This window comes from Trifolium pratense, linkage group LG3 (genome assembly GCF_020283565.1).
Source record: "Trifolium pratense cultivar HEN17-A07 linkage group LG3, ARS_RC_1.1, whole genome shotgun sequence".
Lineage (NCBI taxonomy): Eukaryota > Viridiplantae > Streptophyta > Magnoliopsida > Fabales > Fabaceae > Trifolium > Trifolium pratense.
In genome coordinates this window covers 112,686-184,774 of record NC_060061.1, presented here as the reverse complement: position 1 = coordinate 184,774, position 72,089 = coordinate 112,686, and the positions used below count along the sequence as shown (strand labels likewise).

The 72,089-nt window shown below is 31.4% G+C and overlaps 9 protein-coding genes across 10 annotated transcripts; 8 read left to right on the top strand and 1 right to left on the bottom strand.

The window, feature by feature from the left end:
- Window positions 1-357: 357 nt before the first annotated feature.
- On the top strand, window positions 358-1,264 carry LOC123915742 (ethylene-responsive transcription factor RAP2-1-like). Its single transcript, XM_045966960.1, has one exon. The coding sequence runs from the start codon at window positions 536-538 to the stop codon at window positions 1,028-1,030; it is 495 nt and encodes a 164-aa protein (XP_045822916.1). The 5' UTR covers window positions 358-535; the 3' UTR covers window positions 1,031-1,264.
- Window positions 1,265-6,543: 5,279 nt separating this feature from the next.
- Window positions 6,544-12,768, top strand: LOC123917784 (polyadenylate-binding protein 2-like). 2 transcript variants are annotated; one of them, XM_045969608.1, is made up of 9 exons: window positions 6,544-7,009; window positions 7,159-7,277; window positions 7,970-8,626; window positions 8,717-8,794; window positions 8,879-8,968; window positions 11,016-11,147; window positions 11,710-11,886; window positions 11,984-12,124; window positions 12,235-12,768. In XM_045969608.1, exons 1-9 carry the CDS (start codon window positions 6,781-6,783, stop codon window positions 12,457-12,459), a joined length of 1,848 nt encoding a protein of 615 aa, XP_045825564.1. In that variant the 5' UTR covers window positions 6,544-6,780; the 3' UTR covers window positions 12,460-12,768. The 2 variants fall into 2 exon arrangements, with proteins under 2 accessions (XP_045825564.1, XP_045825563.1); XM_045969607.1 differs by having other exon boundaries at window positions 6,560-7,009; window positions 7,970-8,794; window positions 12,235-12,624.
- LOC123917785 (uncharacterized acetyltransferase At3g50280-like) lies at window positions 12,732-14,350 on the bottom strand. Its single transcript, XM_045969609.1, has one exon. The coding sequence runs from the start codon at window positions 14,348-14,350 to the stop codon at window positions 12,974-12,976; it is 1,377 nt and encodes a 458-aa protein (XP_045825565.1). The 3' UTR covers window positions 12,732-12,973.
- A 5,907-nt stretch (window positions 14,351-20,257) lies between these two features.
- Window positions 20,258-21,915, top strand: LOC123917594 (uncharacterized acetyltransferase At3g50280-like). Its single transcript, XM_045969355.1, has one exon. It carries the CDS (start codon window positions 20,374-20,376, stop codon window positions 21,745-21,747), a length of 1,374 nt encoding a protein of 457 aa, XP_045825311.1. The 5' UTR covers window positions 20,258-20,373; the 3' UTR covers window positions 21,748-21,915.
- A 7,344-nt stretch (window positions 21,916-29,259) lies between these two features.
- LOC123917592 (uncharacterized acetyltransferase At3g50280-like) lies at window positions 29,260-30,894 on the top strand. Its single transcript, XM_045969354.1, has one exon. The coding sequence runs from the start codon at window positions 29,300-29,302 to the stop codon at window positions 30,677-30,679; it is 1,380 nt and encodes a 459-aa protein (XP_045825310.1). The 5' UTR covers window positions 29,260-29,299; the 3' UTR covers window positions 30,680-30,894.
- Window positions 30,895-34,942: 4,048 nt separating this feature from the next.
- LOC123917098 (uncharacterized acetyltransferase At3g50280-like) lies at window positions 34,943-36,313 on the top strand. The gene has a single exon (XM_045968723.1). The coding sequence runs from the start codon at window positions 34,943-34,945 to the stop codon at window positions 36,311-36,313; it is 1,371 nt and encodes a 456-aa protein (XP_045824679.1).
- Window positions 36,314-46,590: 10,277 nt separating this feature from the next.
- On the top strand, window positions 46,591-48,117 carry LOC123915861 (uncharacterized acetyltransferase At3g50280-like). Its single transcript, XM_045967130.1, has one exon. It carries the CDS (start codon window positions 46,699-46,701, stop codon window positions 48,061-48,063), a length of 1,365 nt encoding a protein of 454 aa, XP_045823086.1. The 5' UTR covers window positions 46,591-46,698; the 3' UTR covers window positions 48,064-48,117.
- A 2,851-nt stretch (window positions 48,118-50,968) lies between these two features.
- LOC123917754 (uncharacterized acetyltransferase At3g50280-like) lies at window positions 50,969-52,583 on the top strand. The gene has a single exon (XM_045969579.1). The coding sequence runs from the start codon at window positions 51,082-51,084 to the stop codon at window positions 52,486-52,488; it is 1,407 nt and encodes a 468-aa protein (XP_045825535.1). The 5' UTR covers window positions 50,969-51,081; the 3' UTR covers window positions 52,489-52,583.
- Window positions 52,584-53,275: 692 nt separating this feature from the next.
- LOC123918375 (uncharacterized acetyltransferase At3g50280-like) lies at window positions 53,276-55,065 on the top strand. Its single transcript, XM_045970400.1, has one exon. It carries the CDS (start codon window positions 53,481-53,483, stop codon window positions 54,858-54,860), a length of 1,380 nt encoding a protein of 459 aa, XP_045826356.1. The 5' UTR covers window positions 53,276-53,480; the 3' UTR covers window positions 54,861-55,065.
- The last annotated feature ends 17,024 nt before the right edge of the window (window positions 55,066-72,089 follow it).

The window sequence follows — 72,089 nt, the reverse complement described above, 5'->3', positions numbered from 1 at the left end:
TCTTTTAAGTAAGTTCATACAAATATAACAACTTTTAAGTTTTTTTTTTTTTTTTAATTAAAAACCCACATTAATTAATGAGTTGGCAATTAAAAATAAATAAAAAATAAATTAATTTCCACATGTCATGTCACGTCAAGATTCTTCCATGTCATATGCCCACTTGTTGAACCAGGGGGTAACGCAAAGAATCTTGACATTGTAGGGGGTAATCTCAAAAAAATATTTTGCAAGGGGTAACGCAAAACTCGTCTATTTTGCAGGGGTATAACACTATTTACCCTAAAATAAAATTACTCGTCCACATATAGAAATTAATATTATAATATACATTTCCAAAATAAATTCTTCATACAACCGTCCAAATAAAATCTTCATATAAATACAAACCAATCAAACAGACTTTTTAAGGGTATAAACAGAGTCTTCCTGAACTATAGTATAGCTCTGGCAATATCAATATATAATATTTATATATGGTTTAGTTTAGCATAACTGAGTTGAATCATCAAATATAGAGAGATCAGAACCAATCATGGAAGAAGTAAGAGATTGTTGTTCAACAATAATAAGAAACAGAGGAAGCAAAAACAACAACCCTCAAGAAAAACACCACAAACAAAAACAAGAGAAACCATACAGAGGAATAAGAAAAAGAAAGTGGGGTAAGTGGGTAGCAGAAATAAGAGAACCAAACAAAAGATCAAGAATTTGGTTAGGTTCATACACAACTCCGGTAGCCGCGGCTCGAGCTTACGACACCGCGGTATTTTATCTAAGAGGTCCTACGGCGCGTCTTAATTTCCCCGAATTATTGTTTCAAGACGATGACGAACACAACAACGACGACGGTTCTATTCAACAAGGTAATATGTCTGCTGATTTGATACGTAAAAAAGCTACTAAAGTCGGTGCTAGAGTTGATGCTCTTCAAACAGCTCTTCAAGCTTCATCTATTTCTACTTCAGCTCAATTTAACTCTGATGTTAAACCAGATTTAAATGAGTTTCCAGAACCTGAAGATTATTAATCTTTTTACTTTAAGGATTAATATTCTTGATATCAATGATATCATAATTTCTCTCTGTAATATTCTCTATTAATCCATGAATCAACGGCTAAGATTTTGTTATCATGGGGGTTGTAACTTAAACTTCCCTTACTCTGTTTATTTTCTTGTTAACAAGAAATAGTAGATTATAGACCCTTGTCATGAATTAATGTAACTTACTTTTAATTAAGGCATGCAATTACTCTTCATTAAGGTGATGGTGATTTTACAAGTATTTAATTTCTTCAAATTTAAGAGTAACCGACATTAGTTTAATTGTTAACTTCAAAACAAATTTAAATCAATGAATGAATCCTGCTTTCTTTGAATATGGTGTTTGGAATTTGTAGTATAACCATGGAATTTGTTAAGAATTTTAGTTTATTTATGACATGATAGTATATGTTATTTTTACCTTTTTTTTTTTGGAAGATACTCTCTGGGTTTTGTGAACTATATTTTCTCCTATGTTATCTTGATGATGATTGAACAAAATATGTACAAATGTATTCGTCCGTGTTGTCTATCTCAACCTAATATGATGTGGCCCAATATTTTTTACGAGTAGTTTACCGACTAAAATTTTACTTTTAAAGTGAAATAGTGAAAGTACTAGGATTCGAACTTCAATCGTTATGTTTTACTACAATATTTCTAACAATTGAATTATGTTCACGGGGCTGAAACCAAATATCTTTATTAAGTTTAATTTTGAAAATGTATAGTAAATTTTAATGATATTTGTCATTTCATCTATTTTATGCGATATTAATTAACCTTACAGTCAAATTTTAAGGATGTTTGTCACTTGTGAAAAGATAGGATTCCTAGGAAGGGCAGTGGCCCAACAAAGCCGCATTAGTTTGAAACGTACAAAAAATAAATATTGCTTCAGTTGCCAACAAGTGGATATTGAGATAAGCACCAAAAGTGGCAGTTGTTTACATGTATAATGAGCTAGACAGGTGAAGGATAGTGGTGCTCAATCTCAAACCCATTTGTTATTTATACATGGAAATAAGGGGTCCATCAATATTTCTTTTTCTTTCTTTTCATAATTTTTTTTCTTTTGGACCACCGTTATTTTCCCTCTCTGATAGATGAAATGAATCAGAAAATAGTTAAAATACAATTACAGAGTCATGTCGGTATTATATTTTTGTTCTAAGATTCTGCAATTTAGTAACGGTTTAGCTGTGTCGTGGCTAAATTTTTGGGACACATTTTTAAGTTTACTGATTGGTAACTTATGGGTTGTTATTGTTCTAAATTTTTAAGACTTAAATATTTAATTCTAATTTTGATTTCCTATTTTTATTATTTTGCATATTTGATCCTCTTATTTTAAAATTGAGTAGTTTTGATCCCACTATCATATTTTTGAACTATAAATTAGCGATATGATATGTACCAATAAATTCAATAAATTTAATATATTATGTACCAAAAAAACTTTCTTTTTCCAATAAATTCAATAAATTTAATATATTATGTACAAAAAAAAATTAATATGTTATGTACAAAAAAAACTTTAGTTTTCCAAATATATATTAAATCTTTTATGGTTTCAACAACTACTCCTAAATATTTGGAATTTACATGAAGGTATAATAGACAAAGTATAACCTTAAGTTATCAAAACGACAAGTAATTTGAAACACAATTATTTTTCTAAAACGACAAGTAAAAAGAAACGGAGTGAGTATGATTTAGTGATGAAAAACTACCAATATCAATGAAATTGCAAGGAAATTCATTTATATAAACCTAATTTTAAATATGTCGTATCACCATATTTTAACAAAAAAAATTAATAGAGGACCAAAACTGTCAAATTTTAAAATAGGAGGACCGATTCTACAAAATAGTGAAAATAGGAAACCATGTAATTAAGACAATTTTTAAAAAGTCAAATGATAAAAAGGATAAAAAATAGAGGAAAAGGAAAAAGGATTTAAGCCACCAACAAATTGATTAGTAAGGATGAAGATACAATTGTAGAGATGAAAAGTAAACTTGTCTTCGTTCTATGGTAAAAAATATATATATGAAAAGGGGCTAAGCCACTAACAAAACAGGACAACAAATATCTTAACAAATATTTGTTTCCATTTTTTAAACAAATTTTCTTCTTCTTTCTGTTTAGCATATATCTATCTTAACATATATGGAGTATAATATTACTATGACACTTTTCATTAAATATTTTACTTCATTTTTGGATTAATTTATAATTATTTTTTGGAATACTCAATTAACATATAATTTAATCTTAACATAATTTATTTCAATAAGTTTAATTTGTTGTTCTATTTTTTCAAATTCCATATTTTTTTTCGTATTCACAATTACTTTGGATATTATTTATTTTCTATTTTTCAAAAATATATTTTTAATTTCTCATAAATTTATCAGCGTACGTTTTATTTTTATTTCAACATCTTTATTATAATGTTGTTTAATTTAATTTTATCATAATTTATTTCAAAAAAATTATTATTATTTTATATATTTTGAATTTTCAACATATTTTATTCATGATTTTTTTTATGTAGCATAAATATTTCAACACACAAGCCATTAGGTTTGGTCTAATGGCGAGGAATTTAGATAGTATACATGAGGTCCTACGTTCGATCCTCGTTGTCAACATTGTAAACAAAAAAAAATCAACGCACATTATATCTTTTTCTTTTTTTGGTTTGTTGTTATATTTTATCTTTAAAATCAATTTTTTTTTATGGTTTTCCACCACCAGTTGAATCTGGTTCGGCAGTCAATTCTGGCATCAAGTGGTTTCAGCCCCTTCCCGATAGCAGTTGCGGGGGATCGAACCGCGGTCCTCCCTACCAAGTTCAGCGCCAATTACCACTGAACCAACTAACGATTGGTTAAAATCAAATTATTAAAATTGCATAAATTATTTGTTACTTCTTTATTTTTTTTAATATCATATTCCAAAAAAAAAAATAACTCAAGACAACTCAAGTATATTACTGACAAAAAACACTTAAGTATTTCTCACGTAGAGATCAAATTTGAATATTTTTTATTGAAATTTAATTTTGAACCTAATCTAAAATAGAGAATTTTTCTTTTAATTCAGAAATTTAAATTTTGCAAATTTTAATTAAAGAAAAGATGAAAACACAAATAACATACTATAATGTTTTTTTTAGTATTAAAGAAATAATACACAATTTGTTTTCCCTCATTTTGATGTGTTAAATATGACTCTAGAAGTCATACATGTCAATCACCGATAATACCACCGACCAATTATATGCAAGACACCGCCAACCAATTATGAAATTTAAATTAAAAAAATTAATATTAAAAAATCATACACAATTATCTCATTCTCACGTACTATTAAATATGATACTTCGAGTCATGTATAGTAATCAATAAAACAAACACGATCGATTTATTACGTGGATAACACCATCACTATATTAGACTTCATTCTCCTTAATTTTTCATGTAACACTACACGCATAATCATTCATTTGATCTCTTATTCTTTTTTCATATTTTTTTTGTATTTTTCTCATTTTTTTTCCATCTTTTTTACATACATTCGTAATAAAAGACAATTGTACACACTCACATATTTATTTTTTTTAAAAAAAGAAGCCACAAAATTATGGTTTTAAAATAAAGTTAGACACAAGATGTGCTTAACTAAATAGTTTATAATAAAGTTTGATTTTCAAAAACAGCAACTAGTTAATATTAATAAACATTTATATTACATATCGGATTACTTGCACAAACAACCAAGGTATAATGACCCTATTCGTGATCCTTTGCAGGGCCGGCCCAACATATTTTGTGGCCTAAAGCAAACAAAAAAGAGGCCTTTAATTTATTTTTTTCAAAAAAATAATTTTATAAAGATGCTGATTATCTATATTTATTTAAATATATTATAGTGTCATTTTTTTTAAATATATATTTAGATAATTAAACATAATAATAATAATAATATAACTAAAATATGAACTAGGAAAAAAAGATAAACACAATTGCACACGCCAACTGAGCTACAAATCTTTTATGATAATTTTTGACGTGAGACCTATATATAACAATTGTACAATTATTTTGAGGCCTAATGGGCTTTAAAAAAAATTCTATTTTTTGTGAGGCCTCATGCCCTAGCTTGGGCTGCCTATAGCTTGAGTCGGTCATGATCCTTTGAATCTCCACTAAAAAAGTAGGATGACAATTGCGGTGCATCTAGAAAAGGGGAAATAAGTATATCATAAAGCACATGGTCATGTTTAAGCTTTTCCATAATATGCTTTAAATCTTGGTGGAACTTACGAGATGAAGATATATGGAAAATTGTAAACCTAACTTCTAAAGAATTCCCACAAACATTTTCAGTTTCTACAGATTAGGATCTGGACTGGTAGTCTTCGCAATAATGTCTTTTCAAGATAAGATATACTTATTATTTCAGCCACCGTCTTATTGGCTAGAGTCATAAATTCCTTTACAAAAAAATATAATTTTTTTCGTTCAAGAAACGTAATATCACGTAGTACTTTATTTTCATTAAACATGGATGCAACTTTGGGTTTATGTAGCCACTTGTTTTTTCTATCCGAGTTTGACCCCTTGTGTTTTTGTCTTTTGGGATTTGATAATTTCATCTCAATTTTTTCCAAAATTTATACCAAAGTGATATTATTTATTGACCTAACACCAAACTTTTGTAGCTAGTGTTTTTTTTTTTTAAATAAAAAAATTGATTATCCCGTACATAGGAGAGTGGATGAAATTCTTAATCAGAGTTTCAATTTTTTTTTTTATGTTTTGTTATTTTTAGTTTTTAATTAACAAATCCCCAAATACGAGAGATGAATGTCGCCAAAGAAATAACATCTTAACTTAAATTCGAGAGAAAATTTGGACAAAGACTATCAAATCGCATAATGAGAAAATATAATATGTAAAAACTGTTACAAAATAGAACATTGAAATATTTTCAATAGGGTCATATAATAATAGGAAAACTAAATTGCAATTCAACCCAAATAATAGTAATAAACAATAGTAAATATTACTTGTTTGTGACACTCTGTAAATTGAAATATGGAGTATGTACACAAAAATGTATTTATCTCGAAGACAATTAATTATTCACCTTATTATAAAAAGTGACTAAGTTACTCCTTAACATAATTACATACAGATACAATCTTAATTTTGCCAATTTCATCTTGATCCATCGAACCCAGAAGCTCATAAATTTTTGCTCGTTCTTTTAATATAATACCTTTAAAGACTCCTCTTAAAAATCTCCCAAATATCTTTTTGATATTATTTTTGGTGCTTATATAAATGCATGTTAATTTTTAATTTATTTTTCTTTTGGGCTTTGCCGTTTTATATCGTCCAAAAATATAAATATATTATGCAAAAAAATAAAAAATAAATTTTTCCTTAATTTTTTTTTTTTTTGGCTTAACAAAGTTTACAGCTATACTATATAAGCCTTCAACTTCCGAAACGACCAGCCCTGTGCAGATCGATCTGCGCTGCCACAAAAAAGATTACTTAGTTCTTTCTTTCTTTTTCCCATTGTTACAGTACTCTTCGCCGCACTTCCGCTACTGCATTGTTCGCGGCACGGCGTGTGTTTATCAAAATCCAAAAAAAACCAAAAACACTATTCAAATCATCTTTCCCCCAAAAACCGATTTCTAGGGTTTACATCAATGGCGCAAGTTCACGAGAATCCCAACAATGACGCGACTGCTCCTGTTCCCAATCATTTGACAACAACGTCGTTATACGTCGGAGATCTTGATCACGATGTTAACGATTCGCAGCTTTACGATCTATTCAATCAGGTCGGTCAAGTTGTTTCTGTTCGGATCTGTAGGGATTTGGCATCTCAACAATCTCTAGGTTACGGTTATGTCAATTTCAGTAACCCTCATGATGGTTAGTTTTTTTTTTTCTTCTTCTTCTTCGTTTTTTGGAATCTTGAAATTCTAATGCAATGTTAGGTTTAGGTTTAAGTTTAACCACATTTGATTTGATGTTGCTGATGATTATTGTGATATTGATTTGAAAATTTGACTGTTATACAGCTGCAAAGGCAATGGATGTGCTGAATTTCACTCCACTGAACAACAAACCCATTCGGATTATGTATTCTCATCGCGACCCTAGTGTTCGTAAGAGTGGTGCTGCTAATATTTTCATCAAGGTACTGTCTTGTCTGCTGGTACATCATCGGTTTACCCCCCTAAAATTGTAGGGGTCATGCATTTACACCTATGAAAAAAAAAAAGACTCCATTTTGAACTATGTCGGGAAACTTGGTCCTTCTGCTAACTTGTATCTAAATTATATCGCTTACTAACAAATAAGTCTCTGAGTTATATCACTTATTACTAGCAAAGTAGTCTCTAAATTATATCACTTACTAAGTTAACAGAAAGACCTAGTTGTCACAGTTTTTCATCAATGTGCTGTCTTGTCTGCTGGTATATCACCAGTTTGCCCCCCTGAAATCGTAGGGTTCTTGCATTTACACTTACATCTGCGAATAGGCAAAAAAGACTCCATTTTGAACTATGTTGAGCAACTTGGTCCTTATGCTAACTTGTATCTAAATTATATCGCTTACTAACAAATTAGTCTCTGAGTTGTATCACTTACTAGCAAATTAGTCTCTAAATTATATCACTTACTAAGTTAACAGAAAGACCTAGTTGTCGCAGTTTTTTTCTTCTTCCTTTCCTATTAACAGATTTTAGGGGTGTAAATGTCATCCCTACAATTCGAGGGGGCGAATTAGTGATTTACATTTTAGTAGTTTGTGTCTGTTTACATTTTAGTAGTTTGTGTCTGTTTAGAAACTTACTAATTGAATATTTTGATTTCTTGATGGTACAGAATTTGGATAGGGCAATTGATCACAAAGCTTTATATGATACCTTTTCGGCTTTTGGAAATATTCTTTCTTGCAAGATAGCAATGGATGCTTCTGGGTTGTCTAAAGGCTATGGTTTTGTGCAATTTGAGCATGAAGAATCTGCACAAAGTGCAATTGACAAGTTAAATGGCATGCTGATCAATGATAAGCCGGTCTATGTTGGTCATTTCCAACGGAAGCAGGATAGAGATAATGCATTGAGTACCGCGAAGTTTAATAATGTCTATGTGAAAAACCTATCGGAAGGAGTTACGGATGATGACTTGAAGAACGTTTTTGGAGAATATGGAACTATTACTAGTGCTGTAGTAATGAGAGATGTAGATGGTAAATCGAAATGTTTTGGTTTTGTCAATTTTGAAAATGCAGATGCTGCTGCTAAAGCTGTGGAGGCACTTAATGGAAAGAAATTTGATGAAAAGGAGTGGTATGTTGGAAAAGCCCTAAAAAAATATGAAAGGGAGCTTGAACTGAAAGAAAAACATGAGCAGACTATGAAGGAAACTGTTGACAAGTTTTATGGTGCTAACTTGTATCTCAAAAACTTGGATGATAGTGTCAGTGATGAAAAACTTAGTGAACTGTTTTCCGAGTTTGGTACAGTAACTTCATGCAAGGTGTGTGAATGCAGTTCCTCTTTCTGTTTATATCTGCAATTGTCAAATCTTCATCTTCATGAAACTTGTTTCTTTTTTCTTGATCCACAGATTCTGCGAGATCAACAGGGAATTAGTAGGGGATCTGGATTTGTTGCTTTTTCAACTCCCGATGAAGCAACTCGAGCTGTAAGTGTAAAGATTATGGTGACTATTATTTAATAATTGCCAAGAAAGTTTATTGATCATGTACAAATCTATTGGTACTTGTAGCTTGCTGCGATGAATGGAAAAATGGTTGCTGGCAAACCTCTCTATGTTGCTCCCGCACAGAAAAAGGAAGAGAGAAAAGCAAGGTTACAGGTAATATTGCACAACAATGGATCAACAGTTAATTCTATGCTTTAGAAACAAAAAATATCCTGCATTGGGTCCATTGATAATGACGATTCATTTACAATGAATTTTAATTAGTTTGTGTACTTCCGTGTTCTTTGATTTTAATTAAAAAATTACACGACTTTCATTTGGTAGCAAAATTCATCCTTTGAAGTTTGAAGATCAACAAAAGCTATATAACAACCCCAAAAGTTTTATTATATTAGGCGTGGTCTGCCAATGGATCAAAATTATCAAATGACAGTGACACTATAATCGTCTAATGTCTTATCATGAATTGTCTCTATTCACATTTTAATGGTCTAGTTGATAATTTCCCTTGGTTACCCTTTATCCTTTTTTTTTGTTGTTGTTGGTGTAAATCACCCTTTATCTCTAACTATTGGATTATCATCCATTTGGTTTAACCTCTGTACCCATATTTCTACTGGTCTTATCCACACCCACATATTCGTAATCCATCTAAAGTGATTTTGCTATCTTTTCCACCACCCAACTTTTTGTTTAATGCTTTCATTGATAATCTCGTCTCTTTTTCACCACATTAATCCTCTACAACATCCCCTTCTCTGCTATTCCGAGTTTAATTTTCAGTCCCATATATGTATATATATCATATATTATTGCAGGATTTATAGTTATATGATGGAAGTTTTTTTTTGAACTTTTCTTTTAAGTTTGTGTTGTACTTTTCTATCACAGATTCCACAAAAGATACATGTTCCCTACTTGAATCCTATGACACAGACCTTTATTTCCATTTCATTTTGAATGATAGACTCAAGATACTTAAACCGTGTCTCGTCGTATAGTTTTTTTTTTTGTTTTTGAACAGCAAAGAAAGATATTTATATATAATAATTAGTATCAGTACAGGAGGTACTTAATTTGTGGTATAGTATGTTTCCATCTTTCACCTCTATGTTGGAATTTGTCTGTTGTGAAACTTACATTTCAAACGCCCCATTTTACTTATACTCAAATGAAAGGCCATGTGCTTTGAAAGATAGTCTCCACTGTTGTAATTTTTCATTTCTTTTGACTCTCCAAGTAGGACTATGGGGGGACCAATTGTTTGTTCTTTTCTGTAAAGCACTTCTTTATTTAAATGGGTTGATAAAACTTGCATACAATACTATAAGTTCAGTGCGCACTGTTCACCATTAAAGAAATGGCACCTGGACAATTTGCTCCTCGTCAACTTCTAATGCGTTTCCGTTACCATTCTATTTCCCTGTAAACAAAACTGCTCGAGTGAATGGTTGGTGAAACAGTGCTGCTGGCACTAGGAGAGGTCGCCACAAATGGCTCATAGATTAAAGGAAATAGGACAAAAGGTCGCCGTACGCACTAGGAGGAGCGTCAATGAACACCCTACAGTTGTGAGTGAAGGTCGCAAACGGCTCACGGAGATGGAGGATGGAGTACCAATCTGCAATTATTCCTAGTCACCAACACTGTCACCTCTCAACTGTTTTTTTCTTTTTTACATTGTTCTCTAGGTCCTATTCCTCTGGGCCATTTTTTTTTCTTCATTTTAACTTGTCTTTCTGTATCCATCCACTTTTCTTATCTCATAATTTTTCACTAATGACATTTAATTTCACGTCAACCTTTATTGGAAATTTTGTAACCTGTTATGCAACGGACAAAATGATGCACTTCTCTCATTTATGTTGATCATTCTTGTTAGAATATCTATAAAATATCTCATAATATAATTGTTACATTTTATAATATTTTTACTGTTCCTTGGGTGATCTCTTAAGTGTGGTTTCTATTTTCGTGGAAAACAGACTATGAGTAATAATTTATTTTAATCAAGACAAATCACTAACCCCTATTTATTTTAATATTAGATTCCTATTCCTAATCACATAATTAAACAAATCATAAAGTATATTGCGATGGGAAACTTAGAAACCATTCTTAAGAGATCACCAATGGTATTCACCTAGCATATTGCTTATTTCTACTAATTTCTTGTACATTGTTTGCATATTTCCTACAGGCACAATTTTCACAAGTGAGGCCGGTTGCATTGGCTCCTATTGCGCCTAGAATGCCATTTTACCCTCCGGGTGTTCCAGGAATGGGACAACAAATTATGTATGGTCAAGCTCCTCCAGCCTTCATATCTCAGGTAATTATATAGAAGTTATTAATCTTGTTTGTTACTCCCTCCGTTGCAAAAAGAAAAGTCCCAAATTATAAGTCACTTTACAATACCAATAAAACATTAGGCGTTTCTTTTCCTACCATACCATCTACGATTATTACTCTCTTCTTTCAATTCTTTTACTTTCTCTTTTCCTTACCATTTATTACTTTCTCTTTCCCATACAAAATTAACCACATTTCTTAATTTGTGTGAAATGTTCAAAGTGTTTTATAATTCGGGACGGACGTATATAATTTTCATGCAGAATGATATCATGTTATTAGAAGATCTCAATGTTTTTTGTGGATGAGATGTGTCCGTCAAATTCTTCACATTTCAGTTAACGTTTTAGAAGATCTCAAATCTTTACATTTCAATTAACGTTATTAGGTTGTGATTTCAGCAATAAGTGTCATAAGTTCTGTTGTATTCTCTTCTTGCATCTATGATGTGTCTGTGGCAATGATTAATGAAAATTTTATTTTCACATTTTATCCTCATTTTCTTGAATCTATATTTAGAAATTTAGCAATAATAAATGCAGGCTGGATATGGTTACCCGCAGCAATTAGTTCCTGGAATGAGACCTGGTGGTGCTCCAATGCCAAACTTCTTTGTGCCCATGGTTCAGCAGGGTCAACAAGGTCAGCGTCCGGGCGGACGGCGAGGAGCAGGTCCTATGCAACAACTCCCACAGTCAATGCCAATGATGCAACAACAGGTCTGCTCATACACAACATCTGGGATTTTTGTTTTATTTTTCTCCTGTTTTTGCCCTTTATGCCTGTTGTTGAGATGCTTTTTGCTTGGCTTTTCAGATGCTTCCAAGGGGACGTGTGTATCGCTATCCTCCTGGTCGAAACCTGCAAGGTATTCCGCTGCCAGGAGTAGCTGGAGGAACGCCCATGCAGGCTCTGGCTACAGCCCTTGCAAATGCTCCACCTGAACAACAGAGGACTGTAAGACCTGTTTCTGGCTATTGTTTCACCATATTTTGGTTGATTACTAGATTGTTTCACGTGGATTAGGAAATTCTTATACTGACTCTCTTTCATGAATGGATTCATAGATGCTTGGTGAAGTTTTATATCCGCTAGTAGAGAAGATTGAGCATGGTGGAGCTGCAAAGGTTACAGGGATGCTTTTGGAGATGGACCAGCCTGAGGTGTTACATCTGATTGAGTCACCAGAGGCTCTCAAGACAAAAGTTGCCGAGGCCATGGATGTGTTGAGAAATGTTACCCCAACTGATCAACTGGCATCTCTCTCTCTTAATGACAATCTCGAGTCTTAGACTCTGCATGTCAGTTTACAGGGATCCCTACGTTCTTTGAACGTTACAGTTTTGTGTTTCTGGCTTTTTTTGGTAGGATTAGCGATATTCCTTGGATTAGCTAGCATTTTGATTTTGCAGTTTGCTTCGTTTCCTTTTCAGTACATGGTTATTTGATTTGGCCTATTTGACTTTGTTTCATTCTGACTTTAATTTCCCATGTTTGGTTTGTTTAGGGTATTAGCAAAAATTAACAAAAGGGAAACATGATATGCTAGATAAAAAGCACTGAATAAATAAACCAAACTCTTCTTTTGCCCTTTAGGCTAACCTTGACTTAAGTCTTAAAGTAGGAATTATAATGAAATCAATAGAATTCGGTACAAATGTGATTATGCAAGCATAAATGAGAGTTTTGAGAGAAGAATAATTGTTCATTCACACACACCCGCACACACGTAGGATAATTACACTTGAATGGAAGGCAAATAGGCAACAAGCTGCGCCGCTAACCCATTAAACAACGTAAGCATACTCAAAGATAGAACAAATGATTAAATACTGAAGTTGAACTCATGAACTCTTCATCAGTTTCCAGTGCCTTCATTTTATCAGGTGAAAGACACACTTCAAGATCAATGCTCCCGCCTCCTTGTCCTGGATATGATGTTATTTTTCCATCAGCCTTGTTAGCATACCCACTTCTAACAGCTAGAGCTTTTCCCATTCCAAATTCATTCTCATACATAACAAACCTAGGTGAACTACCCATCAACACGATATTAGCTTCAAACAACATGTCCATTCGAGGCACAATTGGAGATTGTAACCACTCGTTCACTAATTGACGCACAACTTTGTCATCATAATTTGCAACGGCCAGATGAATCTTCCATGCTGCCCATCCTAGATCGTTCTCTAGTAATTCCTTTACCGTTGTTTCAGTCCTCACTGCGTAAGCTAAACTTCCAAAATATTCCTTTGGAAGCGATGGTTTCATTCTCGTTCGGTTGTTTATAGCCAACTTGCAAATCGTTTTCTGATCATGTTGTAGCTGACGTGCACGAGTTATAGATCTCCAAACTAATGCTGATAAAGATTGAAATGAAGATATTTTGTCTGTATTAGATTCTTTATTAGCCTTTGCTTTTAGTTTTGCTATAGACTCTGCTGAAAAATGGAAGATTCTCTCTCTCAAAATGGGTGCTTCATATCTAAGAATAAACTCGTCGTGATGTTTATAAGGAAGGTTGATAATCGGACCATAACCTTCTGGAAACCATTTATTGTGGATAGGTTGATGTGTAATTGGAAGAAGATTAGCACCATTTTGAAATATCTCAGAAAATGTGTTAAAGAAATTCCAATAAGCAGTTCCATCACCAATAGAATGGTTCATGGAACAACCTATGAAAACACCATCCACTAATTCAGTTACTTGAATAGACAACAAAGACATGGTGTGACCATCATGGTTAACTGCTTTGTGGTGGTCAAAAAATGATTGAACAATAGGCGGGACGTCAACAGGTGACAAGATATCATTTATGGTGATATCTAAAGTTGAATGGATAAATTTAGCTCCATCACTGTTTTTGCAATCAACAAAAACATTGTAAGATGGAGGATCTTCGGTTTTCTGTGTAACAAGACGACCTGAGAGGGGGTAGAAATGGAAAAGTGTGAGAGAAAGGGAGTGTTTGAGTTTGTCCACTAGATTCTCAATGAAATGTTGTTGGTTTAGTGATGATGATGATGTTGGTTTTTTGAAGAGAAGACCCTTTTGGATATAGTGCGAAGATAACATAATAATATCCCATGGTGCTAAGTAGCATATTTGTTTTGAGTTTTCGATTGGGGGATATGGTTTGATAAAACATTGAGAAACAAGTTTAAGAGAAGGAGTGCTCATGTTTCTGATTGTCAAAGAACTCAAGATGTGTGTGCTGCAGAGGGAGCTCTCGTCTCGTATGAAGACATTTTTGTTTGACTTTTCTTTTTTCTTAAGATATTAAAGGATGCCTTATCTTGAACTTAGGTCTTTTATGAGTAATTCGCGATGGTTACCACAAACATCATATTTGTTTTGGTACATAAACACACACATCATATGATATCATTACTATGAGAAATAATAGTTTGAAATACTTAAATTTGAATTTACTAATGATTAAATGACCTTTCATCAATCTACTCATAGTATTAGTGATAATGGTATTACAAATAATATCTGGGTTTTCAAATTCGTGAAAACTGCTGGAAGGTTTTATAATTCTAGTGATTGATGATTACATTTGCGTTGGGTTTTTTTCTGGTTGATTTAATTTTTTTTAAGATTTAGTTCATCTCTGCTATAATATTCCACATTGATTTATATAAAATATCAATAGGAGCATGTCTAACCGGATCGGAATACATTAAAATTGTGGAATTAAAATTGATCTTTACGCAAGTAGTCTGAAGAAAATACCAAATATACATGATTTAATTAAACTGAATAATTGTCATAATGTAACGGTTAACATCTTTACATTAGAGCTATGGTAATTGCTAAATACATGTAGTATAATCCAATACAAGTGTTTATTAAGCTTGAAACAGGTGATCAACAAACAAACTTCTATAATCTCGCTATTCCGTCCAATCCTAAGCTTCTTGAACGAACATCTTGTCACCTATAATCAATAATTATGGGGTGAGACTACTAAGCCTCAGTGATTTCTTACTACCCACTACTTGGTATGCTAACACCGTGTTATGATCAATTGTTCACTAACAACTCATAATCCATAATGAAATACATAGCATTATTAAAAGTGTGTCACACAATATTAATCTTATTCATTTTACAAGAAGCTCCCGAGATGAGTATGTCTCGGAAGATCCAATAAGGATGTTCTCCTCTTAGGATGCTCTCCACTTAGTGATGGATGATTGATTACATTTGCATTGAGTTTTCTTGTTGATTTATTTTTTTTGGATTTTATTGATTTTATTTTATTTGTGTTTTTGTTTTGTATTATTGGTAGATGTTTTGTATTATTGTTTAAGTTTTTTCTTTCATTTTATTTTGTTCATTACTAAATTAACCGACCCATCAAACCGTCAATCCGTACAAATCGAACTCGCAAAAATCAAATCTTGAAAAAAGGTTGGATGCCTCATTATTGCAACCGCGGGTTAGATTGGATGATGTTTTTGGGCCCAAACCCGCCCTATCCAACATAAACATTTAATAGAAAGAAAAAAGAAATATAAATAGAAGTGAAAAGTAGAAAATATGTTTTCGAGCAAAAAAAAGGAAACACGTGAATGAAAATTAGTGAGAAACTTTAAGCTTGAAACAGGTGATCAACAAACAGACTTCCATAATCTCGCTATTCCGTCCAATCCTAAGCTTCTTGAACGAACATCTCGTCACCTATAATCAATAATTGTGGGGTGAGACTACTAAGCCTCAGTGATTTCTTATTACCCACTACTTGGTATGCTAACACCGTGCTTTGATCAACTGTTCACTAACAACTCATAATCCATAATGAAATACATAGCATTATTAAAAGTGTATCACATAATATTAATCTTATTCATTTTACAAGAAGCTCCCGAGATGAGTATGTCCCAGAAGATCCAATAAGGATGTTCTTCTCTTAGGATGCTCTCCACTTTGTGATGGATGATTACATTTGCATTGGGTTTTCTTGTTGATTTTTTTTTTTTTGGATTTTATTGATTTTATTTTATTTTTGTTTTTGTTTTGTATTATTGGTAGATGTTTTGTATTATTGTTTAAGTTTTTTCTTTCGTTTTATTTTGTTCATAACTGAATTAACTGACCCGTGAAACCGCCAATCCGCACAAACCGAACTCACAAAAATCAAATCTTGAAAAAAGGTTGGATGCCTCATCATTGCAACCACGGGTTAGATTGGATGAAAATTTCTCATCCCACTACCCACTTTCTCACCACACCCTTGGAAATTCCATTTTTGCCATTGGTCAAAAAATTCGGAACGCGTTTTTCGAATTTTTTTAGTTCAAATTTGGAAAAAATTCGGAAAACACATTCCGAAGTTGTTTTTGAAGGCAAAAAAAATTCGGAAAATGCGTTCCGAATTTTTTGACCAAGGGCAAAAATGGAATTTCCAGGGGTGTGGTGAGAAAGTGGGTAGGTGGGATGAGAAATTTTCAGATTGGATGATGTTTTTGGGCCCAAACCTGCCCTATCCAACATAAACATTTAATAGAAACAAAAAAGAAAAATAAATAGAAGTGAAAAGTAGAACTAGAAAATATTTTTTCGAGCAAAAAAAAGGAACACGTGAATGAAAACTAGTGAGAAACTTTACCTAATTGTGTTGATAGTTTTTTATTTAATTTGTTAATTCTAATTATAAATTATCTCTTAATTTTATTTTACCGTTCAACTTTAATATTGTATATCTTGTTCAACTTTAACTCCAACGCCATTTTATATAAAATGAAATCAACCAGAAAGTCATTAATAAAATCAAGTTTTCCTAGGCTAATAACAATTTTGCCAGCAAGTTATTTTTGGGTTTATTAAATTCGTGTATGTCTCTAAAATGGTTTACAAATGTGTGTGGGACATATAAAATAAGCACTTACTCCTTCCGGTCACAAATATAAACAAATGTGCACTTTTTAGATTCATTGAATAACAAATGTATTTGGTCGATTTTATAATCCAGATACATATGTTTTTTAATTAATCTAAAACGTTCACTTTTACTTATATTTGTGGGCGGAGGGAGTACTTGTTAATATGAGAATGAAAGATAAACTCAATTTCAACTATCACCTTTATTCAAAATTAAGAGAAACTCGAGAAATTATAAATACTAAATTTTTAAATTATGTTAACTTTGGTGTTTTGGTTATCAAAACATTGATTTTAAGAAATTTTGTCTAGAAAAAAAAAGAAATTTTGTCTAGAAAAAAATATAAAATCAATTAAAAATTCATAAACTATTAACATTTCAATAATGCTGCACCATTCAATAATGTTTAGTTTCGTAGATAATTCATGTAAAATTTTAAAGAAATCTAAAATAATATATTTTTTGAAACGATCATAGTTAGTAATCGATTGTTTATTGTAATATTTTTACTTTTTGTCAGACTTAAATTTTTTAACTTATTTTATTTTTGGGAAATAGCCATTTTAGTCCCTCAATGTGCAATTCGCTGTCAATTTGGTTCCCCATCGAGGAAAAACTATTGAATAGTCTCTGAATCTGCATTCTGTTAGTCAGTATGATCCTTGCTGTTTAGTTTAGCCGTTAACTCAACAAAAAAGTTGATGTGACATTTTTTTGGACACACGTCAGCTTGCTGAGTTGGCACGAGGGACGGAGAAACAACCATTTTGGTCCCTGAATGTGCAACTCGCTGTCATTATGGTCCCTGACTCAAGAAAAAATACAAAATAGTCCTTGACTCTGCAATCTGTTAGTCACTTTGGTCCCTTGCGTTAAAAGTTGTTGCTAACTTTATAAAAAAGCTGAAATAACATTTTTTAGGAACACGTGACACAAAGATTTAACATATTTGTGTGACAACTGGATGGATGACGTGACAAGAGACTAAAATGACATTACTTTTTATTTTCTCTTCATTTCTTTATCTCATTCCTCCCATTTTTCTTCATTTTCTTTATACATCTATGAATAAAGCCCATAATTTTAATCCCAATTTTTAAAGAAAAAATCATTGGCACCTATTCGTTTACTAATCATATATAAACTACTTCATTCGTTACTTTTTATTTTTCATTTTTTATCACTGGACACATGTCGATGCATAACTTTGATCACTAATAACTTTAAGGCTTAATTAGTAAAATGGTCCCTTAACGATATTTATGGTTTCAGATTGGTCCCTTAAAGAAAAAAAATGCTTGAATAGGTCCCTTAAAGAAAAAAAGGTGCGAATAGGTCCCTTAAAGACATCTCCGTTAATCAGTTTGATCCTTAAAAAAAGGTCCGAATAGGACCAAACTAATTAACGGAGATGTCTCTAAGGGACCTAGTCGGACCTTTTTTTTTAAGGGACCTATTGAGACCTTTTTTTCTTTAAGGGACTAATGTGAAACAAAAAATGTCTTTAAGGGACCATTTTACTAATTAAGGCTAACTTTAATTATCTATTATAAAAAATTATGAAAATTTTATATTTTGAGAATATTCGTCGAGACAAATTGAACAATATCTTATTTGCTAACATTTGGTTTTATATATTAATAAAAATTTATGGTCAAAGTAGATTATATGAATAGTGTACATTAATCTAAAACAACAAAAAAAAAAGGAACGGAGGGGGTACTGTATAATTTCCCCCATAGAATTTCCATAACAACAAAATTTGAAACAAATAACCAATTGTTAGTTGGTTCAGTGGTGATTGTTGCCGAACTTGGTAGGGATGACCACGATTCGATCCATCAAAAATGTAATCTGGAGGGGGCCAGAACCACTTGATGTCATAGATTAACCCCCGAACCAGATTAAACTGATGGTGAAAGGCAACAAAAAATTGAAAGAAGAAGCAAAATGAGTTGTTGTTAGGTTATTTAATGTATGAAAAAGGTAAAGAAGAATGAGAGGAAGAAGATAAATAAATGAAGAAAAAAAATGCATAACAACAAAATTTGAAAGAAGAAGAAGCTAAATAAGTTGTTGTTAGGTTATTGAATGTATGAAGAAGATGAAGAAGAATGAGAGGAAGAAGATAAATAAATGAAGAGAAAAAAAAATTAATGTTATTTTAGTTCCTCACAACATCATCCATCAAGCTATCACATAAATGTGTTAACTTTGTGTGCCACGTGTCACTAAAAAATGTCACATAAGCTTTTTTTATAAAGTTAACAACTATTTTTAACATTAGGGACCAAAGTGACTAATGGATTGCAGGGTCAAAGACTATTTTGTATTTGTTTCTTGAGTCAGGGACCATAATGACATAGAGTTGCACATTCAGGGACCAAAATGATTGTTTCCCCGTCCCTAGTACCAACTCAACAAGCTGATGTGTGCCCAAAAAAATGACACGTCAGTTTTTTTGTTGAGTTAACAGCCAAACTTAACAGCAGAGACTAAACTGACTAACAGAATGCAGATTCGGAAATTACTCAGTAGTTTTTCCTCAGTGAGGGACCAGAATGACAACGAGTTGTACCAAAATGACTATTTCCTTTTTTTTAGAATAATTTTTTAACTTATTTGAACTATGAGTTAAGTTAAACAGCATTCAAACACAAAAACCCGACAATATTGACGGTGACACAAGCATTGTATTGGGATGCACAAGCATCCTATTTTCACAAGCATCCATTGGTCAATTTTGGCAACGGACTATGTTTGCCATCTCGTTTGAAATGACAGCCAATACATAATCATCTTTATTTAGGCTCGGTTTAGGAACATCGGGCTTATAACTTATTTCCTCCGGCGATAATTATAAATAAAATTGCATTTTTAAATTTATTTAATAATTAATGTATCTGGACTATAATATAGATTAAATGCATTAGTTATTTAATGAATCTAAAAAATACATTTTTGCTTATATTTGTGGCCGGAGAGAGTATAGCTTTTAGCTTATAAGCTAAAAGTTCTGTTTGATAACAATTTTTTTAAAAAAGCTTATAACTTAATTTACTAGCTTATAGCTTATTTTTTAAACGTCATTTCAAGTAGCTTATGAGCTTATATCATATAACTTATCATCTTTTCTTCCAATTTTAACCCTATCATTTTATTTATAAGCTATCCGCAATTTTTTAGCAAACAGAGATTAGTAGTTTTGTAATATTTTTTTTATAAAAAAAAAGAGTCAAACAAAAATGTCTTCATAAGAAACTAAAGTTCTCTTTGCAACTCACAGATCTTGAGTTCTTTCACAATCTGAAACATGAACACCCCTTCTCTTAAACTTGTTTCTGAATGTTTTATCAAACCATATCCTCCAATCGAAGACTCAAAGCAAATATGCTATTTAGCACCTTGGGATATTGCTATGTTATCTACACACTATATCCAAAAGGGTCTTATCTTCAAAAAACCAACATCATCATCACTAAACCAACAACATTTCATTGAGAATCTAGTTGACAAACTCAAACACTCCCTTTCTCTCACACTTTTCCATTTCTACCCCCTCTCAGGTCGTCTTGTTACACAGAAAACCGAAGATCCTCCATCTTACAATGTTTTTGTTGATTGCAAAAACAGTGATGGAGCTAAATTTATCCATTCAACTTCAAATATCACCATCAATGATATCCTCTCACCCGTTGACGTACCGCCGATTGTTCAATCATTTTTTGACCACCATAGAGCCACTAACCATGATGGTCACACCATGTCTTTGTTGTCTATTCAAGTAACTGAATTAGTGGATGGTGTTTTCATAGGTTGTTCCATGAATCATTCTATTGGTGATGGAACTGCTTATTGGAGTTTCTTCAACACATTTTCTGAGATATTTCAAAATGGTGCTACTAATCTTCATCCAATTTCACATCCACCTATACATAACAAATGGTTTCCACAAGGTTATGGTCCAATTATCAACCTTCCTTTCAAACATCACGACGAGTTTATTCGTAGTCATGAATCACCCATTTTGAGAGAGAGGATCTTTCATTTTTCAGCGGAGTCTATAGCGAAGCTTAAAGCAAAGGCTAATGAAGAGTCTAAGACAACGAAAATATCTTCTTTCCAATCTTTATCAGCATTAGTTTGGAGGTCTGTAACTCGTGTGCGCCAACTATCACTTGATAAGAAAACGAGTTGTAAAATGGCTATAAACAATCGAACGAGAATGGAGCCGTCTCTTCCTAAGGAATATTTTGGGAATTCAATTTACGCGGTGAGTACTGAAACAACGGTAGGAGAATTACTGGAGAACGATCTAGGATGGGCAGCATGGAAGATTCATCAAACTATTGCAAATTATGACGACAAAATTGTACGTGGATCATTGAACCAGTGGTTACAATCTCCAATAGTGTTTCGAATGGACATGATGGTTGATCCTTATACCGTGTTGATGGGTAGTTCACCTAGGTTTAATATGTATGGGAATGAATTTGGAATGGGAAAAGCTTTAGCAGTTAGAAGCGGGTATGCTAACAAATTTAATGGAAAAATAACATCATATCCAGGACTAGAAGGAGGAGGAAGCATAGATCTTGAAGTGTGTCTTGCACCGGATATAATGATGGCGCTGGAAAATGATAATGAGTTCATGAGTTCAACTTCGGTGTTTAATCTCTTGTTCTAGTCTTTGTGTATGCTATAGTAGTGTGTTTAATGGGGATGCGAGGTGTAAATTATACTTTTACACTGCATCATAAAGAAAAATAAGGGATGCTGCCTGCTACTGCTATTACTTGACCCATTTCCTGTTTTCATTTCAACAAAAAATAGAAAATATATGGTTTAATTATAATTTTGGTCCCATGTAATCATTCATTCATTAAATTGGTCTTCCTAATTTAAAATTATCAAGTTTTGATCCAAACTAGATTTTTTTACTTAAAATGATGGGGGACGAAACTAGGTAATGAAGAAAAGGGGCAGCCGTTACCCCTTCATATATATATATATAGTAGTAGTATACTAGCTATGTAATATATATATTGCCACTCCCGCTATTAAAAAAAAAATAGTAGTCTACCACCCTTCTCTTTAAAATCAGTATACTTATAAAATAATAATACTATTTATTAACTATTTTAATTTAACCACTAACAGTAAAGTAAATAAGTAACCAATTTCTTTATCGAATAGTCTAGTTTCTTTTAGAAAAACACAAAGTGTTTAACTTAATAAAACACTCCTCAATTTGACTATTTATGTAGAAAAGGATATTGCAAAGACAATTACCACCGAAGAAATTATGGAAGTGTTCTATCAAACACAAGGTCGAAGATAATTGTTATTTCGATGGCTATATTTTGGTATGAATTTGTTTTTTTAGGATATATGTTTTTTTATTTTCCATTAAACTAAGGTGTATGCAATTATATTAAATAGTAGAAGCAAATTATGGTGTCATGTTAGCTTAGCTCAGTTGATATGACATTGCATTATATGTGTAGAGGATTAGGGTTCGAACCCAGTCATCCCACTTATCCACACCTTAAGGGTGGAATTCTAGCCACTATACTACTTGACAAAAAAAAAACAATTATGTTGATGTTATTTATCAAGTGTTATATTTCCGCCACCCTCAATAATTTTTTCTGGTTCCGTCTCTGAAAATGATGATTTAACATATTTTAAACGACTTAACATATATCCTCATGCGGTGGCACAAATAGTAATTTAGTGACTCTGGCTTAAGTTTGTTTTCCTTCAATTATATTGCCATATAAATGGATTCCTTGGAATTAAATACCAGCCGTAGAGTAATTAGTCGTCCAAATTTTACCGTTTGCTCTTGATCATAAGAGCATTTTTAGTGGGAGTAAACTAAGTGGGTAAACTAAGTTATTTTTTGTGGGTTCTAAAGTGGGCAAACTTGACCCCACATGTTTATATTTTTTATTTGTAATTACTTTTGATTCAAAGTTAACATAAATTTAATTATTTTAATTAAAATGCATATAAATATTAATTATTAAAGTTGCAAAATAAATATTTTAATAAAGCTTACCTAAAGGTTGTAAATAATAATAAATATATAATATTATAAAATAAAAACGATACAAATACACAACAATAATGCATAAAAGAAGCCACTAGGTTTGGTCTAGTGGTGAGGGGTTTGGGTAGTACGTTATAGGTTATGTGTTCGATCATCAGCTTATTGTAAACAAAAAAACAATAATGCATAAAAAGAATATTATATTTTAATAGGATTATAATATTATAAAATCAATAACGATACAAATACACAACAATATTACGTTTTAATAAATTTTGCCTAAAATTAAATTATAATCATTATGAATATTTTGAATGATATAAAATAAATGGTAATTTATATGTTTATGTCGGTGGCATTTAGGGTGCACAAATTGTTAAATTTGAGCACCATGCACAAGTTTCAAAAAATAAGATGAGGGGTTGGATTTTCCGGTCCTACTAAACATTAATGTGGTCTTTTAATACTAGATTATTTTTTGGGTCATGCTAAACAGTGCCCCTGGGGCACTAGTTAAGCATACTAAAAAAGGAAACAAATAATAAAGTTAATGATGAGAGAGAATAACTTTTCACATCATTAAAACATTGAATGCACAATTTACGAGATAAAACTTCTATATTTGTATCCTTAACTAGTGCCTGGAGGCACTATTTAGCATTGACACAACCCCTCAATTTACGAGAATAACTTTTTTATGTTGTCTTCTTCATTGACACAACAACACAGCAACTGAAGCAACAACAGAAATGAAACCCAAAAATGCAAGAAACAATTCTTATTCATCACCAACTTTTAACCCTTAATAATAACAACACAACAATTTCAACAACAACAACAACAACAACAACAACAACAACAACAACGACAACAAACTCTCCAAATCTCTAACCTTTCAATTTCTCAAAATCTGAGATTTGTGTGATTTTTAACTCACGAACCTTTTTATGATAGACTCACAAATCGTTCTTATTTAGATTTCGACTATACACGTCTTCTTCTTTCTCTCAAATTCACTATTTTGAATATGCTATTTTTTCCCAATTGTTTTGGATCTGGATTTTTTTTTATTTCCCATATCTTTTATTAGCAATAATCTTAAATGAAATACTGACCAAGAACAGAGTTATAAACACAAAATCAGAGCAATTAAGTTGGATTTTTTTTTTTTTTTTTGTAAAATTAGAAACATAAATTGCAGTTTTGAAAAGAAACGCAGAAACAACATTGACGGGTTAGATTTGATATTTGGGTGTGAGAAAGAATCTAGTGTTGATAGACTACTGTAAAACTGTGTTCCTTATTTAATCTAATGGTCAAAAATTAACTTATAAACTTAGATGCACAAATTTAACAATTTGTGCATTGTAAATGCCACCGTTTATGTCAGATAGCTAACGTTGGCTGCATAGATGGCGGAAACTAAGTTTTAGTTCATCAAGTGTCATGTCATGCTTGATAAAGAATTCTGGCTTAATACACCCTACGCTAAAGATGCCCTAAGGTCCACGGTTCCTGACTATATATGTCGTTTCCCTGGTGGCAAGGAATCCCAGTCCATGTAGTACACTATTACCCAAGTTGTATTTCATCTTTTGACTTGTAAATAGTGATGTAAATGGATATTCCTGGGTTAATAATATGACATATGTGTTTTTTCTGTTGGATAAATATAATATCTATATCCGTTCTATATTTATGTGGGTATTTGACAAGTGGGTAATCCACAGATTTTGAAGTATTCGTATATATTTACAGATATCTATGAATAATAATTTTTAATTGTTTTTTTTTATTCTCATAAAGAATTTTTATTTTAATTACTTGAAATTTGTTTATCTTCTTTCAAAAGAAAAGAAATAAGAAAAAAATTATTAACACATAATATTATTCATACATTTCACTTTCAATTTAACAACAAAAATCAATCCATTTATTTTCCTTCCTTTCACCAAGATATAATAATATCCATACATTTCTCTTAAGAAAAAATTTCATACATTTCATTTATAATTAAAATAAAGTTCATCACAAAATTCAAAAGAATTAAAAAGACTCTTTTATATTTGATAACTAAAAATAATTATATAATTTTTTTTATTTACTAAGTGGTACGAATATTTGTGGATACATATACCATTAAATCTGCATCCATATCCATTAACTATCGGGTAGTTGAAATATCTATTTATCTTACCCACAAATATCTATTAAACTACCCGCTCCGTGTTTGTGACAGATTTTATCGGCGGATATCCACGAGTACGAATATTTTTGCCATCCCTAGCTAATCGTAAATGGGATGATTCACATTCAACCAATAATATAGTCCCTTTAAGTAATAAAACAACCTTTAGGTTGTATATTTTAGTATATAGAAAATGCTTTTGTTTTCATTATCAAAATGTCATTTTCATTTTTAAAATTTCAGTATTTAGAAAGGAAAATGATGTTTAGTACGATTTAGTACAAAAACGAAAAACGCGAAGGTTATATGAATTGCAGTTGCAATACCAATCCTCCCCTGATTTCCGTAAAACAAGGGAGTTTACACTCTAACCCACCACTAATAACATTACACGTCATCATTCTTGTATTTAGTTAATTGCATGTTTCGTATCAAATAGCATTGCTCGTTTAGAAAACGTGTTTGTTTTAAATTTTTTGTTTTCAATGTCAAATGAAAAGCAGTTTTCTGATTTGACTAATTTTTATTTTTAAAATTGTCTTATGAGTGATTTTTATTTTTTGGTCCACTTATTTTTTTTTCTAAGCAAAACCATTTATTTATTCAATAAAAATAAGAGTACCAGATAGGTAAATTTTAATATGGACCACTTCATCAAGTGGTCCATGGTGGACCAGTCATGAATAACATTATAACGAATATGTTTCTTCAAAAAAAAAAAAAAATTATAACGAATACGAATTTTATAAAATTCACCGTCGGGTTGAAAGTTTATATCATATAGATCATCTATATAGAAAAAATGAAAATCATTTGATATGTTATTGAGACTCATCAAAATTAACTGTTTATTAAATACTATAAATCCTGATGTATCTCAATAACATATCAAATCATTTTCAATTTTTCTAAATTTTTGTATGGATGATCTATATGATATAAACTTTCAATCTAATGACAAATTTTATAAAATTCATATTTAGTAGATCACTTGTCCATGGTGGAGCCAGGGACGGACCTGGAAGGGGGCAAGCAAAAATGTAGGATTTTTAATTTTAATTTTTTTTTTAAAAAGTGACGATTTTACATCTGTGGCCATACGAGACAGAGGTAAAAAGTGTTGATTTTACATCTGGCGTAAGTCAGATGTAAAACGCGTAAACTTACTACATCTTGTGCGTCTATATCTGTCAGGCTTCAGATGTAAAATAGGTTTTTGGCCAGATGTAAAAAGTGTTTTCTGTACTAGTGCCCCCCTTAAATACATAATAGGCTTAAATGCAGTTTTGCCTCCCCTGTTTTGATTAAATCAGAATTTTACCCCCCCTATTTTAAAACGTGGACTTTTACCCCCCCTGTTTTATAATATTTTGGATTTTGCCCCCCTAATATTCTGCTTTCGAGTCACAACTTCAAAGTTTCGCACACAACTCAATTTGGATCAATAATTCACCAAACAGATATCGAAATGACCGTAATCGAGTTATCTTTCCACAGAATCAAACTCCACTAAATTTGGAGTTACAAAGAGAGATTAATTACCGTTTTAGTCCAGATATCGAATGTTTGTCCAATTACTAATTTTGCAAAAATCTAGTTATGACCTTCAAATTCAACATCGTCTACCAAACACATCGTAACTCCAAATTTGAAGAAATTTAAATGACAACAAGGGTAATTTTGTTAGCTTTCCGGACATGTAAATACTATTGAAAAATGAGCTACAAGGTGAGAGACATGACAAAAATACCAGTAGTAGTTCCATACAATAATTAATTTGGACAGACCTTCACTAAAATGATAATTAATCTCTCTCTATAACTCCAAATTTAGTGGAGTTTGATTCTGTGGAAAGATAACTCGATTACAGTCATTTCGATATCCGTTTGATGAATTATGGATCCAAATGGAATTCTGTGCGAAGTTTTGAAGTTGTGACTCGAAAAGAGATTTTGTGCAGAATATTTGGGGGACATACCTTCACTAAAACGGTAATTAATCTCACTTTGTAATTCCAAATTTAGTGAGGTTTGATTATGTGGAAAGATATCTCGATTACGGTCATGTCGATATCCATTTGGTAAATTATTGATCCAAATTGAGTTGTGTGAGAAGCTTTGAAGTTGTGACTCGAAAGCAGATTTTGTGCAGAATTTTTGGGGACATACCTTCACTAATAGGGCAATTAATCTCTCTTTGTAATTCCAAATTTAGTGGGGTTTGATTCTGTGGAAAGATAACTCGATTACGGTCATTTGGATATCCATTTGGTGAATTATTGATCCAAATTGAGTTGTGTGCGAAGCTTTGAAGTTGTGACTCGAAAGCAGAATTTTAGGGGGGCAAAATCCAAAAAATTATAAAACAGGGGGGGTAAAAGTCCGCGTTTTAAAATAGAGGGGGTAAAATTCCGATTTAATCAAAACAGAGGGGGCAAAACTGCATTTAAGCCTATATAATATATCCTATTCAATTAGCATATTATATAATTTGTAATTATATCTAATATTTATCATTTACATTATATAAATAAGAATTTAATTTATATGTATTTACGGTGTAAAAATATTTATATTGTCGAACAATTATAAGTGTTGAATTATTAAAAATATAGCCTTTTAATTAACAAAAAATTAGCTGTTTCAAGTGGTAAGAGTTTTGGGTCTGTTAAGTAAGTGGTCAAAAGTTTGATATTTGGCTCTTGCGTAGGAACAAAGTTCGATTGAGGGGAAGAACTCATCTTATGTGTCGCACATATTTCCCGGATGCGATTATTTTTCCGTCACCATTAAACAAGAATTTCATAAATATAACACAATAACATAAAAAATATTACATGGACAATATAACATAAAAATCTACATTTATTTTTATTATCTTACTATTTTTCGACCCACAGTATAATAAGCTTTTGCATCCTGGGTGGACCACTTCCAAAACTCCACTAAATTATGTGTTAGAAAATCGGACAACACAGCCCAAAGAAAGCAAATATACACAACACCACCCCACCTTCAGGCTGCAATAACTAGAACATGTACCAAAAACAAAAAAAAAAAAAAAACAAAATCAACCTAAACATTTTTTAAAATTGAAAAATGTAGATAAATTCATGTTTTTCTAATGATAATACCGTTGAATTTCAAGTGTGAGTAGTTAGGTCTCACATCGATTATGAATAGGAAGAATGTTGGATTTGTAAGAAAAATGATCCATTAACCTATATCTTAATATTTTAGGTTGATATGTGGCATCTCTCAATATTTGACCTGTTATTTTTTCCGAACTACTTCGAACTTTCCACAAATACCACTATCTAGCAACTTCTAAAATCTCTAAATTCATGTATTATATACTCCTAATCTCAGTAGAATGCCGATTTGACAGTGTACTTATCCTCCCTTGCTTTATGCACCACCAATAGTATCTTATCTTCCAATTTCTTCTCTGGAGTATACTGATAAAAGATGTTTTAATCACTTGTCAATAAGTACGTAAGTATTTAAAATTCTTATTCATTGACATGCACGTCCTGCTAACACCTTCTCTTATTGTAGCTACTCGCGTTAAGAAATCTCAACCATTTATTATTGATCGGACAGTTGATAATGACTACTGCGTTGATGCATTTACTGCAGGCAACCCTTTTTCCATTCTCCACGTGTATCCTTATTGACACGAGGTGTGTTATATAAACACAAAAAAGTTAGACAAAAATACAACATCATTTTTTCTTCACACACAACACGAATATCGAGGCATGTAACAAATATTAAAATAAGCAAAAAATGTAGTTTTATTGTATTTTTGTTAATAAATTATGTTTAAATAACATTTTCATATTGACACACTGTTCAATTTTAGCGGGGCACTCTTCTTGCCTTCATGAACAATCATATTGTGTATATATATCATTATAGTTTCTCAATATCTTCAAAAAAAATAGTTAACCAAAAGTCTCAACCTCTCTCTCTGTTCAACACACAAATCTGAATAATGAGAACTCCTTCTCTTACACTTGTTTCTGAATCTTTCATCAAACCATATCCCTCAATGGAAAACTCAAAACAAATATGCTATTTAGCACCTTGGGATATTGCTATGTTATCTACACACTATATCCAAAAGGGTCTCCTCTTCAAAAAACCAACATCATCATCATCACTAAACCAACAACATTTCATTGAGAATCTAGTTGACAAACTCAAACACTCCCTTTCGCTCACACTTTTCCATTTCTATCCTCTCTCAGGTCGTCTTGTTATCAAGAAAATCGAACATCCTCCTTCTTACTCTGTTTATATAGATTGCAAAAACAGTCTTGGTGCTAAATTTATTCATGCAACTTTAGATGTCACCATCAATGATATTCTCTCACCTATCGATGTCCCACACATTGTTCATTCCTTTTTTGATCACCACAAAGCACTCAGCCATGATGGTTGCACCATGTCTTTGTTATCTATTCAAGTCACTGAATTATTAGATGGTGTTTTCATAGGTTGTTCCATGAACCATTGCACTGGGGATGGAACTGCTTATTGGAATTTCTTTAACACATTTTCCAAGATATTTCAAAATGATAATCACGTTTTCGGTCCCATTTCACATCAACCTATCAATACTAGATGGTTTCCAGAAGGTTATGGTCCAATTATCAACCTCCCTTTTAAACACGAGGCCGAGTTTATTTATAGATATGATGAAACAGCTAATTTTAGAGAGAGAATATTTCATTTTTCAGCAGAGTCTATAGCGAAACTTAAAGCAAAAGCTAACAAAGAATCTAATACAAATGAAATCTCTTCGTTTCAATCTTTATCAGCATTAGTTTGGAGATCTATAACTCGTGCACGTCACTTAGAACATGATAAGAGAACGACTATTAAGTTGGCTGTAAACAATCGAACAAGAATGAAACCGTCTCTTCCTAACGAATATTTTGGGAATTCAATTTCTGCAACGAGTACTGAAACGACAGTAGGGGAGTTGTTGGAGAATGATCTAGGATGGGCAGCATGGAAGATTCACATGGCCATTATAAATCATGATGATAAAGTGGTGAGAAATTGGGTTGAAGAGTGGTTACATTCACCTTTTGTGTATAAAACAGATCTGTTCTTTGATCCTTATACTGTGATGATGGGTAGTTCACCTAGGTTTAATATGTATGGGAATGAATTTGGAATGGGAAAAGCTTTGGGTGTTAGAAGCGGGTATGCAAACAAATTTGATGGAAAAATAACATCATATCCAGGTCAAGAAGGAGGAGGGAGCATTGATCTTGAAGTGTGTCTTTCACCAGATAAAATGATGGCGCTAGAAACCGATGAAGAGTTCATGAGTTCAACTTCGGTGTTTAATCCGTTGTTCTAGTCTTCGGGTATAATATTCTTGGGATGGGTAGAATATTCTACTCTTTGATAATGGTCTTAGGATGGGTAGCACTCTAGGATGGCCGGGTAGAATTAATATTCTTGTCATTATATTTGTAATTATTTTCATTTATGTTTGTCATAGGTTTGGCTTACACATTATTATTGTAGCCTTTTATGATGATAATGAATAAAGATCAAGGCATTACATTCGTATTTGCTATAGTTACAATCACTACAAAAAATTTGGTGAATAACGACAAAATGATTGTGGCCGTTTTGGTGAATAAGCGACATTGAAGAATCCAAAATCACACTTATAGCATCACCAGAAAACCGAAGCTAATAGCGTCTGCCTATACATTTGATAATAGCTTCGCTTTAGCCTCTCCTTAAAGCGTCTGCTGGACGCAACTGTCTTACTTCGTCATTTAAGCGTTTACCACGACTTGGACGCTAAGCTGACGCTAAACACCTGTTGCTGTTAGTGTCCTTTTTTGCCATTTAGCATCTTATTTTGGCCGACGCTCCATAACAGTTTTGTTGTAGTTTAAGTAGAAAAAAAAAAAGGAAAAAGACAACTAGTTGCAGCAAATAAAATGCCAGAAAAATATGTTTATTTTAAAGAAAGACGTAGCGACAGTTTCTACCCAACGCTACTTCAAAACCAAAATTTTAGTTTAACCACGACGGTTCAAAACCGCCGCTGAAGGGTACAAAATTTTAAACTGTTTTCTTTTTTGCGACGGTTCAAACCGACGCTAATATATTCCGTCAGTTTGGAAAACCGTCGCAATGTGTTAACCCGACGCAAGGATTTGCAGCCTATGCCCAATCGTCGCTAGGTTGTTTTGCGGCAGTTGAAACCCGCCGCTAATATCCTCAAGAACCACCGCAAAACACTAATTTTCTTGTAGTGAATCTCCAATTGTGTTTCGAATGGGCATGATGATTGATCCTTATACTGTGTTGATGTGTAGTTCACCTAGGTTTAATATGTATGAGAATGAATTTGTAATGGGATAAGCTTTAGCATTTAGAAGTGGGTGTGCTAACAAATTTAATGGAAAAATAACATCATATCTAAGACTAGTACTGCAGAAACAATTTGTTAAATTTGTCAGAAATAACATTTTACATCGGTTCTGTTACTGAAGTGTTTGATGTGGATGTAATAACACAAAACGATGTAAAATGTGCATCATTTACATTTGGTGTTTCATGTAACAAATGTGAAAAGTTTATTTTCTTTATTAAAAAAGTGGTAATCTATTTTCTGCCAATATGACTTGCACGTGTGGATTTAAAACCAAACTATATCGTTATGGCATATATGACAAATTACAGGATAAAAATACAAATGAACTTTGTTCAAAAAAAAAATACAAATGAACTCAACTTGAGGATAACAAAGCATCTATCCTTACAAGAATAAAAGAAAAACAACATTCCGAGTTTATAAAGAAAAAGAATATCAAGTTACTGTTAACACTTGCTAAGAAGAAATTTTATGCTTATGTAAAATATGAAATTAAGATGAAAATTGATGAAAATATGTGTAAGATTAAAAGAAAGGGAAGAAATTGTGCACAAGAGTGCTGCAGCGATGGAAGATAGTCTCTATTGTACAATGGGTGGCGGTGAAGGAATTTCGAGTTATGTGGGAGAACGAAAAGCCAAGCACCAAGAGCAAAAGAGTAAGAGACCAAGCATGTAACGCATTAAATATCACATTATTATATTTATATGACTTTGGCTAAAATGAAAGAGTTGGATAAGTGGTCCACGATGTACCACTTGCCAATAACTTTATAACGAATATGAATTTTATAAAATTGACGGTTAGATTGAAAGTTTATATCATATACATTACTAATGTCTTGGAAATATAAATGGGTGAAGGCTAACATGCACAACTGTCTTAAGTGGTGCACCACTTGCCAATAACTCTATAACGAATACAAATTTTATACGAATTTTTGAAAAATTGAAAATTATTAAATATGTTATTGACACCCATCAAGATTTAACGGTTCATGATTTTTATTGAATACCGTTAATCTTGGTAGATCTCAATAACACACCAAATGATTTTCAATTTTTTTAAAAATTTGTATGGATGATCTATATGATATAAACTTTCAATCCACCAATAAATTTTGTAAAATCTGTATTCATTATAGGATTATTGATAAGTGTTGAACCGTATTTGTAGTTAAATAATGCTTGCAGAGTGTAATTTCAAATGTTCAAATTTTAAATTTGTACTGTCGACTTTCAATCGTAAAGTCTATGATGCTGAGACTACGTGGTTTCCCAAATAGACCAATTGACATTCAACAAATAACATATTCATTTTGAAGTTCATGTCAAAAAAAAAAATTCATTTTGAAGTAATAAAAAAATATGTAGTTTTAAATTTTGGTATATTGAAAAGGGTTTTGTTAATCTAAAAGTAAAATTATGAATTTAATTTATATGTACCGTCAGTCTAAAGTTATTTTACACATGCATCTAATAATATACTGACACATCATGTATGATATTTAAAAACACATGATGCATGTGTCACATTCATTAAATGATGTGACAACGCATCATTAGATATATGTGTAAAGAATCTTTCCACCGACAATGCACATCAATTAAACTCTAAAATTATTATATTGAAAAAATAAAAATTTAATTTTTAATTTTTTTTTCTGACTATAATTTTTAAAAAGTTAAATGCGAAACATTTAACGGGAATATTTTTATAGTAAGTTATTATATTTTTTATTATAAAAATGCGTTTATTTTAAAATTTTGTTTGCATTCTCGAAATGTCATTTTCATTTTTAAAATTTCAGTATTAAAAAAACGTATTGGTTTTAAATTTTTGTTTTCATTCTCAAAATATCATTTTCATTTTTAAAATTTCAGTATTTAGAAAATGCGTTTGTTTTAAATTTTTTGTTTTCAATGTCATTGAAAAGCATTTTTGATTTGTCTATTTTTCTTAAAAAATTGTCTTAAGACTTATGTCTGATTTTTAATTTCTAGTCCCTCTTTTTTTTTTTGTAAGCAAAAACATTTATTCAACAAAAAAGTTTTTTTTATCGAACATTGTATAATATATGTAGTGGATTGGGGATCAAATTCCGGTCATCCCACCTATCCACCTTAAAAGTAGAATTTCTAACCACTAAACAACTTGAAAAAAAAATTACTCAACTCTTACAAAAATATTACTAGTTCAAACTCAATATCAAATTGGAGAGGAAACAAATTCTTCGCAGTAACTGCGTTAACGTTGTAACTGTTTCCAACCGTCAAATGGACAGATGAGATCAAAACCGTAAGAAATTGCATTGAGTGAGTCAAACCATTTGATTATTTTTTAATGGCCGACATTACTTAATGTGTGAAACTGCGGATAGCAATGACAGCAAGCAATCAGGATAAAGTGGAGAGGCATTATTTATCTTCTATGGTGTTCCACCAAATTACGTGCTAGAAAACTAGACGAACACAAACACAAACAGAACCTACAAGAAATTGTGGATACAAACAAGCAAATATACACCACACTACCTGCAGGCTGTAACAACTAGAACCTACACCAAAATGCTAAGGTTCTCTGTGATACATAAAAGAAAAAAAAAAAAAAAACAGAACCCCTAGCAACTCGTGTTTTTTCTAATGCTTTCTGGCACCTGCTAAAATCCATAAATTCATGTATGCAATTGGATTTAGCGGTAGATATGGCTGCTGCCGAGGATCTTTGCATGTAAGAATGCCGACTTGACGGTACACTTATACTTATAGAAGATATTTTTGTTAAGAAGTCTTACATTACGGCGAGATAGTTTGAATATCTGTTTATCAAGGAGATGTAATTTTCATCTTATAAATCGATTTGGTAAGATTGAATTTGGCCCAACTCGCAATTCTCTAATGGTATATATCAGAGTCTCCTCCATAATTCACCGAATATGTGTTTATAAAACAGAGACAAAGTCGATTTTATAATGTTGTGTTTGACCCAACTTTTAAGAATTTTAATGATTTAAAATTCTTATAGTTCATTGAGATGCACGGTGCACCTCATGCTAACACCTTCCAACATTGTTAAATTTTAGCGGCGAACTCTTCTTATTTATTGTCATCATACATGTACACTACACAATATTAAATAATCATCTCTATACTTTCTTAATATCTTCAAAAGAATTAGTTAGACAAAAATCTCTTCAAAATAAACAACCTCTCTCTGTTTTAAAAAATGAGCAATCCTTTTCCTACACTTGTTTCTGAATCTTTCATCAAACCATATCCTCCAATTGAAGACTCAAAACAAATATGCTATTTAGCACCTTGGGATATTGCTATGTTATCTTCACACTATATCCAAAAGGGTCTTCTGTTCAAAAAACCATCATCATCATCATCATCATTGAACCAACAATATTTCATTGAGAATCTAGTACACAAACTCAAACATTCTCTTTCTCTCACACTTTACCATTTCTATCCTCTCTCAGGTCGTCTTGTTATCAAAAAAACCAAACACCCTCCTTCTTACTCTGTTTATGTAGATTGGAAAAATAGTCTTGGAGCTAAATTTATTCATGCAACTTTAGATATCACAATCAATGATATTCTCTCACCTACTGATGTCCCACACATTGTTCATTCCTTTTTTGATCACCACAAAGCACTCAGCCATGATGGTTGCACCATGTCTTTGTTATCTATTCAACTCACTGAACTATTAGATGGTGTTTTCATTGGTTGTTCCATGAACCATTGCATTGGTGATGGAACTGCTTATTGGAATTTCTTTAACACATTTTCTGAGATATTTCAAAATGATAATCATGTTTCGCATCAACCTATCAACACTAGATGGTTTCCAGAAGGTTATGGTCCAATTATCAACCTCCCTTTTAAACACGAGGCCGAGTTTATTTATAGATATGATGAAACAGCTAATTTTAGAGAGAGAATATTTCATTTTTCAGCAGAGTCTATAGCGAAACTTAAAGCAAAAGCTAACAAAGAATCTAATACAAACAAAATCTCTTCGTTTCAATCTTTATCAGCATTGGTTTGGAGATCTATAACTCGTGCACGTCACCTAGAACATGATAAGAGAACGACTATTAAGTTGGCTGTAAACAATCGAACAAGAATGAAACCGTCTCTTCCTAACGAATATTTTGGGAATTCAATTTCTGCAACGAGTACTGAAACGACAGTAGGGGAGTTGTTGGAGAATGATCTAGGATGGGCAGCATGGAAGATTCACATGGCCATTATAAATCATGATGATAAAGTGGTGAGAAATTGGGTTGAAGAGTGGTTACATTCACCTTTTGTGTATAAAACAGATCTGTTCTTTGATCCTTATACTGTGATGATGGGTAGTTCACCTAGGTTTAATATGTATGGGAATGAATTTGGAATGGGAAAAGCTTTGGGTGTTAGAAGCGGGTATGCAAACAAATTTGATGGAAAAATAACATCATATCCAGGTCAAGAAGGAGGAGGGAGCATTGATCTTGAAGTGTGTCTTTCACCAAATAAAATGATGGCGCTAGAAACCGATGAAGAGTTCATGAGTTCAACTTCGGTGTTTAATCCATTGTTCTAGTCTTTCATAGTAAATATAGGTGTTTAATATTGACTGGGAATTGGATTTCCCGCAATAACCGTCCGATCTATGCCTAATGGCTGAGATTTTTAAACAGTGTTAAAATTAATATGTAATCTCGACCATCTAATTACAAATCAACAATTGTGATCAATTATTGTGTATAATAGTGTACTTTTACTACAACTCTACCTTTTAACATTTTAAAATTAATGGCAAATAATGGTTGTCAAAAAAAAATTAATGGCAAATAATGAGTTCTAATTTGATTTTGGTTTAAAATTAGTTTAACTTATAATACATATATTTCATGTCTTTCTTAAACCAACAAGACATTTTACACTATAAGTTAATCACAATCATCGCAAAAAAAAAAAAAAAAAAAGAGTTATCGGTGTAAATTAATTTTCAACTCACACCACTACCAAAAAATGTGAAAAATATATAATAGTGCTCCTTAAACGAAACTTATTTTCAAAAGTGTCCTTAAAAAAAAGGAGACACTTAGACAACGCTAAAAATGTTGTCTAAGATACTAACTTTTTATAGCTCTTTCAGTAATTCAGTAAAAGTGTTTTCATACGGTTCGGGGAAAAAAAAAAAGGAAAAAATATATGTTTTACTTTGGATAGCGCTTGATAGAAAAATGCTATATAAGATATACGATTAAACGGCTCTTGTAAATGGTTAAAAAAAAATAAAAAACATAATTAAAACAAAACCCTTTCAATGTACAAAAAAGATAGTAAAACCGTTTCAATTTTCCAATTATTCCTCTTTGACTCTTTCACCAATAATCTTGATGTGTGGAGCAAATACGATTAAAGCAACCAAACAATGAGAACGGCAATAACAATCACAAGAAAAGATAAAATGGCGATAAATAAAGAACACAATAGAATTGTTTACCCATTTCGGTAAAAAACGACCTACTTTGAGAGAGAGAGAGAGAGAGAGAGAGAGAGAGAGAGAGCAACTTTCCGTTCCACTATCAAACTTGAAGTACTTGCTACAAAGAAACTCTCCAAAGAGATTACAAGAATTAGCCATTGTCCTAATTCTATACTTTGCCCGAATTTTTTCCCATGGCCAAGAAATTCAATATGAAAAGTGTTTTAAGGTGATAAATCAATCCCAACCCTAGTGTTTGCCCAAGAAAAGTTCTCTTATAAACTCTAATCTTTTGTTGGCTTCAGAAACCCTACAATCCCCTTAAAAAAGTCAGAAAACGCACAACCTATATATAGGCTCGCGCGCTGCGCCTAGGTGCAACCTCCCGCGCCTGGGCGTGAACAGGAAGAATTGAGCCCAGCTCCGCACGTATAGGTGCCAGCTCCCATGCCTGGGCGCGAGCAGACAAAATCTCCCGAAAACATGATTTTTTGATTTTTATGATTTCAAGGCAATATTCAACACTCTTGAGTCACACAGAGAACCAAATCACATCTGATCAAAATTTAAGTGTTCACTGTTCTATGATTCAACGAGATCTACACCGTTGCTATGAATTAAATCTTGCCCTCTAGGATTTGGCATGTCAAAACAGTTATCCAAAAATCTAATCGGAACAAAATAGTTAAATCGCAATTAAAGCTAGCTTTGAATAACGACAACAAAGGAGAAAATAGGGAATTAGATCATCTTTAGCCACTGAATGGTCTTGTTTGATCCCAACCATTGATTTTTATTAAATATTATCTGTCAACATTGTAATATTAGTGATGGACAATTCAAATATGCACAAGACATAAAACTGGCGAAGAAGGGTATGAGAGGATTCAGATACGAGAAAATGGTGAATGGTCGTCTGATCCTGACCAATGGTTGATATTGAAGTTTGTTTGTGACTTTTATGGGGTAAGAATAAAGAGATGGAGAATAGTTGCAACAACAACATCAACAGAGAGTTTTTTCACAAAAAAAAAAAAAAAATCAACAGAGAGAAGGAGTGTAACAGCCTGGGCACATAATTAAATAAATAAATAAAAAAGGGGTGTTATACCATGTCCTCAAAAGATAAATGTATCTAGAAATTTGTAGAGTGTATTATACCTAAAGACAAACAATTTTTTTTGTAAAAGATCTTATAATAAGATACGAAGTTAACAATTTTTCTTGTAAATAAAAGTGTCGATCTTTTCCAACAAATGTTTTTTTCATACGTATTGCCTAAAAACCAAATCCACTTGTATCAAATAGTTGTAATTAACTTTGATCTTTGATGTATTGTAAAAAAAAAAAAACTTTGATCTTTTACGTTCAATGATAGCTAACTAAGCAAATTGAATCATGATTGAGCATGTCACGTGGGTAATTTATTTCGCCCACATGGTATGTTGATTCACATTGTTTGATTATTTAAAAAATTAAATTGATTATAAAAATCATCTAAATAATATTATAACTAATTTTAGAAGAAATACATAGAGCAAAATAAAATAACATTAAACTCTATCCTTTATAGGTGAGATGAATATCTCAATCTCAATTAATTGAAGTAGCTGAGCTAATGGTAAGAATTTATAACCACCGTCCTACTTGACAATTTTTTTTAGATCATTTTATATTTATCGACCAATTGAATCGTTAATTTTATTAAACACATTTATCAACTATAAATCAGCTATCAGTCAGAAACAATCAATATCAACCAAGGTTATCAAAATCGGACCGGACCGGTCGGACCGTGAACTGGTCATGAAAATGGTTCGGTTATGAGCAAAAACCGGATAGGAAACCAACCGGGAAAAAACGCGTGAACCGGTTTTGAAACGGGTTGAATCGGCGAACCGGCAGTACGGTCCAAGCGGTTCTGCAGATTTTTTTTTTTTTATAAAAAAAATAGGACAAAACGACGTTGTTTTAACTTTTAAAAAAAAAAAAAACTGAAACAAAATGACACATGGTAGAAATAGGAAATGTTTGTTTTTCATCGTAGGAATTGATTTTTTTGAAGACAGTATGTTGTCGATTGATGTTATGGTGCTATTTTGTGTTATTGAATTTAGTTTATCATATAATTTCTAATTTGGTTTGAATTATAAATTTTATTTTATTTTGACTTGTGATATTTTATCTTTTTAATGTGTGAAATTGTGAAATATTGAGCAATTATTCATATATTTTTATTTATATATTAATTAAAATATATATTTAATTAAAAACGGTTCGACCCGGTTGAACCCGGTCCGACCAATTGAACCTTGAACCGGTGAGTTCGCCGGTTCGATGACCGGTCAGGTTCTGACAACCTATCAACTATAAATTAGCTTATCAATTATCCACTATTTTTTATTAAAAGAAGTCATAGTGATGTAATATAATTAACTTTACCTATATCGGGAGTAGGGTTGGGAACAAGTCAGGTCAAGCCAGACTTTGATAGGCCTAAGTCTGACCTACTATTTTTCTTTAGGCCTGAGCCTGACCTACGACCTATCAAATGTTTATTTTTTTTCCTGAACTGAGCCTTTTTAAAGTCTGACCTGGTAGCCTATTTAAAAGCCTGTGTTACATAAAGACATATATATAGTCTTTTTAAATAAGGTAAACAGGCCTTAAAAGCATATTTCACATTTAAATTTTTATGATTTCTACAACATTAAGAAAAAAGCTAATAAAATGATTAGCACAATAATTAAAAGCTAATAAAATAACAAATATGAGAGATGGAGGTAGGTTTCTAATTTCTATTTGTGTGTTGCGTGAAATATTATGTCTAAATAATATACTTTTTCTTTGTAAAAAAATAATAATAATATTATATAAATAATATTATTAAATATAAACAGGCCGGCCTATCAAACTTTGTAGGTTTTTTTTGAAGCATGAGCTTAGCCTATTTATGTAAACAGACTCTTTTCAAAGCTTAAACCTGACATGTTAATAAATAAGTCAGAGCAGGGCAGACTTACGCAGGCTGAAAGCCGCTGGACTATTCCCAAGCCTAATCGGGAGATATATGATGAAGATAGTACCCGCAACAGGATAAATATATATAGATGACACCTTAATTGGGTATATAAGATATGGGATAATGATCATAAACAAAACACTGATACTCCCTCCGGTCCTTATTATAAGAAACACTTTGAGAAAATCACACAGACCAAGGAAGGTAAATTTTCTCATTAATGATTCTAACATTTTATGTTATATTCCAAAATTAACCTTTGACTAGCATGGGAAATAGACTTCTCTAATTAATGCAGTAGCATTATAATGAATTATTTGATTGTATTTAATAAGAGTACAAATGGAATTGTGTCAAAGTGTTTCTTATAAAAAGGACCAAATAAAAATTCCAAAGTGTTTCTTATAAAAAGGACCGGAGGGAGTATTATTTTATTTTATTTTTAACAAATCAACCACTGATATTGACACGCACTGCACATTACAAATTAAAATTGAATAATCAGATTTTGTCACTAATAATAGATTTTGGGCTTAAAGGCGCAATTTATCCTCCAATTTTACTTGATACACAATTTTGAACCTCTTATCCTTAATATATTAAAACAGGATACTAAGTTGTACAATTAAGCGCCTAAATGTGCTTAACATCCCGCCTAAACCACTGTCTAATTAATTGTCACGTGCAAACAAAAATAAAAAACTCCCCATATGCTCCAATTCAACCCTTCAGTTTCTCCTCCATATTTACCCCGTATAAATTCTTCATATTCCTTTTGTATTTTTCTTTCAATTACCAATTACTACTACCAATTTCTTCCCCATATCTTTATTTTATCTATAAAAACAAAACAAACTAGCAGCAATGACACCAAACACAAATCAACCACATCAACGGGGATTTGGATCCTCTCCAATTTTTCTCTCATATTTTCTTTCATTTTGTTAATTCAATGGTTGATAAATGAAAAAACGGTTATTTTTCTTTCATCTTAAATGTATTTTTATTCTTTATAATTTACCAACTCTTAGATTAAGAAAATAAGAGAAAATATGAAGGAAAAAATTAGAAAGGATTCAAATATCATCGGCAGAACACAATGGACGGACACCACAAGCAACTGAATATGCATCATGTACAACATAAGACATGGAGTAAGGTCCAACTCTAAACCTCAAACACATATAATATTAAAGTGGGTTCAAATGTGAAGCTAAAGTCTTTTAATCTAGCTTGAACAATTCGATCTCCATGCTCGAATGTTATACTCTTCTCTTCTACCACTTTATCCCACTTGAAGCCTTTATTATGGAAAACCATTGAGTTCCTAGCCCTCCAAATTGAATCAACATTTGCACACCAAATAAAACTAGACTATCCTTCGCCTTTTTATTACCCCCAAACATTTGCATTTCATTTATTTGTTCATTTGGAGATATATTCTATTTAAGCAAAGTTTGGATGAAATTTTGAGTTTGAAAATGAAAGTCACCAAAAATATTTAACATGGCAATTTCGGTATTATCCTATTAAGTAGGTCCTTACAAATCCCTAATTAACATTTCTACTAATTGTTAGAAAATTTTACATCACAAAGCTTTCGATAGAACTCTAAATAGCTATGCAATATTTACTTTTTTTTGTTTTCACCATCAGTATCCGATCCACTGGACTACCTAATATGGTTTGGGAGTCAGTTATGACATCAAGTGGTTCCAGTCTCATTCCGATCACAGTTGCGGGAAATTGAACTTCATATTCCTATCAAGTTCAGCGTCAATCATCACTACACCAACTAACGATCGGTAATAACTATGCAATATAAAACATCACAAGTTGTCATCTAATTTCAAGAAAAATATCTCAAAATTGTAAAAATATCGACTTTTTTCCATTAGTGTAAAGTATTTCTCATGCTTGAATTTTTATCTTGCCATCACATAATGTCAAAACATTCTTGGTATGTAATCCAAATTAAATTTTCACTCTGTGTGTTTTTTATATAGAATTGAAGTTTTCTTTTTAAAACGTGGGTCTTGCTAACCAGTGCCCCTGGGCACTAGTCAAGGAACCAAAAGAAGAAATAAAATAAAAGTTGTGCGTGGAAAACATCAAAATATAGATTTTTGTTGTATTGACTACACTATTTCCAAGTAAAACTTTCTAAATTTGAATCTTTAACAAGTGCCCCTGTGGCACTATTTAGCATTTGCCTTAAAATATAACCCATTGATTATTTATAATATTTTTTTAATCAATTTTATAACAATTTTTTTTTACAAGAATTTTATAACAAAATATATACACGTAAAACCATTTTTAATTTTTTTATCAAATTTTCTAACAAATTTGTTCTTATTATAAATATGTATCCAATATATATTCCGTGCATCGCACGGGCAAACGAACTAGTATTACTATATTTGAAAACACTGTCCAATTGTGCAAAATACGTTTAGCTTGATATAATAAACTTCCAATCTCAATTTTGAACAGCTGATTGGTTAACATTTTATTTTAGGAAATATTTTATGTGTATAAATATAAACAAGTGACATGTGAAAAAAAATAAAATAGACAAGTGACAATGACACACACTATACGTTAAAAAATAATAATTTTGATGAACTAACCGTCAACCAATCTCAAATTATAAATATTAGGGGTAAACCCGTGCGTTGCACGGATTCGATTAAAATATATAATAAAAATATTTTTATAAATGAAAAAATAATAGATCGTAGTTTTGTTTATATTATTTTAATGTAATAGATCTTTGATAATATCTTATATGTTTGAAGGGATGCATCATATTCTATTTTAATGGTGTAGTCGTATGAGATTTTAGCTTTCTTTATATGAGTTGCAATTGTATAGTCACATATCACTCTACGTTTTATTCTTGATGTATCCTTTATTTTATTTTTTCAATAAGAGCTGGAGGAATGCATACATACATGCTTTTTTTTATCACATAATCTCGTTTTTTGAAAATTACGTATAAAATAGCATAAACGCTTACTCTCTTCCATGAAATTTAAGTTACTGCATATAGCTTTTCTACTTACTTCTCTTTTTTTTTTTTTAAGTGTCTTCTCACATATTCACTTGGTGGAAAATAATATTTGCTTGAATATTTAGTTTATTTTTGTTATAATATAAACTTGAATATTTTTGTCGCCAATATATAAGTTTGGATGTTGATTTCATATATTTGAATTTAATTAGGTTTAATAATAATAATTATAATTCATATTCAACAAAAGGAAGGCTAATTACAAAAAGGAAAAAAACTACTATAAAGTAAAATAAATGGAAAAATTAAATCTAAAAAATGTGGCTCACATTAAAAAAAATTCACATTATGTTTAATATGAATCTCTTAAAAATTATCTATTACAAAATAACCATAAAGTTAGTACGTACTTCATATTAAAGCTCTTTACGACAGTGTTTCATGTTGACAATAGATACATAGTCAATACCTTCAAAAGAAACAATATAATGAGATCATAACGTATAAGAATATTATATTGCAAATTAAAATTTTAAGTAAATTATATTTTCAACACATTAAGAGTCAAACATAATTAAGATAAAAAAATGAAGAGAAATAATACATTATCTTTTCTATATATTACCTCCCAAAAAATTTCTCTAATGATGATATCTAAGATGTACAAGCACAGTCATGCTTTAGAGCTGCTTAATGAATCCTAGTAGTACTCTAGAGCTTCCAGAGTTGAAGTCCATCATCATATAGCTATCTTACAATATTGGTCGAAACTTATCATCACTAACTTGTGCAAGTTTACCGCAGTTTCTATAAGCTCTTATGCGAGATTAATTAACTTTTTCACCCAAACACTCAAAGTAAGTGTGAACAATATATAGTATGAAACAATTGTATAGAAGTGTGATCTATACATGTCTATATTTTTAATTATTGTCGTGATATTTTCTAAAATACTTAATACAATCGATTTGTGATTTTCATTCACATTTTTATCAACTTGAAATGCCAAAGAATAACCAGTATGTTTAGTAGAAAAAGAAACAAAGTTAAGAGCCATTGTTTTTAAAAAAATTATATAGGGTTCAAAATAATAATGCATTATGCTTAAGGGAAGATATATGAACACAAAGTAGTAACTCATGACAGTAGTGACACTGACAGTCAAATGTATGATATCCCTGCAAAAATTACACGAATGAGCTTATTGCCATCAATATACAAATTGACGTGTTGCTAAATCAAAAATATGTGTTATGTTTTTTTTAACATTACATATACAAAACCCTTAGTTTAAGTATAGCTAAATTACTTACGTATAAACTGACGTGTTGCTAAATCATCACAATTCACATTCCCAAGATCTGTTCCATTGTTATCTTTGAACAATTTGAACCTTAACAAAGTAAGAAAAATGGACATGGATATTAAAAATAGAATAAGCTTTACACTTGAAAACACACCAAATAAAACCTAAAATATGAATAGTTGAATACCCAAACATGTATAACTCTTCTTGCAAAAGTTTCAATATATATATATATATGATAAAATCTTCATGCTAACTAGTATCTATATATACTTACTATGTCTATGGTTTCTTAATTTTATGAACGTATATGTTTATTATTGGAATTCTTTGAGTCACATAGCATAATAACCTCCCTAATTATATTTATTGACCTTATGTATTCATTTCATAAGGTGTGAGTAGATTGATTTTCCGTATTCTTTTTCATTAAGTTGATGTCATTAGCAATATTTATTACCTTTTAATATAATGTATTAGTTTTTTTTTAGATTTAATTTAATAAATTAAAAGATATAATATTAAGATTTTAACAAAGATTGAAAACATTTTCTTAGAGTGCCACATCATCACAATGAAGGCCTATGAGCAATTCAACCTTCCTTTTACTAGTAAAAGATTTGTATGTTTTTAAGCTAGTTAGATACAATTAAAGGTTATAATTTATATAGTATAAAAAATATTAACACTATAGGTATATAAATTAAATCATTAACAAAATTATCTGATATATATTGTATTCGTGATTTATCTCAGGTGATAGAAGCATCACATTTTTATATGTAAGTGTTGATATTCGAATCTTAAATAATCTACTTATTTACCTTCAGCATATGATTGATTCTGTGTCAAAAAATGATCTGAAAATCATTCGTATTTTGATGTAAAAGAATAAGAGAAACATATCACTAAAAATATTAGTGCAGGCTTTATCCTTGATTTACGCAGGGAAGAAATGCACATAATTGATTTATGTTAAAAAATGACCCAAAAATCATCATTTTTTTAGTAAAAGAATAAGAGAAAATGTATCTCTAAAACTAGTAGTGTCGACTATATCCTTGATTTAAACATGAGAAATGCACATGATTGATTATGTGTCAAATAGTGACCTGAAAATCATCTGTTTTGTAATGTAAAAGAATAAGATAAACGTATCTCTAAAACTAGTAGAGTCGGCTATATCCTTGATTTAAACATAGAAGAACGCACATGATTGATTTTGTGTCAAAAAATCATCCGTTTTTTATGTAAAAGAATAAGATAAACATATATCTAAAACTAGTAGTGTCGGCTATATCATTGATTTAAACATTGATGAAACGCACATGATTGATTATGCGTGAAAAAATCATCCATTTTTTAATGTAAAAAATAAAATGGAGAAACGTATCTCTAAAAATAGGATTGTCGGTTATATCTTGATTTAAACATTCCGTGAGAAATTCCCCATCCTAAAAATAGAAGAACGCACATGATTGATTTTGTGTCAAAAAATCATCCGTTTTTTATGTAAAAGAATAAGAGAAACATATATCTAAAACTAGTAGTGTCGGCTATATCATTGATTTAAACATTGATGAAACGCACATGATTGATTATGCGCGAAAAAATCATCCATTTTTTAATGTAAAAAATAAAATGGAGAAACGTATCTCTAAAAATAGGATTGTCGGTTATATCTTGATTTAAACATTCCGTGAGAAATTCCCCATCCTAAAAATAGAAGAACGCACATGATTGATTTTGTGTCAAAAAATCATCCGTTTTTTATGTAAAAGAATAAGAGAAACATATATCTAAAACTAGTAGTGTCAGCTATATCATTGATTTAAACATTGATGAAACGCACATGATTGATTATGCGCGAAAAAATCATCCATTTTTTAATGTAAAAAATAAAATCGAGAAACGTATCTCTAAAAATAGGATTGTCGGTTATATCTTGATTTAAACATTCCGTGAGAAATTCCCCATCCTACATTAATTAATATAAATTTTAGATAATTGTTGTGACAGTATCACCCACCAAAAAACTAGACTTATCCCCACAACATTAATAAGTAGGTCACATACATTATTTGGTATTAACTTGTATTATCTCTCTTGCAACAAAATTGTGTGGTGTTCTGCTTAATATTTTTTGAACCATGACTTCCTCTATCGCTCAAAGAGTTTCAGAATGTTTTATTAGACCCATACATCCTATTGAAAATTCAAACCAAATTTGTTATTTAACAGGTTGGGATATTGCTATGTCATCTATGCACTATATCCAAAAAGGCCTATTATTCAAAAAGCCTAAAACATCACCATACAACCAACAAGATTTCATTGAGAATTTGTTGAAGAATCTCAAAAACTCTCTCTCCCATGCTCTTTTCTATTTCTATCCTCTTTGTGGCCATCTTGTCACCCACAAAACTCAAGACCCTCACTCTTATACTATTTTTGTTGATTGTAGTAACAATAACCCCGGAGCTAGATTCATCTATGCAACCGCGGAAGTGATCATTTCTGATATCCTTACACCGGTTGATGTTCCTCCCATTGTTGAAACATTTTTTGATCTCAACAAAGCAACCAACCATGACGGTCACACCATTCCGTTGTTATCAATTCAAGTCACGGAGCTCATTGATGGTGTTTTTATAGGTTGTTCCGTGAATCATTGTATTGGTGACGGTACTTCTTTTTGGAATTTTTTTAATATATGGTCCGAGATATTTCAATCTCAAGATTATGAAAATGAAAACAATATTGTTCTCATTTCGCGTCAACCATTTCACAATCGTTGGTTTCCAGAAGGCTACGGTCCACCAACAAACCTTCCCTTCAAACATCACGAAGAGTTCATTAGCAAATATCAATCTCCGGTCTTCAGAGATAGATTTTTCCATTTTACAAAAGAGTATATCGCAAAACTAAAATCAAAGGCGAATAAAGAGTTCAACACAACAAAAATATCTTCGTTCCAAGCCTTATCAGCACATGTTTGGCGATGTGTGACACGCGCACGCCAACTAACAAACAATCAAAAAACAAGTTGTAAGTTAGCGATAAATAATCGATCAAGAATGGAACCTCCTTTGCCAAAAGAGTATTTTGGAAATGCAGTTGATGTGATTAGTATTGAAACAACTGTTGAGGAGTTGCTTCAAAACAATCTAGGATGGGCAGCATCGAAGGTTAATGAAGTTGTGGCGAATCATGACGACAAAGAAGTGAGAAAAATGTTAAAGGAATGGTTAGAGTCTCCTATTGTATACCAACTTGGTTGTCACTTTGATCCTAACAGTATCACAGTGTCAAGTTCACCAAGGTTCAATATGTATGGAAATGAATTTGGAATGGGGAAAGCTATAGCCGTTCTTAGTGGTTATGCTAATAAATTTGATGGTAATGTGTCATCATATGAAGGGTATGAAGAAGGAAGCATAGATTTGGCATTGACTCTTATGCCTGATGCAATGAGGGCGTTGGAATCAGATGAGGAATTCATGAATGTAGTTTGAATTGAAGGTTTTGTTGATGAGATCATTGTTGAAATAATATAGTATATTCATCAACCTGCAAAGCTTTTTGTCAAAATTTTTTTTCACCACCAGTATCCGGTCTACTGGTCCGTCCAATCTGATTTGGAGGTTGGTTCTGTCATAAAATAATTTTACTCAATAATAATACATAATAAATTATTGGAGAAAAATAAATTATAAATATTTGCACAGGCCTAGTTTGCTATCTCTTGGGCCAGGTCAGGCCTATTAGAAAAGTGCTGGATACAATCTTTCTACATTCATTCTATAATTGACTGAAATTCATGTTAATCTCACCATATAGCTTCTCATTAGGACCTCGTATATCTTTGTCACTTCTTGGATTTTCAATTTTGCCATTAAAATAAAATTCGATTTTTGTTTATCAAATTTTTGTTGCCATGAAAAAATAATTCAGTTTCTATTTCTCGAATTTGAACTAGAAAAATTTCAATTTCTGTTTTCCGAATTTTTTTTCAAGAACAAAATTGGAAATCCAAAGGCTGAAAAAGAAACACGATGAGCCTAAAAAGAAGCTATCATCTCACCATGTTATGTGTATTTATTTTCAAAGTGAAAGACTCACATTAATTTCAATCAATTAAAAAATGAATTATTAGAGAAAATGTTAAAAAAAAAAGGATTTCTAGTGTAAATTAAGTGTGGCTACAATACATTTTCTTTTTTCCATTTTTATGATGAAAAAGCCAAAATATATATTTGAAAAAAAAGTCAGCACAAGAGTGCCTATTAAATAAAGAGTATTACACAATAATAATAATAATAATAATAATAATAATAATAATAATAATAATAATAATAATAATAATAATAATAATAATAATAATAATAAACATAACTTTTGCGTCAAAAAAAAATAACAAACATAACAAGGGGAAAATACCCTTAACCATTACCATTGCCTAAACACAACAAGGGAGAATTCCACCAAAAATTGAATATTATAATAAAAAAAAATATTTGGCTTCCTAAAAAACAAAAGAAATTATTTTCTTAGCCTTCAACAACCACTAAGACATCACATTAACTAGATCGAATAACTACTCTAAAGAACACTCTTCATTATCGAAAACACAATTATTTATGTCGTTTCAAATAACCCAGCAACAAATTGTTCACACCATCTGAATACCAAGACGCACATCCTCGTCGAAAACATAAGACCTACCAAAGTACTCCCTCCGGTCCTTATTATAAGAGAAGTTTTCATTTTTTGATTCATTGTAAAATTAATGTATTTGGACAATATTATAGTCTAAATGCATTAGTTTTACAATGAATATAGAAAGTCAAACTTCTCTTATAATAAGGACAAAAGCATCCACAATAGAGCTCCCCATTTTTTGGTACTTAATCGGGCCCCACGTGTACACATCACTCTTTTATAATTTTTTAATAGTAGTACTCAATAAGTACTCGATCTCTTCAACCCAATAATTCTTAAAAAGTTTTAAATAGGTTCCACCAATAATACATCTAACCAATAACTCTACATCACTATAAATGGGTCCCACAAAAAATGAAATAGGTAATAAGTCTTATTTTAGAACTAGTACTTATTAGGTACTATTTTGATTTTGCTCCAATGAGAGTACTTATTAGGTACTAGTACTTAAAAAATATAAGAATCACCATTAAAGATGTTCTAACGTTACAAAACACAATATAAACCTCCAACCAATTAAAACACCCTATACTACAAATTAAAGCCAAAAATATATTACTATGTCTAAATAAATGGTTAGCTCTTTCTGAACAGCAACATATCCTCCCAAACACAAAGTAAGATCAACAATAATAACACCATGTCAGATTAAGTTATTTTTTATTGACAACCTAACTTTTTATTAAAAAGACGTAAATCTTTTACAAGTAAAAAGAATGTTGAGTTGCTCACAATCAAGTATTTTGATGATGTGGCACTATACAAGAAAAGTTTACAATCTCTATTAAAAAACCTTTTCATCATCTCCTTTAATTAAATTATTTTAATTTTAATTATCAATATATCAAATTATCAAGTTTACAATCTCTATTAAAAAACCTTTTCATCATCTCCTTTGATTAAATCATTTTAATTTTAATTATCTTTAATTAAATCATTTTAATTTTAATTATCAATATATCAAATTATCACTATATAACTTCTTAAAAGGGACCAACTAACTAAAATGAAAAATTATTAAATTAAAATGGACCAACTAATATATAAGATTTATATAACCACAAAATATTCATGACTATTGGAATTCTTTCAATACTAATACTAATAAAAAAAGGAATCATTATATTTCAAGCAAGTAAGTCACTTTGATATTCCAAACCTCTTTGATCAATCTCTTAAAGAGCTGAATTTAATAAAAAAAACGTGTGTCTCTCTTCATTGCAAGTTAATTGGTTCCTAAATGAATTAAAAAGGACCAATATAACCACAAAATATATTCTTTCAATACTAAGAAAAAAAAAAGTGGTATGTAAGGGATACATTAAAAAGACGCCAATTAAATATTAAATAGAAAATGATTGCACGCCACTTCATTACACAAGTCATTGTTTCTCAAAATTTATGATCCCACCCACTCACTTTTTCACCTACTCCATTTTTTTCACTTCTGCCCTTGGTCAAAAAATTCGGAACGCGTTTTTTCGACTTTTTTTAGTTTAAATTTGGAAAAAATTCTGAAAACACATTCCGAAATTGTTTTTAAAGGAAAAAAAATTCGAAAAACACGTTCCGAATTTTTTGGGCAAGGGCTAAAATAGAAAAACAGGGAGTAGGTGAAAAAGTGAGCGGGTGAGATGAGAAATTTTCATTGTTTCTTCCTCATAAAAAGATATCAAGAAAGCCATTATTTTCTTTTTCCTTTTATTTGAAGTTCAAGACAAATTTGGTTGTTGAATCCATATCTTATCACAATTCACCTCCAACCACAAATAGTTATTTTATTTTTTCCAACCAATACATCCCTCAGCTCTATGCATCAAAATCATATTGGGATAATGAGTTCCTCTGCAGTTGAACAAGTTTCAGAATGTTTTATCAAACCACTTTTCCCCATTCAAGAATCAAAACAAATATGCTATTTAACAACTTGGGATATTGCAATGTTATCTATGCACTACATCCAAAAAGGCTTGTTATTCAAAAAGCCACCACCTCCAAATAATCAAAAAGATTTCATTCATAATCTTTTGGAGAATATCAAACAATCTATTTCTCTAGCTCTCTTCCATTTCTATCCACTATCCGGTCGCCTTGTCACCCAAAAAACTCAAGAGCCTCCAACTTATTCGGTTTTCGTTGATTGTAGTAACGATAACCCGGGAGCTAGATTCATCTATGCAACTTTGGATGCAACTATATATGATATCCTATCACCGGTTGATCATCCACCAGTCGTGGACTCATTGTTTGATCTTAATCGAGCAATTAATCACGATGGTCACACCATGCCATTATTATCTATACAAGTCACTGAGCTAGTGGATGGTGTTTTCATAGGTTGTTCTATGAATCATTGTATTGGTGATGGAACTTGTTTTTGGAATTTCTTTAATGTATGGTCGGAAATCTTTCAAGCTCGAGAGAATGGTCGTGATTTTGTCGTGTCACACCAACCATTTCACAATCGTTGGTTCCTAGAAGGTTACGGTCCACTAATTAATCTTCCGTTCAAACATCATGACGAGTTTACAAGTAGATTTGAAGCGCCGAAGTTGAGAGAGAGATTCTTCCACTTTAGTGCGGAGTCTATTGCAAAACTGAAAGCCAAGGCCAATGAGGAAGCTAATACAAATGAAATCTCTTCATTCCAATCATTATCGGCTTTTCTATGGAGATATGTGACGCGTGCACGCGGACTAGCACATGATCAAAAAGTTAGTTGTAAGTTTGCCATAAACAATAGACCAAGAATCAAGCCACCTCTCCCGCAAGAGTACTTTGGAAACTCGGTTGATGTGGTGAGTACTGAAACGACTGTAGGGGAATTGCTTGAGAATGATTTGGGATGGGCGGCGTCGATGGTGCATACACTTGTTGTGAATCATGATGACAGAGAGGTCAGAGAGATGATCAAAAATTGGTTAGAGTCTCCTATTGTCTATCAACTTGGTCGCCACTTTGATCCTTTCAGCGTCGTCATGTCAAGTTCACCGAGATTCAATATGTATGGGAATGAATTTGGAATGGGAAAACCGGTCGCAGTTCTAAGTGGCTATGCAAACAAATTTAATGGGAATGTGACAGCTTACGAGGGATATGAAGGAGGGGGAAGCATGGTTTTAGCAGTGTCTCTTTTGCCTGATGCAATACGTGCACTAGAATTAGACGACGATTTTATGAATGTAGTTTCCGTCGCCAATTTCGCTAATATGCCATGAAATTTCAGAGGATAAATCTTTTTGTTATTGATATATAATTTGGATAAATGTCTATGTATTTTCATTGGTGTAAAATGAACTTGATCATCCTCATCCATGTGATATTTTTGCATCTGCATAAATCAGCCTAGTCCACAATTTGTTTGCAGACAAATTGGTTTGTTTACAGAATTACAGCTATTCCTTTTCCATTAACTTAAAAAGGCCTAATCTTTAAATTGCTTTAAACTTCCTCATGTGTTGAGCCGGCCTTGCACATAGAGCTAATGTTTTAAGGTTTTGAGTTACTCCATTCAATCTTTTTTTTGTAAGAAACAACTCAATTTTTAGATTCATCAAATAACTTATGTATCCGGTGTATAAATAACTTATGTATCCGGTGTATAATATAAATCAGATACATCAATTATTCAATAAACTAAGACATCAATTGTTTCTTATAAAAAAGAGTCGAGCTAAGTAGTAAGATATAGTCAATTCGTGTGATTGGTCAAAATCTGAAGTGGTCATCACCAGATCCCTCCTGACCCAATAGGAGAGAACAAAAACCAGCAGAAAGAGATGGTCATGTTGGAATTGATGTAGAAAAGTCATCTATCCTTTTATATTGTATTCTTCTAATTTTATCAAATAAAACAACTAATTATCTTAACATTTGAATCTGAGAGAGATAAAATATTGCAATTAGTAAGGCCATGGATCAACACTAGAAACATTTGAAACAATGTATCAGTAATAGAAAATCACTAAAGTCTAAACATAGCACACCATACATCACATCTTATTTTTTCTCATGTCACTACCTTACACCACAAATTATTTTTTCCATAAATATCTTTGCACGGCGATGACCAGTCAAATAACTAACATTCCTTGACTTATAAATCTATGACTTCAATGTGCAACACATTCAAGTTCATAAAAACATAAAGAAACAAAACAAACCCCTGAGCTCTATTCAACACAATTCTGAAATTTATGTGACCATTTGAATGATGAATTCCCCTGTAGCTCAACGCGTTTCGGAATGTTTTATCAAACCACAACACCCCATTCCAGAGTCAAACCAAATATGCTATTTGACGACATGGGATATTTCCATGTCGTCAATGAACTACATCCAGAAAGGACTTTTATTCAAAAAACCAACACAACCAAATAACCAACAAGATTTCGTCGAAAATCTATTGGAGAAGCTCAAACACTCACTCTCTATAGCTCTATTTCATTTCTATCCTCTGTCTGGTCGTGTCGTTACACAAAAATCTCAAGACCCTCCCTCTTATGTTATTTTTGTTGATTGCAGTAACAATAACAACGGCGCTAAATTCATCTACGCAACTTTGGATATGACTGTATCTGATATCCTTACCCCGATTGATGTTCCACTAGTTGTTAAGTCGTTGTTTGATCTCGATAAAGCAATCAATCATGACGGTCACACCATGCCTTTGTTATCTATACAAGTCACTGAGCTAGTGGATGGTGTTTTCGTAGGTTGTTCCATGAATCACTATATTGGTGATGGAACTTCTTATTGGAAATTTTTTAATATATGGTCTGAAATATTTCAAGCTCAAGGCCAAGGGCGCGATGTTGCCATTTTGCGTGAACCCTTTCACAATCGTTGGTTTCCAGAAGGTTATGGTCCACTAATCAATCTTCCATTCAAACATCATGACGAGTTTATAAGTAGATATGAAGCACCCGAGCTGATAGACAGATTCTTCCACTTTACAGCTGAGTCTATCGCGAAATTGAAAGCAAAAGCCAATATGGAGTCTAATACAAGCAAAATCTCTTCTTTCCAGTCCTTAACTGCACATGTTTGGAGATGTATAACTCGTGCTCGCGGGATATCAAATGATCAAATAACAACTTGTTTGTTAGCAGTAAACAATCGACCGAGAATTAAGCCATCTCTTCCGGAAGAGTACTTTGGGACCTCAATTGATACGGTAGGTACACAATCGACTGTAGGAGAATTGCTTGAGAATGATTTGGGATGGGCAGCATTGAAGGTGCATGTTGCTATTGCAAACCATGACGACCTAGAGGTACGAAAGAAAGTCAAAACGTGGTTAGAGTCTCCGACTATATTCAGCCTTAACCACCACTTGCCTCCGTTTAGTGTGGCTATGATAAGTTCACCGAGGTTTAATATGTATGGGAACGAATTTGGAATGGGGATACCGGTGGCAGTTCTGAGTGGTCATGCAAATAAATGTGATGGTAATGTGACATCATACGAGGGGCGCGAAGGAGGGGGGAGCATAGATTTTGAAATTTCTCTTTCTGCGAATGCTATGAGAGCGCTCGAATTGGACGAGAATTTCATGAATGCAGCTTCAGTGACCAATCCCTCTAATTAACATACATTCCAATAGATACATAAAGCTTTTTGAGATTACATGTGTTGGATTAATTAATCTTTGTAGATTTTTTTTTACTGGTACAGTTTGTATTGCATTTTGTTTCCTTTTGGTCTTAAACATGTCAATGTATTTTCAGTTTTTTTCTCTCTTCAATGTAAAATGTGTGTCTATATGATATGATCTCAAAAGAATCTCATATTTAGGGACGGAGATAGCAACCGGCACAAATAAAATATGACTTGAGTTGCCAAATTTGACCGCAACACTTAATAATTAACTATTATGATTAACGTGATCAAGTTGCATGCAGAGCCACTTCATTTTTATTGTTTCTTTGAAAAGGCAAAAAATAATACTATTAAATAAGCTAAAAATGACACACCACAAAGCACAAGATATGTTTTAGGGGTGACATCAAAATACACTTTCAAAATAGTATAAATGTTGACAAAACAAGTTTGCTAACAAACTAGTAGTAATACCTAGCCCCAACACCTCCAAATTAGAATACAGCACAAATAGGCACCAAGTAAACCCCAAAAAATGGCAATGAAATTCACACCTCCACTTGCTGCTTGCTGCTAAGACAGCAACCTATACAAAGATGCAAACTAATTAAGCATTATTGAATACTTATTTATAAACATGAGAAACCCGATAAGAAAACGCATTTACTAAGGATGTTTTCTCTCCCGACCCATCGTGATTCTTTTATACCCTAAATATTCCAATTTTGCCCTTGCAGAAAAATTCGGTTCGCAGAAACCGAATTTTTTCTAGTGCAATTTCACAGTAAATTTCGGTTTTTAGAAACCGAAAATTGTTTTCAAGGCAAAAAAAACTTCGGTTTCTACCAACCGAAGTTTTTTTAAGGGTAAAATTGGAAATTCAGGGGTATAAAAGAAACACGGGGGGTCGGGAGAGAAAACATCTTTACTAAGAGAGTACAATCTAAATTGAGATGGGCTTGGGCCTTGGGTTCATGTTACAAACCATATACCTTCTAACTTTGTTTCCCAGATTTAGTCAAAAAAAACTTTGTTTCCCAGATGCTAACATTTTCTTTGTTTTCTCTAAATTGACAAATTATTATTGTCTCAAATTATTCACAATGTGAAAAAAAAAAATTAAAAATTAAAAAATTAAATTGGAATATTCTGAACATTAAAATACACACTACTTCTTTATTTTAAATTGGTTTATAAAATTTTGTGGAGCTAAGCCTCCGCTAACATTTTTTTCTTTTTCTAAAATCAGTAAAATGTGAAACTTTATTTTCAATTTTTTAAAATATGAAAAACCGAGAATTATACATTTTTTACAAAAGTAAAAAAAAAATAGAAAATTAAGATCTACACTTTATATTTTGTTTAAAAGTAATTTAGCGTAGTATTGACGACTTAGCCTACACTAATAGCGACACTATAACTTTTTGTTCTTTTAAATGTGAAAAACATACGCTATGAATTTTTCAAAATGTGGAAATCCATAACTCGAAAGTTTTTTAAAATAGAAAAATTTGAAATATCTTATGTTTCGGTTTTTTTCCAGAAAAATAAAAAAACAAAAGAGAAGGTAGATTGGGATTGTGTGTCTTGGGAGCCCAATCCTATAAAACAAATGAAAATCAAAAAATGAAAATGCAGCAGATAATTGGGTTTTGCTTGATAGCTAATTAATGTAATGCAATAAAATTGTACAATCATAACATGCATGCAGCTCCACTTTCATGAATATCCTACTTTGAACACATTTCCTTGTGGACCATGGACGCACATTTTACCCATCATCTATGAGTTTAACTTTGAACAAAATATCATTATTATTCTTAATCGTGCTTGGAGCTAAAAATATTTTCATTGAAGCTTAAAAATAATATTTTAACTTTCACCATAATTCATAACTAGGTAAAGATCTATATATAATGCCTATGTACAAGTAAACTACTTTTGCATTATGTACATCTTTCTTTTCCACAATTAAATCAATAAATCTTATCATATCCAATGAGAAAAAACTAGGCAAACAACATTAACCAAGAAGACATTTAAGTTATCTCCTATGTTGATCCAACCACACCATTGAATATTTTAACGCAAAATTGAATATCAACTAAGTACACAAGTAAGTGATTGAACTCAACTAATTAATAAATTCAACATAATGACAAGATTTTTAAATGGAACGACTCCTTATAAAATTTTACTTACTTTCTGACTGAACTTCGAATTATCTAATTAATGCAAAAAATGAAAAGGATACCACCAACCAATCTTGACAAAAATAAAGTATATTGTATTAACCAATTAAGTACCCAAGGCACTTAGATGAGATGGCGCGGATCTCTTCTATCTTAACCAAGGTTCTAGGTTCGATCCCTGGCTTGAGCATGCAGTAGTGTTAAAACTCGGACTAGTCTCTGCAGTTGCGAGCAGAGGATATCCAGTTTACCCAAAAAAACCAATTAAGCAAAAAAAAACAAAGCATACTAGTCACATACTTATAAAACGGTGTTTACTTTTATATACACTTGAGATGCAAGTTTTGTGACATTTTCCTAAGTTTAGTGACATATTGAGTTGGCAATATAAGGGGATGGATGAATAGGTAAAAAGGACGAAAGAAAAGGCTGCTTTTATTGGAAGGAGATGGAGAAGATTGGTTAACTTTTTTCTAATCATGCCATAGAAAGTGATGACAAAGAGGAAAGTGAATAACTGAATATGCTTCGCCCATCATTAAACTATCTATCTTACAATCCATTCTATTATAATTATTCCCACCACCTTCTCCACTTTCACCACCTCCCACCTCAATTTCCAGCTTATCTTAGTCATGTCATACTCATGTCTGTTGCCTTTTTTTCTCCATTTTCCTTCTCTCTCTCTAGCCTTTGAAAATGGATTTTTTACTACACATTAATTATTAATTGAAATTGTTTAAAATTAATTTATCAGTAATTTGAACCATTTAATCTAAAAGTAATGGCCATGATTCATTATTGTGTTTAAGTGTGTGGATCTTCTACCACATTAAACCTAGATCCATGGCCTTTTTCTCTTTTTATCTTCTAAGTAATGGAGCCATCATCTTCATTTAAATTGTAGATATAGAAATTAAATTATACTCATGCAAACAAGTGTTGTAACTTTTAAAAATAAGAAAAGAGTTTTGCTATTAAATATCGTTAAGACATAGGATGAGATGACATGGACAAAGATTTATAATTAGTAAGAGACAATTCTTACCTTACAAGTCGGTTTTGTAGGGTTGAGTTAAGTCAATATCCAATTCTAAGATAATACTAGAGTCTCTACAAGATTTGTTGGGTCATCTGATATCGGGTCACCTCTGGACAAGGGTTACCAATATTTCGAATGTGACTCATAGAATCAAAATTCAAAATTTACGCACATAATTTTTTAAAAAATGTACATGTAAATTTACAAAGTTGAAGAGGGAGAAAAGGAGAGTATTACTTGAGTTTGAATCAATCATATAAAACCTCATCCACATTCTCCATAAAGCTGTTTTTTACTTTGTTTTAACTTTGTGGGGTATGAATAGCCAGCCTTCTCTTAATAGGCCTGCTTCCTTCCACTTTGTATCACACAATATGCTTCTTTTCTTTCTTTTTCATATTGAAATCATACATATCATTGAATTTAAATTTAGGGACTCTGTTGTTTTTTTGCAGTCAAAGTTATTCCATCTTTAAGCTGAACCATGTAGCAAGTTATGCCCACAGCTTATACTTTTTGAAGGATATTGCGCTCTGATGCAAAGCTTCTTCCCCCCACGTAAATGGAACCTTTGTTCTTTTGCCAGTATGTGTAAAACTCAATATTCTTTTTCTTCCATAGTGTTGGAATTCGGGAGGTGAGTGTGAGTGAGTGGCTTTATGGTAGGTACCTTATTGTGGCTGAATTATTTATGGCATATATATAGTATAAGTTAACCGTACCTGTAGGGGTATACAATCAATTATACATATGCTTCTACAGCTGTCCATGTCCTTTATTATTGTTCTTCTTCTTGTCCTTAATTTTAAGGTAGCCCACAACTGTAATTGTAGCCGCAGTATTGTTGATGTAATAGATTCTACAACTGTTTTGCATTGTAATTACGGTGTGATTTTTATTCATGTGTACGGCTGCACCAGGCGATTTTGGCTATTTCGACTATTTTCGCTCAAATTTTTTCAACAAAAAATAAAATCTATGGACCTCAAATCATAATTGTGTCAAGTCTAATGAAATTTTTTAGTTTTAAGAATCTTTCAATCGTGTATTTTACGCACATTTGAATCAGTGTTTACGAAATAACCTAAGACTCTGCAATTGTGGTAAATGGTGTAGTGGTATAGTGATGTCATTTTATATAGTTTGTGAAATTTCATATTTTAGATGTAACCATGTTAGACTTATGTTTAGCAACAACGTTCCTTGGTCGAGATCAAGTCATCCTCCAAATCTTTTTTAACATTATGTTTTATAAACTTGGCAAGAATTTTCATATCATAAATAATAATGGGATTTGAATTACAAGCCAAGTTTATAGATGTGCAACAATTATACGAACTACACTGAGCATATCTTACTCAGATTTAATATAACTACGATACTATCTCAAATTCCATAGAAGGGCATTGTTTGGGACGACTTTCACTATATAGATTCAATGGTAGTATTTTTCTCTTTGACAATTTTATTTGATTTTGTACCTTAATCTAACTTACACTCTCGAATCTTTTGCTTCTCAGGTGGTGGCGAACAATGCAGCTTGCGTTGCGGGTAGCCTTTTCTATAACTCAATCAATCGTTAACGAAAGCCTCATTACAAAGTCCAGCTAAAAAGATTTCATTAGATGGAATCTTTGGAATAGCATTATAGTATATTTTGAAAATTCACTTTTTTTTTCTCCTTTGCTTTTTGTGTATTTTCTCTTGTTTGATCATATTAGTGAAACTTGAAAAGCTAAAATCAAAATTCACTATGCATTTCAATTTTCATGGTACTCTTTGTCTTATACATGGTTGTACACATGTGCTCTCTTATTTAAATGTTAAAAAGTTTGGTGCGTCCACTTTGCTTTTTTGGGTGGGACTTGAAAACAGCTTCACTCTTGTTCTTCATATAAAGCCAACACCAAAGAAGCCCCGGACCATAATAGATGTTGGTTACACTTTTGGTAACAGTACGTGTTGCGGTCCCTCTTATATTAGGAAATGTGTTACCAAATATAATTAACTCATAAATAAACTAACCTTAAAACCAAATTCTTCTATAATATATATGCTAACCAATCAAACACCGAGGTGTAGTTGATTAGTTATATTAAGAGAAAAAACTTCTCTCATAATCCATGATCTACGCTCGACTGCATCATAAAATTGGTCCCGAAAACTCAATTTGTATTTAATCAATTGTCTAATTGGACATTGTAATTTTATATGTAGCACCAACTTGTTAATTAAACACCTCGGCCGACTTGTCAAAAACCGATTATTAATGTATTTCGATATAGATACTTTTTTAAAAAAAAACAAGTCGAGACTTTATTTTTAAGAAGTAAAGAAGTGGAAATAAGAAAAACTAAAATGTTCATAAGTGTGGTGTGAAGTTTTAGTTGATTGATTTAAATTTTTAGATTACGGATCTCCACGCTTTAAAACACAAACTAGTTAAGTACTATGTCGCAATCTGATTAGGGGTATATTTTTTTTTTTGTATTAATTTTCTGGTTCTCAAAGAAAAATGGTTCCGGTAAAGGGATGCATCTAATTTGTTTGCGATTTCTTTTTTGTTGTGTAATATTTTCAGCTAGTTAGGAATTGTGTTGGTTATGGGCGCCTTAAAATTTGTTACACCTCTTCTCTATGATGTGTGCTTTTGGGGCAAAGGGAATATTGTTAGTTTGATAATCCAAGTATGATGTTTTCATACTTTGCTGGGTTCTTATGTAGTAACCTCTAACCTGCTCGGTTCTGAAGTTATGTAGGTTTTGAACCTCTGTCTTGTTCTGTTATTTCTGTTTTGTTAACTATATTTTTTGAAGAAATTTTGTTAGTTGGCTATTAGCCGTTAGTTAGTTGTTACAACTGACCTAGTTTGTTAGTTAGTTATGTCAAGTAACATTTCAGTATATATAAACACATGTAATATCTCATTTATGATTAATGCAATTTTACTATTTTCCCTAAATTCATCTTAAATCATATTCTCTCAACTCTCTCAAATTATCCCAACAGGGAATAGCTCATATGAGTGATTTAATATACAATTTTATAAAGTTAATTTTCGTTACGACATATAACCAAACACAATACACTTTTGATTATATATATGGCTGGATAGTATTTTGTTAGAGAAAGGTAGAACGTTAAATTAGTTCCCTGGTTAACAATGAAAACCGTATCACTATCAGATTACTTGGCGAAAAGAACTTTATAACAAACATGATTATCAAAGCCAAAAGGGTTATATGCTTTAGTGGAAAATTAGTTGGCAAATGTATTCTACTCTTTCTCGTACAAGTGATCCTTATATGGCCATATATGAGCTTAAAGGGCCGTTATTTAAAATGATTCTTATTGTTGGTTATATAGCCATTATTTATCTGTATATAGATTAGAATCTTCCAAGTTTAAAACATAATAAACCATACATTTAGTCAAAAAAAAAAAGAGCATAATACACCATACATAATTTAACAAGCATAAAAAAAATTAAGATTATTACACGGCTCAATTGGAGAGTTTAAAGTGTGAGAGCATGGTGGGCTAATTAGTGTTTTTGAATGTGGAAGCCCGTGGTTTAAAATTAGGGCCGATCTTATTATGCAAGCACTTCTACGAATTTATTTATTTTTAAATCATTGAAATGTATATTTTTAAATATTAATTACAATTTTGACAGAATAATAAAGTAAGAATTTAATTTATATGCATTGTTAGTGTAAAATTATTTTACACATACATCCAATAATATACTGACACATCATGTATGATATTTAAAAACACATGATGTGTCACATTCATTAAATGATGTGGCAACGCATCATTGGATGTATGTGTAAAAAATCTTTACACCGACAATGCACAACAATTAAACTCATAGTAATGTTGATTTTCAAGAGTTTGAGTAAAATAAGAAATTTTTATGCTTAGCAATGGACATATGTTACTTTCTTTTATAATAATTCGCAGAGTTATTTGTAAAATTAAAAAATGTCTATATTAAATTTAATTATTATTTTACATATATAAATCTAAATTTAATTACAGTCATTTTAAATATATAAAAATTAATAGACATATATAAAAAGTTAGAGTCTCCTAAAATTTTAAGGTCTTGCTTGGTAGCTTGTCCTGCCCACCCACAAGTAGAGCTGTCAAATGGACTGGCCCGGTCCGGTGGACCAGTCAAAATAAATGGGCTAGATTGGCCCGGCCCGAATATTATTAGGGTAGCAATTATCAAGTCCGGTCCGACTCTTATATCAAAATAAATAGAATTTTGATAATAATTTATCAATTAAATGATAAATTTTCATCGGTATTATTGTTACAAAAATCACATAAATTTGTTTTTATCAATTAAATGATGGGCTAATGGGCTAGCCAAAAGCTCGGTGGGCTAGCCCAGCCCGATGTCCATATGGGCTTGGCCCGAAAAAGTATGATTGCAATTTACTATGTTTTTGAGGCCCAGTCCACCCAAGACCGTGGGCTAATGGGTCGGTCCATCAACCGGCCCATTTTTTACAGCTCTACCCACAATGTCGAGTCTAATAAAATCAAACTCTCCGTCACTTATTAGCACACCTCTGACTTATTCCGAGCTACATGGAATTTTTTAATTTCAAACACCAACACCTCCGACGTGTGTTTACAACATAAAAGAGAGAGAATTAATCTTTTTTTTTTTTTTCAAATGAATTAATGGTTGAACTTAAGACTTTTAGCATACTATATTCAAACTTCTTACCACTTGATTAAATCTATACTTTGGAGTTAGTTCACTAAATAAGATAGTTGGAATCAATCAAACATAGCAAATGATTTAGTGATGAATCACAAAACATAATAATAAAACCCAATCTATTTCGATTCAGTTAATATACTTCCTTTATTGAGAATAGATGTTATGATATATCTGATGAAAATGCAGTGATATGCATTATTGGCTGGCATGATCAGAAATTTTGATATTTTACCACTTTAAGCAATTAATGGTTTACAAAGTTATGGACGTGAGAGAAGGTGGGTCTTTCAACTATATGCATGAAATGATTATGATTATATATTGTGGGACCAATAAAGCCAGAAGGAAGAAGAGTTTTTCATCATTTCATGAAATCCCTTGGATTAAGGAGGATATATTATATAGTTGCAGCCTTCAAACTGTGGAATATGGAATGTGGATGTGGAATTAACCATTCTTCTTTCTTTTTTTTCTTTTTTTGTTGGTTAGTAATCACTCTAATCACCTTTATATTTTGTTTTTTCTATCTTTAAACATCATCGGCCACAGTATGAAAAGAAGAGAAGTAGAAGGGAGAAAAAGAATGTGATATGCATGTGATCTTACAGACTTTATGTTCCCCGTTATTTCCAACCTATATAGCTACTAACTATCTTCCCCTTCTTCAATTAATTACTTCACTAATCCTATCCTTGGTATCATTGATATCATGGTAGTAGATATGTTAAAATTACATTAATCCATCATGAATTATAATAACCATAATTCTGACATACACACTATAATATTAAACATAGGTTAATTTTTTTAAGCGTAGTATTTAGTCAAAAAAAAACTTGTACACACTAAATATGAAGAATATTGTAGATTTGAACCGCAGATTTAATAGATCAAATGTTCTTGCAATTTTTTTACATATATATGATCAATTGCACTTACATGATGTAAGTGCAATTGATCAGTTACATGACATTTCACTAGCTATTTCTTTGTGTTTTTTTTTTTTTTGAGTTCTTGCTATTTCTAAATTAAATATAAATTGTTTTTCGTGAAGAGTTTCATATTTTATGAAATATGATTTAGAATAAATTTATGTAAGGATAGTTCTCTTTTTAATCTTGACATGAGGGGCGCAGTAAGAATTGTTAGTTGAGTACAAACCCCCTCATAATTTGAGGATATTTAGTCATCAACGAATGAGAACAAATCATATGCATGTGAAATAAAAGTTTTTTTTGAACAGTCATGTGAAATAAAAGTTGGTTACAAGTTAGTTGCGGATAGCACATATAAATTTATTTATGTGACTTGTTCTTGTTAATTAATTAATTAATAAATACCCTCAAATTATGAAGATTGGAATACATCTCACCTATCTTATATGAAAATTACTTAATCATTCAAAATTATATATAACCGATTTTGTAATGTTGAGTCCCGAGGTAAACTCTAATACTTATCTCTACTATGTCTTTACGAACATTCGGTGATTTAGACTTTTTTGGTTAATCATGTTTAGTTCAAGTATAGACATCAAAATAATTAATTGTACTGAAAACATAATTTGGGCCCCGCAACTTGACATGCGAGGTCGGCCATGCACATATGTGAATGTTCTTGATCATCCATAAAATTAAAAGTTTGTTTTTTAAAAACAAAAGTTCTTAGGCCCAACATCATTATCAAATGAATTGTCTAATAACTTCTCTTACTTTTCTCTTTAATTAATAATTAAATCACGAAAAGATGGTTAGTGTTTGGTGTGTGATGAATTGATCCGTTAGGTGGTATAGAATATGAATATACTACGTTCTATTCTTATTCTATATATGAAATATCATACGAGGCAAAGTATCTAGGTCATCATTTCACATAAATAGAAGGATCTTTAATAATTTTCACGTCGTAGAAGTTGTATGATGGAAATAACTTTAAGAAAGGAAAAAGATAAAAATAAAGAGATAGGAAAAGGGGGAAAGGAGAAATAAAAGGTTTGAGTGGAAGAGAAGGAAAAGACCTCCGTTGTTGTTCAATTCTCTCCTTTTAATGTAACTCTAAAGTATGTTCATTTTTTTTAGAAATTTGACATGCCATGCATTTACACTATAGAGTAGATGTCTTAAATAATATTTTTTGATGAAGTTGCTTTACAATTTCTTTCCCGTGATAAATTAACTTTTACATGCAAACCAATAATCTTTATCTAAATTTCACCCTTTTATATAACTTTTTTGTTTTGATCAATTATGCAATCAACTTTTGCAAATATATGTATATGTTTAATTTTATGCCTAAACATATAAAAAATTACCCACAATTTGTTAATTTATATACCTATTGCAATTTTTCTAAGTAACTTTTGCAAGTGTGTGATCAAGATCAATAATAATGGACATATTAATTCTGACTTATGTAGAAAAAATTAAAGTGCAAGTCTAACCTCTAGGATAAATGGTAGGTGGTACTAGCTAGGGATGTGATCTTATAAACAAAGAGGCTAACTAGGTTCCCTTTGTCATCACTCTTCAATAAGTCAAAATATGCTTTTTTGATGTTTGCCCCATTCTGAATCTCAAATTTTAGAGCATGTGATTAAGTAAAGGAATATCTAGTCTATTATATCGATGTTTTTTATATTGCCAATTTTATCTTACTCATTAGAGTAGCAAACTTATATTTGAAAAACTAGTTATAATTTAAGGCAAACTTAATCAAAATTAAATATTTGGTAAAATTAAATGGTTGATCTATCAAGCATCGAGTTAAACTCATTTGTCTGTAAAAATATATTTGTTTCTTTGTACTAAAAAATAAGAGAAATGTTATTTGAACAACTTTTTTAGACAATTTTTTGACAACTTTCTCTTTCATACTCACATTATATCCTTATTCTCTCTCTTCCTTTTTCTCTCTATATTGTTTTTGTCGAATAAGAAAAGAGAAAAGGAAAAATTGTCCCAAAATTTGTGTAAAAAAAATTGTTCAAATAACACTCCTCAAAAAATAAATGTTTGTTTTCAAGAAAATTGAAGAAGGGGTAAAATTGGGAAACGAGAAAGTCCACAAAAAGACAGAAGGAGAACCTAAGTGGCTTTGTCGTATAGGGAAATGCTATAATTTTCTACTTAGTTACTAGTAATATCCAATTGAATCCTTTACTTTCACAAAATTGACAATTTAGTCTTCTAATTTAACGAAATCCTACATTGGTCCCTCAGTTTTCAAAACGTCATTCAAACTAGTCCTTCTCTCATCTTCGGTTAACTAACAGATTTAAATGTGCTGACATAGCACGTTAATGCACACGTGGCAAATCTCAACTACTTAATAGAAAATGTTAATGTTTCAATGTAGTCCATGAGATTTACCACGTTTAAGATAACGTGTCACGTCGGCAAAGTTAACTAATTTGGGATGACGGAGGGACTAATTTAATTGGCGTTATGAAAATTAAGGGACTAGCGTAGAATTTCGTTAATTTAGAGGACTAAGTTGTCAATTTTGCGAAAGGCAGAGACAAAGTTGAATATTACTATCCTCTCCATCCCAAAATATAAGTAAAAATGAGTCAAAAAAACTTAATGTATTTGGTTAAATATTTGAACCAAATACATTCACTTTTGTTGACCAATTTTTGCTTATATTTTGAGACAGTGAGAGTATTTTATATCTTTTAGCTCTCAGAATGATTAATCAATGTTTATAAGAGAAGGGTCCATCTATAATTAAATTAACATAAGTAAGATGTTGGGCAGCCTAAGCCTACTACATTACTTAGTTTAATCTGCACTTTTAATTTGGAAAAAATAATAGTAATGGTTTATCCGTATTGGGTGTGTGTTTTGAAGTTGTCTCTCCTTGAAATTACCGTTTGTCCAATAATAAGAAATATGATTTTTATTGAAAGGTACCGGCGGTGGTCATGTGATAGGAGGTGGGGTTTTTGTTCACTTTCACTGTATTTTAGAAATTAGAATAGAATCTTCTTGGCTCTTCAACGTGTAGAGAGAGTGTGAAGAAGAACCTAGCAAGAGAAGGTTGTGAATGAAGTGAGTTTATTTATTTGTTTGTTTGTTTTGTTGGATGAATATTGGCAGTGATATTAATTGGTGGTGGCCCGGTAGGATCGGTTGAATCTGTCAACTTGTGAGGAAAATGAGTCTTTGTTTAATAGAGAGATTCATTTTCTTAATATGTGGGATCTCACTAATTTCTTTCTAACCAAGTTTACTCACATCATTGTTAGCTGCTGAAATGGAATTATAGATGCGATTTTTTTTTTAAATCATATAAATTTATAAATATATTTTTTTAACGACAAAACAATTCTTCTAACTACACCGACAAAGAGACTTTTTATATGAGGATTCCACTTTGTTGGAGAAATCAATTAAAAGAAGCGTCAAGAGTAACAACAAACCAATATTTCAAGACCAACAAAACATCATACCCCACATATTATGCTAATAACTTTAAGACATTAGATGTATACGAGTCACCACTCTTCTATATTCAAAATTTTGACCATTCATAATCGACTCACGAGACTATCATATTTGAACTCATGATACTAGTTTGTACACCAAAAATCCTCTTGCACTTTTTCTCTTCAAGTTTCATTATTTCTTGTTCAAATCATTAATATCACTTCATTAAATGTAATTCAATGTCATGAAAAATAAGTCTAAAGCTAAGTTGTTGGGAAAAAGAAGCACCAAATTTTTGAAACAGGAGATTAAAATCCGAAATTTAGAAATAAGAACTAAAACCATACTATTTCATTTTGCCAAGAAATTTTACTAAAACTTATTTATTGAATTAAAAAATGCACATTAAGCATATAATTAATTTCACTTTTTTTTTTTATTTACAATGAGCTGGGAATCGAATTCATAACCTACAACATACTACCCAAACTCCTCACCACTACACCAATTCTAGTGACTTAATTAATTTCACTTTTGATGATTGAAAATCACGTCTAAATATGATTTTAGATTGATTTTGAAGAAGCTATAAAATTAAGCTTCTACATTGATAAAATATCGAAAATTTTATACTACTGGATTTTTAGTCAAAAATGAACCTTGTAGTTTTTCCTAGCCAGTGTTTTGACCAAATTTTTTGCTGGTTCCCATAACATAATTTGTCATTAGTCAGATATTTAGGTTGGTCCTAGCTAGTTAGTTTCAAGACTAACTTATTATGTTTGTCAAAAAAAAAAAAAATTAGACTAACTTATGTACTCGTACGTTGTTGATAACGATAACATGCGTCCTTATAAAAATTCTCTGACTAAATTACCCTTTTAAGTGCAAAAATAAGGGTAGACACATAAATGGACCCCACTTAATATAATCACGTAATTAGGTCTATGAATTCTGTTCCGGTCAAGCCAATGTAATCAACAATTCTTCAAAAAGAAATTTGAATAAGGATAGATAATACAAGTATAATAACATGACGACACAAAAAACTTTCCATGTCCATGAAAATGAAATTGTTTAATTTAATTTAATTTAATTTCCCCTGCTTTTATTGTTGTAAGTAAAAACATGAGATTCGATTTAGATTGGAAACACAATAAGAGTGAGGAAAAAGACAGAAAAATTGGGCAGGGGTGTAGGTACGTTAAATTTGATATTGGAACAAGAGAGAACAGAGAAGGGTTAATTTGTTTTGTTGCATAAAAAAAAATAGAATTCCTATAAATATGCACGTAACATGAACAAGGGAATAAGGTAGTGGTAATAAATAAGTGTTTTTGAACAGAAAAAAACAAAAAAAGATTCACGAGAGTAGTAATAGTAATACACATCCACTAATACACTCACACACACAGATCATTGGTGTGTGTCTGTCTGTTACCATGTCAGCCGCTGAAATGTTGCAGTAATATTGAGAGTACTGTGTCAGGTGGGTGGGGGGGTGTGAACTAGGAATTTGAGAATAAAGAAAAGTTTTAGAAGAAAGAAAGAACAGAAAAGAAGAAGAAGAAAGAACAAGGGGGTGTATATGTATGCATGATTGTTTACAATTTGCCAGATAGTTGTCTTCTTCACGTTTTCTAGACTAGTGGTGTGGATAGATCATAGATGGATGGATGGATGGAATCCATTAATTGATTATGGTTTCTTATTTGATTATCGGGACTTGAAACTGCTTCTATCAACTGTTTATTTTTTCTGTTCTCACTTTATTCATGTGTGGGAGTAAATTGTACAGTAATATTGAAAAAATTATTCACATGCATGTACTTAATTACTGAATTACTTGCATGAATATATGAAGAAAAATTTAACATAGGGTGTGACTAGTAAAAACTACCACTTCCCACTTATTCCCACTTATAATTAGGTTTTGAAATATGACTTATATACATTCATACTGATTTTAGATAAATATCTCTAAAATTTCGTCTCAATTAATAGCTTATGTATGTCTCATGGCGGATGATTTAACTGGTTAAATTTTTAGTGTTTAAAAATTTGGTGGTTAAATAAATATAAAATAAGTATTTAATTAACTTTAGCTTGGCGAATTCATTGCGGCACATGTTGGACAATATCAAACATTTTTCTTATAGGTGGTTGAAACCATCGAGTAATTCTTTAGCTTATGTCTAGTCATTTGTTTTGTTTGGGCCTTGTATAGTTTGTTATGATTTTTATATATTGACTCTCTTGTAACTATTCTTAGTTTTTCTTGGCACGTCTTGTGCTGACGGAAGCTCTTTTATATATATATATATCATTTTGGCTTGTTCAAAAAAAATATATTTAATTTTTTTTTTTTCAATTAGGATAATAAGAGGAAATTTGATTTAAATATAAGTATTTAATTTAATATTAATTGATAATAAAGGCAATTGATTTAATAATTGTTGAGACTATATTAGTTTTTTTATGAGATTTTGTTAATTTGAGTTCTAAAATTAGTAAAATATAATATGAGGCCTTTTCTTGTACTATGAAAATGAGGGTTTTTCTTGAAGTAATTTATTTAATATTTTTCAAGACACGAGATGACTATGAAACCCCAATACTTCAAAATTGTTCAACTATCACGTCAGATATGTATCTGACACCGATACGTGTCTATACTTTTAGATACGTATCGGAGAGGTATACAAAACTTGTCACATGTAGCTAGGCATAATATACTATTAGATAAAATTTACTAAAAGTTTATAGGAAAATAAATTTACCTTACATTGTTAATAAATTTACTAACAATAAAATTACTAACTTATGCCTACATTTGTAAAATTTTCTTATCAATGAATTAAGGGAAATGCTATTTCTTCTTCCTTTTTTGTGTAAAGTGTTACCCATTAATTTCAAAGTTACTAACATGTGACAAGTTTTGGAATTTTATTGTACTAAAAAGAAATTATGAAATTAAGTACTAGCTAGCTAGATCACCAAACGTACTTTTCTAATCGAAGCTCTAAACTATGTTATGTACTTGTTATTTATAAATTAAAATATACTTTATGTCTAAAACTTTTAATTTTAAATAACTAAACCCTCCAAGATAATCAAATATATACTTTGCTTCCTTTTATACTTAATATGGGGTAAATAATTTTGAGCTTCTCTCCTAAGCTTAACTTGGATGTTGAACAACTTTTAGATTTAATATAATGAGAAAAGCAAAGAAAATTGTAAAGTAAGAAATAATTACATTGTGAGTGGGGAACCAAGACAGTTTAGCTTTGTTTTTCCAATAATGAAAATCATAGGCATTATCAAAATAATCAGTTGTGATATCTATCCAATATAATTAGTCATCATTCTCCCATTGTTTTGCTTTTGGCCCTCTATCTGCTTCTTCGTCCCTACTCTTTTTACTTTCACTTATAATCACAGAATCAATGCACTTCTCATTTTCATTATTTGAATCCTCACTGCCCAATTATTATCCTCTATGGTTTTCATCCAACTTTCTTCAACCTCCTCTTTTCTTTCAAATCATAAAATATATGTAATGTAGTACGGAATGTATATTGCCAATGTATAAGTATGTATACTTAGTCAAAAAAAAAAGTATGTAGTATATTTTTTATAAAATATTTATTATATAATATATATTCTAATAATTACACATGAAGGATATATTGACGAAAAATAAATTGTGTTGCAAATTTTGATGTACTTTTATGAGAAAGGATTCTCTCAATTTATTTTTCCTCAATTTTTCTCAATTGTTACTTTTTGACCTTTGATTAACTTTTCTTTATTTTTTTATAATTAAAATATTCTCACGTGTTTTTAATCCAAATGTCTAAATACAAATATTATTTCCTCAATTTATTTTTTAATGAAGAGAATTCATTCTCGGATTTTTATATGCATGTACCTTGAAATTTGGATACATGAGGAACTTATGTTACACATGATATAATACGGTATGGGTGTGATGAGATAGGAAAAAGGAAAGTAAAGAAAATTTATGATTAATTGGGGATTAATTATATTATTTTATAATAAAAAAGGAGGTGGAAAAGCTGTAAAAAAATTGCCCAGGTTCTTAATGGAAACTTTTTTAGGGTCAATAATTCAATCACCTGGAGACATCAGCTGGACTAAGCCGAGCCATAAAAGAACCAAAGTTGGAGGCTCAATGTAAAAACTAAACTTAAAAGTGAGGAAAAGTTAAACAACATCGGTGTTAGTTACTAGAGCTAGAATTTGTGAGCTAGCTAGTGAGTAAAGATTACTACTAGCGGCCAGCATACTCCTAGTCCTATATGATTTTCTGCTCTATATGAATTTAATTAGAGCAGTTTCATGTGATAATACAATGATCTCAATTGCCTATTAAAAATCCAACGGATTAAATTAGTTACAATGAAATGCTGTAATTATAGGCTCAAGTGTGCTTGTATATATGGTGTGACTAATTTGACACAAATGTTCACCGCATTTATAAGGTTAAAATAATGTTTTTTTTTAAAAATAATTGCCACGATTTAACCGGCACTATTCATATAAATTATTTTGACCATTTTTTTCTAAGGTATAAAGAGAAATATTAATATATGAGATTTTGTTAGAGTTGTCTTGATGAGTATTATAAAAATATCAATTTTTCATAATTTTTAATAATGCAAACTAAAGATATTAAAGATCAAAATTGTGTATCGGCAAATGTACAATAGTTAAATGGACAATTATTTTGAGACGGAAGTAGTATTTCTTATTTTATTTATAAAAAAATCTTAAATATAGAGAAATA

Bases quoted from the DNA above. Each gene is read 5' to 3' on its own strand.
- LOC123915742 (XM_045966960.1), top strand. From the start codon at position 536: ATGGAAGAAGTAAGAGATTGTTGTTCAACAATAATAAGAAACAGAGGA.
- LOC123917784 (XM_045969607.1), top strand. From the start codon at position 6,781: ATGGCGCAAGTTCACGAGAATCCCAACAATGACGCGACTGCTCCTGTT. The intron at 8,795-8,878 runs GTAAGTGTAAAG...TGGTACTTGTAG, and splicing joins CCGATGAAGCAACTCGAGCT to CTTGCTGCGATGAATGGAAA. The intron at 12,125-12,234 runs GTAAGACCTGTT...ATGGATTCATAG, and splicing joins CACCTGAACAACAGAGGACT to ATGCTTGGTGAAGTTTTATA.
- LOC123917785 (XM_045969609.1), bottom strand. From the start codon at position 14,350: ATGAGCACTCCTTCTCTTAAACTTGTTTCTCAATGTTTTATCAAACCA.
- LOC123917594 (XM_045969355.1), top strand. From the start codon at position 20,374: ATGAACACCCCTTCTCTTAAACTTGTTTCTGAATGTTTTATCAAACCA.
- LOC123917592 (XM_045969354.1), top strand. From the start codon at position 29,300: ATGAGAACTCCTTCTCTTACACTTGTTTCTGAATCTTTCATCAAACCA.
- LOC123917098 (XM_045968723.1), top strand. From the start codon at position 34,943: ATGAGCAATCCTTTTCCTACACTTGTTTCTGAATCTTTCATCAAACCA.
- LOC123915861 (XM_045967130.1), top strand. From the start codon at position 46,699: ATGACTTCCTCTATCGCTCAAAGAGTTTCAGAATGTTTTATTAGACCC.
- LOC123917754 (XM_045969579.1), top strand. From the start codon at position 51,082: ATGCATCAAAATCATATTGGGATAATGAGTTCCTCTGCAGTTGAACAA.
- LOC123918375 (XM_045970400.1), top strand. From the start codon at position 53,481: ATGATGAATTCCCCTGTAGCTCAACGCGTTTCGGAATGTTTTATCAAA.